The 71,496-nt window shown below is 47.2% G+C and overlaps 1 protein-coding gene and 1 pseudogene across 1 annotated transcript; one reads left to right on the top strand and one right to left on the bottom strand.

Moving 5' to 3' along the window:
- Positions 1-18,158: 18,158 nt before the first annotated feature.
- Positions 18,159-19,367, top strand: LOC131900618 (triosephosphate isomerase-like; annotated as a pseudogene).
- Positions 19,368-36,253: 16,886 nt separating this feature from the next.
- Positions 36,254-40,116, bottom strand: Cd70 (CD70 molecule). The gene is made up of 3 exons (XM_059251652.1): positions 39,955-40,116; positions 39,286-39,319; positions 36,254-36,639 (listed from the first exon to the last, which is right to left on the bottom strand). The coding sequence occupies exons 1-3, from the start codon at positions 40,114-40,116 to the stop codon at positions 36,254-36,256; spliced, it is 582 nt and encodes a 193-aa protein (XP_059107635.1).
- Positions 40,117-71,496: the final 31,380 nt, after the last annotated feature.

The following is a 71,496-nucleotide window of genomic DNA, read 5'->3' as shown; positions in this document are numbered from 1 at the left end:
ATCTGGCCTCGAACTCACAGAAATCTGCCTGTCTCTGCCTCCCTGGTGCTGGGATTAAAGGCATGTGCCACCGCCACCGCCGCCGCCGCCACCACCTGGCTTCCTCATATGTTAATTTTGACGCCTCATCCCCAGCCCTGTTCTCTGGCTTGTCATCCTGCCTCTGGTCCATCCCTCTTCAGGAGTGGTTGTGTGTGTGGTTATCGGCACCTCAAGGTAACATCTCTGGTGATCCGATAAAGAAGTCGGTAAACTGATATTTCTTCTTTTGGCAGGTGAGGCCAACTTCCTCCTTTTGATGTGGTTGAGCTAGTGACTCATTTCTAACAGCATTAGAGCTCAGTGATGCCACCCACTTTCGGGATGAGACTATGACCCCCCCACGCGAGCATTCACACACACGCACACACACACACACACACACACACACACACGCACATATGCACACACGCACACACACACAGGGACAAATCTAGGCTCACTCTAGGGAAAGAAAGTCAGCATTTTGCTACCAGCCCACCATATGGAGAGGCATCGTGGTGAGGGCACAGCTCAAATCAGCTCCTCCCCCGCTTTGTCTTTTCTCCCCCATCCTCTCCTCCATTTCCTCCTCTTTCTCCTCCTTCCTCATCTCTTTCTTCACCTCCTCTTCCTCCTCCCACTTCTCCTTCTCCGTCTCTCTCCTTCTCATCCCTCCTCCTCCTCTACACCCTTTTTTCTCATCTCTAACGGTGAAGCCATGCAGGGCCGGGGCAATGCCGCAGAACATTTCCAGCTACCATCTGCTCCGGAGCCTTTGCACCGTAATTCCCTCGTCCTGGCTCTTGATGTAGTGGACTCATTCTCAGGTTTCATGAGAAAATACTACTTCTTCAAAAATCCGTTCCTGGCAGCCGCCCAACTAGCTTGGGTTGCCCAATATTATTTATCACAGTGTTCCACTTGCTTCCTTAGGGCCTGGCCTCCCCCTTCCCTCCCCCACCTCTTGCGCCCTTTCACTTTCTTGTCTCAGGTGTGAGTTGCCATGAGCGTCTTCTTCACCCACTCTCTGAAGCGCATCTGTTCGGCTGGGCTGACCGGCCAGTGCGTTATAATAATTTAAGAACGGGCGGAAGGCGACTGCGGCAGGTTGGAGCTAAGTGGCCCTAGAAAGTCACACCACACGACAGAGCTCAGGTGGAGAATTTACTGGGGGAGGGGAGGGAAGGGATGCAGAGTGAGCTTCTGGAGACAAGAGCTGAGGAGAGAGGAAGAGGAAGAGAGACGGGAGCAGGCAGGAGAAGGGGGCGCGGAGGCGGACGAAGAAGCGGTGGAAGAGAGAGAGAAAGATGGGAGGGCTTGCCTTTAATAAGGGAATTTAGTGCCGCACATGGAGACTATGCAGCAGCCATGCAGTGCATGCACACAAATTACGTAATGAGTAATGACGTATGGCTGTAGGGCCCTGGGCCGTCTAGGTATTTGCTTGAATGTTATAGGAAGCACATCCTGCTGTGTCCCCAAGGGGAGGGCTAGGTATGCCTGACTGCCAGCACAGCGAGCCCCTGTCTCCCCATCTCTGCCTCCCTGGAGCTACACTTGTAGATGCTGCTTGTAGATCAATACTTATGTATTCAATACTTATAGATCAGGCTTTTGTAAGGGCGCTGGGAACGGATCTGAGCACTCTACAAACCACATCAGGCTGTTGTGAGGGCGCTGGGAACGGATCTGAGCACTCTACGGACCGCATCAGGCTGTTGTGAGGGCGCTGGGAACGGATCTGAGCACTCTACGGACCGCATCAGGCTGTTGTGAGGGCGCTGGGAACAATTCTGAGCACTCTACGGACCGCATCAGGCTGTTGTGAGGGCGCTGGGAACGGATCTGAGCACTCTACAGACTGCATCAGGCTATCTTCTCCCTTCCGTGTGTCCTCACTGCTGCTTGTCTTTCCACAGACGCAAAACCCTTGTCTGTCTTGGGCACTGTCAATTCCTAGCATCTTGTAGATACTCAAGGAGTGTATTTTGTTCTTGTTTTTTTTTGAGACAGGGTCTCACTATGTCATCTTGGCTGTCCTCAAACTCACAGAGATCCATTTGCCTCTGTCTCCCGGTGCTGGGATTAGAGGTGCGCGTCACCACCATCTCCTGGCTTCAAAGAGTATTTCTGAATGGCTGCATATGTGCACATTTCTGTTCCCTGTGAGGTTGTGTGTTAGTTACTGGTCTGCTGCTGTGATAAAATGCCGTGACCCAGGCAATGTATATAAGGAAAGGGTTATTTGGCCTTATGGTTCCTTGATGGTGGAGTGAAGGAATGTCAGCAGGAGCAGGAAGCTGAGAGCTTGAAGCAGAGACAGTGAACCTGGATGGTGCATGGCTTTGACACCTCAGAGCCCACCCCAGTGACATACTTCCTCCATCAGGGCATCACCTCCTAAACCTACCTGTAGCTGGAGATATCTCCAGTCCTGCCCTGGCCCACAGCCACTCAGACCCAAATAAACACACAGACACTTATATTATTTAAACTGTTTGGCTTAATGGCTCAGGCTTCTAACTATCTAGTTCTTATATCTTAAATTAACCCATTTCTATTAATCTATAAGTTGCCATGTGGCTTGTGACTTACTGGTACTTTACATCTTACTTCTCATGATGGCGGTGGCTGACCGCATCTCCTGACTCAGCCTTCCACTTCCCAGGATTCTCCTCTCTGCTTATCCTGCCTATACTATTCTTTCTGCCTGGCTACTGGCCAATCAGTGTTTTATTTATCATTCAATCAGAGCAACACATTCACAGCATACAGAGCGATATCCACAGCACCTACCCAATGACAGTCCAGGCAAATATCATGACAGGCCCCTAATAACACAGTTAAGAACTAGGCCTCAGTTCCTGCATGAACTAGGCATGGGCCAAACTTCTCCCCTCACACAGGTAATAACCAAACAAGGACAAACCCTGGAACTTGTCCAGGCCTGCCACAAACGGAAAAGCTGTAGTCTCAATCAGGCCCTAACTAGCCCTAGCCAATCAGACATACTAATATGCTAGCTTAAGCCAATCATAACCAATGACTTAGCTGCCCTAAGAACTCCCTTGGCTGTGCTTAAAAGGATCCCACGTGCCTCTTTGTTGTTGCCATTTTGTACAGGTGAGTGACCCCACACGCAGTGGTATAATAAATGCTCTTGCTGACTGCATCATGACTGTTGGTCTTTGGGGGACTTCTCAAGGACCCTAACACCCAAGCAGTGCCACCAACTCAGGACCAAGTGTTCAAATGCCTGAGACTGGGGGGTCACTTTCATTCAAACCACTACAGATCAGAAGACTTTCTGTCTAGGATCATGTGACTGAAAGCTTGTGGGTGCAGGCACCTGGCTCCCAAGTCTTGCTTAAGGAGAGCAATACAATTTTGCCCTGACACCATGAGCAAACAGAAGCAAACTGTTCCAAGCATGCCCAGGCACAGTGGCACACGCCTTTAATCTCAGCACTTGGGAGGCAGAGGCAGGCAGATCTCTGTGAGTTTGAGGCCAGCCTGGTCTACAGAGTGAGACCAAAACCACCAACCAACTATCCACCACCACCACAACCCCCCAAAACTTCCACAAAAACAAAACAACAAAACAAAACAAAACAGAATACAACAAAAACCCTTACCGAGTGCATGAATTACTACTTTTCTCTTCATGATGAGAAAATACCTGAGTTCAAGATGAGCCATCACTCCTGGGCTAGAGTGTTTTCAGCATCAGAAAACAATAGAAACAGTTTATTTATATTCATTATTTTATTTCTTAGTACCAAGGATGGGACCCAGGACTTTATACATGCTGGGCAAGCACTCCTGTTGTATTTTAAAAACAGCACAGCAGCAGCCTTGGTAGGTTGGAGCCGAGGGGCATGGTGGAAAGGCACTCACATCATGAGATAGCATTCATGTGAAATGTTTTATTATTAAAGGAGAAAAGGAGAAGGAGAGAGAGAGAGAGAGAGAGAGAGAGAGAGAGAGAGAGAGAGAGAGAGGAGGTGTGCACGCCCTTGTGGCAAGGGAGGGGAAGGAAGGGAGAGTAAGGGGAGGGATTTTCTCTTAAAGAGGACTTTACATAGGATGACTTTGTGAGGATGCTGGGTGGGTCCCCATGGGGGGGTCTGAATGCTAACATTCCTCCCATTTTGATTTTTATAAAAAGGTGAGTTATGGATACCAAGTGTGTGTGTGTGTGGGGGGGAAGAGGGTGCCAAATTCTTGAGACTGCTTTCTGCTGATTTTGGGATGAATTGGGGAGGGGGACATGAGAGTTGGGGTCATGCACATCGGGAGGTGTGAGTGAAGAAGCATTCAGTTAGCTGTCATCCTGGAGACCTCAGGCATCTGTCCCTTGAGGTAACTGAGAAGGCAGGTTGCTAGGAGAAAACATAGATTGTTGTCATTGGCCTCCTGAGTGGGACTAGCCATGGGAAGAGTGATAACTGCCAGAAAGAATGGAACGGAGATGTGCCCTGGTTGTACAGAAAAGGCAAGGGTGGATGAGAGCAGATATGCCCTTCACTGGGACATCTTGGAAAGCCAGGTTTCAGTTGCTGGGTAGGTGCCCACTTGTGCCTGGAGAGGTGGTGGCACCAGCAGTGAAGTCCCAGGAGCTTGGGGACATGGCATGCCAAAATGAGGGATCATGTGTTCTTCAGGAGTACAGGAGCCGTCACACCTGCTGTTTCTCTGGAGATGGGAAACGCCTCTATCCATCCTGTAAAAGTGTCAACAAATTAGGAGATAATGGAGTTTTTATGAGTGGGCATGTGGGTGAAGTTAACCTGCCAGTATTCACCTGGTTGGTGTCTCTGTTGGTGCAGTGGCTGGTGGTGTGTCTGGAGAGTCCCTGAGGGTTTGGCCTTGGCACGAGTCTGGTAGGAGGGGTGGACCTGTGTAGGAACCTGTGTCTGTAAAACGGCTGGAACAGATTTACATCTTGGTGTCATAGCAAAAGCTATGGCTTTGGATGAAAAGGTATGAACATTTCCTGGTTTCAGCTCAAGGAAACACATCTTTAAATCTATAACCAGAGGAAAGTGACTGAATGGAAGTGGTTGAGAGAATGAAGGAAGAGGGAAGCTTCCATACCCTCTCTAATGCTAGCCTGTCTCTAAAAGCTGGGACCAGTAAAGTCCACAGAAATTTAAGGGCTCCTAAGACTGTCTATAGTCAGTGCTCTGTCAGTTTATCAAAACTACATTTATAAGTGTTTAAACTCTGAACTTCTGAAGTTACATCTGAAACCAGTTTAATCCTGTACCATGAAGTCTGTAAATGAGGCACACTTGTCTGTATTTTTAACAGGACATTTATTAATGAACTACCAAGGTGTTTGCAGTCTTGGGGTTTGGGGAGAGCTGTAAAACGGGCAAACACCATCATATCTGAGAAGGATAAGTAAGTGAGAAGAAGTAAGACAGCTTTCCAGCAATGTAGATAGTCCCAGGTTTCTCTTAAATGGGAAGGAGGGGGTCCCATCCACCCCTGTGACAGGAATTGGCAAAGGAACTGTGGGACCTGAGGAAGAGGTTAGAACAGAGGAGGTAGCTCCCGGGCCCAATAGAAAGTCAAAGGACTTACCCACTACCTGCAACACCACCTCAGGCTTGGAGAGGGGGATGTGAGTCACCAAGTCTGGTTGCCCTCAGTCCTCCACCAGGCTGAGGAGTTCAAAGGCTGGGAGAGTCAGATGCCAGTGTTGGTGAGGGTGGACCTCTGTGGCATGGCATAGAGGACAAAGCCCACATGGGGCATTCCGATCTCGAGTGTGCAAGCTGTCAGCAGACAGGACATGGCCTCATGGGAAGCTTAGGGTCAGGGCAATACTGTGACCAGTGGACACAGGCTCCTGGTGGAGTTGGCTTGGGCTGAACTCCAGTGGGATAGAGCCTCATCCATGGTCGACTTCCTTGTCTCCCTTGTGGGGGCCCCAGTGGCCTCAGGGCAGCTGCCAAGGCATGGGCCTTCTGTTGCAGCTGGGCCCATCAGGAAGACTCAGCTGCCTCATTTTGGGTGTTAAAAAACCCACTTTCACCAATTTCTGTATAGGAGGTGGGGACCGTCCTCAGCCCCCTTAAAGCTTACCAACATGTAAGTAAAAGCGAGAAGGTTAGGCATAAATTGGTCTTTGGTTTTTTTTGTTGTTGTTGTTGTTTTGTTTTTGTTTTTTTGGTTTTTCGAGGGTTTCTCTGTGTAGCTTTGTGCCTGTCCTGGAACTCACTTGGTAGCCCAGGCTGGCCTCGAACTCACAAAGATCCGCCTGCCTCTGCCTCCCGAGTGCTGGGATTAAAGGCGTGCGCCACCACCACCCGGCAAATTGGTCTTTGTTAGCCTGAATAGACCTTAGATAAGGAGAGACATTCTCTAAGCCATTGCTTTGACCTTTCAATATAGTAAGGGTTCTAGCTAAGGTAGACACCAGGCTGGTTTCCTTGTTGCCGCTGCCTTTCTCTGTCATGGATCCGCTTTTTCAGCAGGGCCATGGAGCTTCTAATGATCCCTGAGCAGTTAACATAAAAACAGCATTGCTCTCCTAAGGCCTTGCATAGGCCCCCCTTGTTGAAGGAATGATAACCAGGGGGATTAATTGAATAAATTTTAGGTCAAGACTCCTATCCTGGAGAACTATTTCAGCTAGAGAGGGGAGTGATTCCTCTAAATATGTAACAGGTTTTTCTAGGGCAGCGATATCTACATTGACTGCCATTTTTAAGGCCTGTAGTTCTGATCTTTGAGTACAGCCAGATTATAATCCTGAATGATTTACATAGAAATAATAATTTCTTAAGGCCATAGAATACCTCTTTGGTTCTGCATAAAGAAGGTCAAGTGTCTTGTCTTATTGCAGAACCATTTTAGTTAATAAATCTATCGATTGACAGCTCTGAGCCCAGTTTCCTAGTATGTCAGTGGGCATTATAGTAGACATTTTGTCCCCTATGCCAGGGAGTTTCTTTCTGACTCAGCTTTTCAATCTATTTTGGGCAGGAGCACAGGATGATGTATTCTCTTTGGAACTGCTTCGAGCTGACAGTGGAGCTGAGAGGCTAGTCAAAGGCTGAGAGGCTAGTCAAAGGCTGAGAGGCTAGTCAAAGGCTGAGAGGCTAGTCAAAGGCTGAGAGGCTAGTCAAAGGCTGAAAGGCTAGTCAAAGGCTGGGCAATGGGGCATCTGTCAGAAGCATGTGGCTGTCTGGCCCACCTGCAGAGACAGAGAACAATCAATCATGTTGGCTGGTCTGGTCCACATCAGCTTTCAGCGAGTCCAGAGCTCATGGTCGTTTGGAGCAGATTGCAATCAGCAACCAATGCTTTGATGTGCCAGCCAAGTGGAAACCTTGTTGAGACATGTTTACACCAGGAACAGAAACTAAAATTTATGAACTTATTTGGAACTTTCAGGCCTGTAGGTAGAGTTTTCTTGCCTGGCCCACAGTCAGGGCAAATCTCTTTCACCTGCCAGTCCCACAGCCTCTCAGACCTGACCAAGTAAACACAGAGACTTATGTTGCTTTCAAACTGTATGGTCGTGGCAGGCTTCTTGCTAACTGTTCTTACAGCTTAAATTAATCCATTTCCATTAATCTATACCTTGCCACATGGCTCGTGGCTTACCGGCATCTTCACAAGCTGTTTCTCATCGTGGTAGCTGGCAGTGTCTCTCTGACTCAGCCTTCCACTTCCCAGCTTTATTCTCCTCCTTGTCCCGCCTACACTTCCTGCCTAGCCAACGGCTAATCAGTGTTTTATTGATTAATTAGCAACACATTTGCCATACATCCCACAGCACAGGCCCATAGTTTTAGTAATTGGGAAGGGGAGGAGTTCCAGAGAGAAAAATACCATCCTCAGGAATAGACAGGTGGTGAAAACTCAAGCTGTGTTTTTGTACTTCTCTGGGGTCCCTTTGACCTCTGTGAAGTAGACCCAAGTTTTATGACTTCTTTTGAGCCTCTGAAGCTTATATGAATTTTATTTTACAAAAGGACATAAAAGTTTTAGATATATTAGTATTACCATTCAGTATTGAAATCCAAGTCATAGAAAAAGCAGGTAATGGGTATCTGTAAAACAGCAGGAATAGACTCATACCTTTAAGTTTATATTTAGAAGACAACCAAAGAAAATCTAAAATCTTGAGCTTGTGACCCAAACAGTATTAGAATTCTATTAATGTTGAACTCTGAACTTTGAAATTTTAATATAACAATATCATAGAAGGGGAAAGTAATCTGAAGCATTTAAACCCTCTGTTTATATCTTTGTAACTAGTATTTATATCTTAAATATAATTTTCTGAGACCATCAAAGCTTGCATAGGCTTTTATATCCTCAAATATCTTAAAACATTTTAGATTCTTAAATTTTGTATAGACTTTCATATCTTAGAACATGCAATATAAAAAAAAAAGTTCTTTCTTTTATTTTAAGAGGGAGAAAGCACAGCAGAGCCATAATCTGTGCAAGGCAAAACCAACTCCAACCATGCAGACAATCCACAGTTCAGTATCTGGGGTTCATTCACACTTTTGTTTGTTTGTTTTTTCTTAATTTAGAGGCTTGGATCACTTCTTTGGCCCTATCCTTGGAAGAATATACATAGCCTGCCTTCTAGATCTCAGCCTGCTCCATTTTATTGTGGCTGGTGCTCCTGGTGACTGTCCCCTGGCACTGGCATTTTAAAAACTGTTAAGGCGGGCTGGAGAGATGGCTCAGCACTTAAGAGCACTGACTGCTCTTCCAAAGGTCCTGAGTTCAATTCCCAGCAACCACATGGTGGCTCACAACCATCCATAATGAGATCTGGTGCCCTCTTCTGGCCTGCAGGCATACATGCAGGCAGAATACTGTATATAAAATAAATAAATAAATCTAAAAAAACTCTTCAAAAAAAAAAAAAAAAACTGTTAAGGCCCCCCCATTGCAACTGGACTCTCTGGAATTCTAGCCCTGCCACACATTCGCAACCCTTAGCTGTTCCCAGTGATCCCTTCATGCCTTTCAAACCGTTGTCACCTGGGGGACTCTTACATTACAAAGTTTAGCTGCCAGAGCAAGGAGAAATTGGGAAACAGAGTAGCCGCTGGCTCCGCGGACTGGACGCGGAGCAGTCAAGCCCAGGTCTTGTATTTCCGCTGGTCACAGGAAGGAGGGAGCAAACAGGGACAGAACAGAAGAACAAGACATTTTGAGCAAAAGCAAGACAGACTAGGCCGTAGCTACGGTGGGAGAACGATGTGGGGGTGTCCGCGGCAGCGGGAGAGAGTGCATACCCCAAGAATCCTTGGATCTACTGGATCACTGGGAGAAGTTGCAAAGGTAAGGGGTGTGGGACCACGTCTGACTGTGAAGGCAGATGAGTTCAGAAGCCTTTAAAAGGGGTGTTAAGCATAGAGGTTTGGTGGTAGGCTTATTTCCCACGAGTGAGGCAGAATGATTAGGGTGCAAGCTGCTGAGTGATCCCTCAAACACAGAGCAGGGGCCCAAAGGATGCTACGGTCCAAGAGACAAGCCGGCACAGGCTTCTTCACTGTTTCATTAAACAGGGAGCAGGGGCCAACGGGCCTGAAGGACAGAAAGATCAGCCCTAACCCTGGAGAATTTAGACTGTGGGCAGACATTAGGACAGACACTTAATTGAGTCTTTTTAAATTAAAAGTGTATTGTAATTTTTATGCATATGTGTGCTTTGCCAACGTGTCTGTTCACTGTGTGCATGCCTGGTGACTGCAGAGGCCGGAAGCAGGTATCGGGTCCCCTAGGACTGGAGTTTCCGCTGGTTGTGAGCCGCCGCGGCCGTGCAGGTGCTGGGAATCAAAAGCAGGTCCTCGGCAAGAACAGCCGGTGCTGCCCAGCCAGAAGTGGCATTTAAAAACAAGTTTACTCTTGTGGTTTAAGGGGATTTTCCCAAAAAAGATACCGATCAGTGGGCAGTGTACTTGTGGAGGCATAATCACATCCTTTATGTGGTGGGTTTTCCCCTTGAGGACAAAGGACAGATGCATCCCATACATACAAGAAAGCAGAGAAATGACGTAGCCAGCAGGCTTTGTGGATTAAGGGGGAGAACCTGGCGTTTTTATTTTTTATTAATTTACCTATGTACTATTTGTGTGTGTGCATGTGTGCGTGTGTGCACACTTGTGCATATGGAAGTCAGAGGACAGCTTGCAGGCTTCAGCGGTCCCCTTTTGCCTTGTGCTTGTGGATTCCGGGAACGGAGCTCAGGTCTCCAGGCTTGGTGGTAGGCACTTTTCCCTCTGAGCTGTCTCACTGGTTGCCTCCTCAGGGCACCTCTCCCCCTCCCCCTCCCCCCTGGCTGGTTTTGTCAGTTTTATGTCCTGGGATTCCTTCCTGAGGCGCTTTGAATGTGAAATGCCCGCCCACACGGATGTGCCTGACACTTTTTTTTTTTTACGTTTTATAAAATCTTTATTGACAAATAATTCACATAGTATACAATTTGCCTGTTTGCACATTTTGATAGACTTTAGTCCAGCATCCTCATAGGCCCACGACACCATCACCACTTTCTATTTTAGAACATCCCTGTCTTCAATTTCATACACACATATAATGTATGGTTATTACATTCCACCTTATTTTTTTTTCAAATGAACTTAATATTTGCGATTGTGACCATTTTTAAGTTCACAATTCCATGGCATGAATTACATTCAAGATATTATTTACACTCATGATATTCATTAATTACACTCATGATATTAATTACATTTGTGGTATTCATTGATTACATTCTCAGTATTCATTCAATAACTATGTTATGATATTCATTAATTACATTAATTTATTACATTCCTGATATTATGTCCTGATACTACTGCCCATTTGTGGGCCTTTTCCATCACACAAAATAGAAACTCTGTACTTAGAAAATCATTGCTCTATATTCCTTTCTTCTCCAAACAGTGGGAATACAAGCTTGTACAACCACTGTGGAAATCAGTATGGCGGTTTCTCAGAAAATTGGGAATCGATCTACCTCAAGATCCAGCTATACCACTCTTGGGCATATACCCAAGGAATGCTCAATCATACCACAGGGACACATGCTCAGCTATGTTCATAGCAGCACTATTTGTAATAGCCAGAACCTGGAAACAACCTAGATGCCCGTCAACTGAAGAATGGATTAAGAAAATGTGGTATATATACACAATGGAGTACTACTCAGCAGAGAAAAACAATGACAGCATGAAGTTTGCAGACAAATGGATGGAACTAGAAAATATCATCCTTGGTGAGGTAACCCAGACTCAGAAGGACAAACATGGTATGTACTCACTCGTAAGTGGATTCTAGATATAAAGCAAAGAACAATCAGACTGCAACCCACAGAACCAGGGAGGCTACATAGCAGGGGGGACCCTAGGATGACAGTGGCTTATAATAAGTTTTGGTTTTACTCAATCACTGGGCAAGCTTTAGTGAAACATTTCACTATTAGGATAAGAATTTGTATTGTATCAAGCTGATGGAAGAATATGCTGGTCATCCTTTCAGGAGGGGAGGCTAAAATCTTTTTAGATTATGGATTAGCCTATAGAAAAATGTCTACTGTAAATCAAACAGTGAAGGGGAAGATGAATAGGAATCTCACCTACACAACTTAATAAAACATAGCTCTGTGAACAGATGAAGATAGGTTTCTTCTGTACCCCAGAATCTAATCAATATTTATATGTATAATTCAGCTATCATTTGGCTTAAAAGGGCTTGACACTTTGTTCCCAGCAGGTGGTGCTGTAGAGCCTTTAAGAGGTGGAGCCTCGCTGCAGGAAGTGGGTCACTGGGGGCGGGGCTGGGCCTGGATAGGCTGATCCCATTTCCTCTTCCTGTTTGCTAGCTTCCATCATCTCCCTCCCCTCCCCCTACCCGTCCCTGTCCTGCTGCCATGCATTGCTGTCCATGACCCTTCGTCAGCTGTGAGCAGAATGTTACAGTGATGAGAAAACCACAAATGTTCATCCAACTTCTGTATGGCGTGTGTGACTGTTGCATGCAGTGTGTGTGTGTGTGTGTGTGTGTGTGTGTGTGCATGCGCACGCGCGCGGTGTGGGGGACCGTGTGTCTGTTGCACCGTGCACGCACAGCGTCCAGAGGACAGCCTCAGGTGCCTTGCGGCTCCATCACCCCCTTATTCCCTTGAGATACAGTCTCACTGACCTGGAGCTAGGCTGGCGGGCCTCGGTGATCACCTGTCTCCAGCGATGCTGGGGTTACAGGCACATGCAGCCATGCCTGACTTTTTACACTCATACCGAGGATTCGAACTCAGGGCCTCATGGCTGTAGAACAGTTACTCTTACCCATTGACTGGGAACTCATGATCCTGTCTACTAAGTTTCAGACCAGGCTGAGGTCCCTATTTAACATTGTCGGCGTTATTTACCGGGCTCAAGAAAACATGAGGTACAACAGAACCCACTATAAGAGTTTTATTAGGGAAGGGAAAGGGTGGAGGTGGGTGGGCCTACCGAAAAGAAAGGTGTGAGGTGGGGGGAGAGGGAGGGGGGGAGAGAGAGAGAGGTGTTCTACCTCTGGTGAGAGGGAGAGAGAGCAGGGAGCGGGTAGAGCCTGCTTTTATAGGTCACCTCGAGCGTGTGTACATGGATTATGTGATCACACTGTGTGCAGATTATGTAGGATACAAGGCCCTGGAGGGACTAAGTATTTTGCCTGACTCCTGACAGTGCACGAGCAGTCATGTGACTCCAGAAGTGGCTAGGAAAAATAACATTCCACCCTTTTTGTTATCATAAAAAGTAAGGGGTTAGGGTGGCGGGTGAAGAGGAATGGAAACGCCATGTCTCTCGGAACTTCTTCCAGCTGACTTGGTGGGCACTGTTTTCTTGAGGTAGCTGGACGTTATGAGGTAGCTGATTGTCTGCTGCTGTTTTGAGCCCTGTGGAATCGTCCAGCGCTGCTTGGACCTGACAGCTGGGACCTGACAGCTGGGACCCAACAAGCTGAAGTGGATCTGACCTGTCCGGGTGGGTCCGAGCCGACTCCCTGGAGCTCAGAAGAATTTTTAAGTTTATGAAGGAGACAAATTTTAGACATATATTATATTGACGTCTGTTTTTGCAGAGTCCAGACCCTTTTGAGTCTGGGGGTGTGAATACCTCTGGAGTGTTACTGTTTCTTACCGCCTGGGTATATTTGATGGTCCTTGCGCCTCCAGCTCTATGGCTGATGGTGGTCCTGTAACAGCTGTGTAGTTAATTAGAAATTTGAATCTGTTATTAGAGACACAGAGGGAAACTGATGAAGCAGAATGTGGTCGGTAGAGACAGGAGAACTTGGATGCAGAATCAGGAAGAAACAACACATGGGGTCCCAATCCAGTGGGATTGAGTATGGATTGTGGGAAGAAACTTCATTCTTCTGGAATTGGAGTCAAGGCAGTTGATCCTGGTGTCCTCTGGAACTTAAGAGAGCAGGGCCCTGTTTGTGTCACTGTGATTGAGGAGGAATTCCCCTGGGTTGGGGGTTGAGTAAAAGGCTAGGAGGAGGCGGAGAGGAGCTGCTGACAGTCGGGTCAGGCCAATAGGGGGAGCAAATGAAATGGAAGCTCCTATCTCAGCTAAAAATTCTCTTCCCATTAGGGGCACAGGGCAAGCTGGCATGACCAAAAATGTGGGTAAGAGGGATACCCCTGAAAATACAATTAAGTGGTGGGGTCTGATAAGGTAGGTAAGGCTGTCCCCCTACCCCAACAATAGAGAGAGGGAGAGGTGGGTCCCCAAAACTCCCTCAGGACCGAGTAAGTGGCCCCAGTGTCCACAAGGAAGGAAATGGATCGCCCTGATACTGTAACAGCTCCCTGAAGCTCCCTGTGGGAGATGACAGTTGTCGGGCTGGAGCCCGGGCACCTTCAGTCATCTGTGGCCAGGCCTAGAAGGTTGGCTGGAGGGTGGTCTGTGTTTGGGGTCCCCATGCCATGAGGTGCATGGGGGGCAGTCAACTGACCAATGTCCTTCTTGGTAGCACTTTGAACAAGGTCCAGGCAGCCCATGTGGGGCAGAGCAAGTACAAGCCCAATGGCCTTCTCGACCACATTTAAAACAAGGACCTGGGGGCCCTCAGGCGGCTGGTTGGATGGCCTTGATCAGCATTTGGTATTTCTGTTTACAGGCTTTCTCATCTCTCCCATGGTACACCTTAAAGGCCAGTACTAAGACTTCTGCTTGTGGGGTCAGGGGCCTCTCTCCAGATGATTAAGTTTAGACCTAATATTGGGGAAGCTCTGAGAGATGAAATGGGTCATAAGGAGCTGTCTGCCCTCTGGGCTCTCAGGGTCTAGATTAGTATACTGTAAGAGGGCCTTTGTAAGTTGTTCTAGGAATTGAGATGGATTTTCCTTTCTGTCCTGAACTATGTCTTGAAGCTTTTCATAGTTTACTGGTTTGAGGGCAGCCTTATAGAGACCTCCCCTGCTACCCTTTCTAACTCCTCATCTTTTTATAGTAAACAAAAGGGAGGAATGTTAGCTTTCAGGCATCTGTACTGGCCTGCCCTTAGGGTCCTGACAGGATATACCTCAGCTGCAGCAACTAAGAGCACCTCTTGTGTGCATTCGCTACATTTCCTTATAAAAGGCGGGCCTTGTCTACCTCCCCTCTCTTTCTCTTCCTTTGCTCTCATCCCCAGGGACTGGTCTCTCTACCCCCTTCTCTCCCACCTTCAATAAACCTCCTACATGGGCCCTGTTGTATGGTGTGACTCCTTCCCACCATTTTTAAAATGCAACAAACATATCAAAGTGGACCTGGCCTCCCCGAGTCCCTCAGTCCCTACCTGTTGCAGGGTATGGCTGGCGTGCCCCACCTTCTAGCCCTCTCCCTGGACTCTCCAGGGGCTGGGCTGCTCTTCCCCAGAGGCTCTTTCCTGTATAATGCAGACATTTTGGTCACCTGCCCCTTTTGTACGTTTGGCCTCCTGGCGGAGCACCTGGTTCTGCTCTCTCCCCTCCCCCTCCCTCTCCCCACTCTTCACGTGGCTCAGGGTCACGTCCACACTGCACTCACCCAGATGTCCCTGACTCTGCCTATACTCTCCCTTTTATCTACAATAAACTTTCTTTTCCACCACTGATGGTGATCGGCGCTGGTTACAGCACTGGTTACTACGTGGAAAGGTCACGGTCACGACAGAACCCAGTGGTACTTTTAGAGCTTTATTGGGAGGGAAAGGGAAAGAGGGGAGAGCCAGGCCTGGTGGGGGAGGGGAGCGGGGGGGGGAGCAGAGCAGAGAGCAGAGAGAGAACACAGAGAGAGTGGGGGTCCACATCAGGCTTTTTAAGGCGGGGATTGTGGGACCCTGAGAAATGAGAGCAGAATCCTAACCACCACACCTTTCCTCTTTCTTTCTTTCTTTCTTTCTTTCTTTCTTTCTTTCTTTCTTTCTTTCTTTCTTTCTTTCTTCCTTTCTTTCTCTTTTTCATTTATCCAGTGCCAAAACCTCAGGAATGGCTTAAATGAGTTCCCTCCCTAAGGAACTCTGCTGCTCTCAACCTGCCTACCACGTGAGCATCTCCCTGTAACGCCTTTCGGGAACCACCACCTGGGCAGTTCTACTCACTAAGACACTTGCCCCTCTCCGGCTGTTTCCTCCTCTACCTGCTCTAACCACTTGTCTCTCCCCTCCGACTGGGTAAGTGTCACCATGGAGTTCCCTGCTGTGTCTATTTTTACTACGAAATCACCCTGGTGTGCCAGGAACCTTCCTCTCGCCCTACTGGAGCCCCATCATGTGGAAAGCGATACCTTGCCTCTGCGATTTGGGACATTTCTCTCTTACAAGTCTCTCAGTCCACTTGGGGATGCCCCGGATTGAAATTCTTGTTACCACGACACCGATGTCCCCTGTTCCCTCATGGCTCCTCTCAGCACGTGCTGGAACTTCCTCACTTCCACCTAAGAGCTGCCTACACGCTCCAGGTTCTGTGGCCTCTCCTTGTCCCCTTCCCCTGGAGCTACCTGCTCTGTCCTTGTGTCCTCCTGGGCCCACACCTTATGAGTTTCGTTACCCCCCCCCTTAGGAGCCACCTGCTCATTCCCACAGCGTCGCTAGCCCTGGCGGCTTCTGTGATATTGGAACCCTCCTTCAGGTGGAGTTCCTGCTGGTTCCCCCTGTCCCTGAGGGCTGGCTACATGTTCTCTGTCTCTCAGCCTCCTAACCGTCCCCACGGCAGAGTTCTTCTGTGGCCCTCCTTCCCTCCTGGGACTCAATTCCTTTCTCAGACTCAGGTTTTTTCAAAGCCTTGCTGTCTTATTGAAAATGGCTCGGCCTCAGTGTAGCTAGATGTCCAGCCACCCCTGGGCAGAAGAGACAAAACTGACCCTCCCCCCCTTTTTTTTTTGTCTCTGTAGCACGGCGGTGCATACCTGTCACTGGCACTCAGGAAGTGGAGGCAGGAGAATCACGAGTTCAAGGTCAGCCAGCTCAGGCTACCTGTAACCCTATCTCAAAAAACATTGACTAAGTCTTAGAAACTGAGGGGAATTTGGGCTGATCTCAAAGGAATGAATGAAATACATAAATATGTGAATGGCCGCGGGGTTCTGAATCCCTTCCCTGTCATGATCAGACTTACTGACCCAATATCTTTCATAATTTATGGGTAAGTTGTTCCCACAGCGTGTAAAAACTTGAAAAACATGTTCCTACATGCCCCGAAGACAAACCACAACGAAACTATAAAATTTGAATGATCAGCATAGTCACTTGGTCCTCAAAACAGGTTGCCATAGTGATGAAAAAGTCTAGAGTATGGGCTGGCAAGATGGTTCAGTGGGTACAAGTACTTGCAGCCAAGCCCTCAGTGACCCGAGTTCCAGCCCAGGACCACGAGGTAGAAGGATAGAGTGGATGCCCACAAGTTGTCCTCTGACTGCTTCACACACACACACACACACACACACACACACACACACACGCACGCACGCACACACACACACACACTCGTGTGCACATAACCACATAAATCAACATAATAAAAATGCTCAAAGAGGGCTGGAGCGATGGCTCAGAGGTTAAGAGCACTGACTGCTCTTCCAGAGGTCCTGAGTTCAATTCCCAGCAACTACATGGTGGCTCACAACCATCTGTAATGAGATCTGGTGCCCTCTTCTGGCCTGCAGTCATACATGCTGTATACATAATAAATAAATAAATCTTTAAAAAAATGTTCAGAGGAAGGACTAGGGCAGTGTGCTGCAGAGAGCACCACCACCACCTGGCTGAGGCCATATTTTTGTTTGTTTGTTTTTTGTTTTTTGAGACAGGGCTTCTCTGTGTTGTTTTGGAGCCTGTCCTGGAACTCACTCTGTAGACCACGCTGGCCTCGAACTCACAGAGATCCTCCTGGCTCTGCCTCCCGAGTGCTGGGATTAAAGGCATGGTCCCCATAGCGCGGCTCGAGGCCATATTTTTTAAAGCTTATTTTATTATGTATGTGTATTGTATGAGTATATACATGGGAGTGCAGTCCCTGCCGAGGCCAGAAGAGGGTGTTTGATCCCCTGGAGCTGGAGTTAGCCGTGGTTGTGAGTCATGTCACATGGATGCTGAGAACCAAACTCAAGTCCTCTGCAAGAGCAGTTCACACCCTTCGTCTCTGGGCCATCTCTCCAGCCCACTTGCCGCCAGGCTACTTTAAAAGAAAAATGGGGAGCCAGGTGTGGTGACTCAGGCCTCTAATTCCAGCACTTAGAAGACTGAGGCAGGGGGATCATGAATTCAAGACTGGCCTGTATTATACAAAACCCCGTTAGAAAGATGCTCACAGTGCTGGGGGAGAGGGCTCAGCAGTTAACAGCACTGGCTGCTCTTGCAGAGGACCTGGGTTTGATTCCCAGCACTCACCAGAGGCTCACAACCATCTGTTACTCCAGTTCCAGAGGATCCAATGCCCTGCTCTGACCTCCGAGGGCACCCGGTGCACAAACGCTACGTGGACAGACATGAAGGTGAGCACTCGCACACATAGAAGCAGACAAACCTGGTGATAAAAATGTTAAAATGAAGTTTTTCGGCAGTTTCATTTAGGAAGCAGGAAGCATGTGTGCACCGGGAACTGAAAGAAAAAACCTTCCGTGTAGGCTTGTTCTGACCTTCAACCAGGCAGTCCCAGCGCAATGGCGCCTTCCAGGAAGTTCTTCGTTGGGGGAAACTGGAAGATGAACGGGAGGAAGAAGTGCCTGGGAGAACTCATTTGCACCCTGAACGCGGCCAAGGTGCCTGCAGACACCGAGGTGGTTTGTGCACCCCCTAACGCCTACATCGACTTCGCCAGGCAGAAGCTAGATCCCAAGATTGCTGTGGCTGCGCAGAACTGCTACAAAGTGACCAATGGGGCCTTCACTGGGGAGATCAGCCGTGGCATGATCAAAGACTTAGGAGCCACGTGGGTAGTGCTGGGGCACTCGGAGAGGAGGCACGTCTTCGGGGAGTCCAATGAGCTGACTGGGCAGAAAGTGGCCCACGCCCTGGCCGAGGGCCTTGGAGTGATCGCCTGCACTGGGGAGAAGTTAGATGAGAGCGAAGCTGGCGTCACCGAGGTTGTTTTCGAGCAAACCAAAGGCACCGCAGATAACGTGAAGGACTGGAACGAAGTTGTCCTGGCCTATGAACCTGTCTGGGCCATTGGTACCGGCAAGACTGCGACACCTCATCAGGCCCGGGAAGTACACGAGAAGCTTCGGGGGTGGCTGAAATCCAGTGTTTCTGATGCGGTGGCTCAAAGCACCCGAATCATTTAGGGAGGTTCTGTGACGGGAGCAACCTGCAAAGAGCTGGCAAGCCAGCCTGGTGTGGACCGCTTCCTCGTGGGCGGTGCTTCCCTCAAGCCTGAATTTGTGGACATCATCAATGCCAAACAATAAGCACCGTCCGTCTCCCCAACCCTAGGCCAGAACTAGGTCACCCAGAAGCTTAGTAACTGTTCCCACCAGACACATGCTTCTGATGTCGTCTGTTCCATCTTGTGTCCTAATCCACATTGTACCTTCCTGAACCTTTCACACCTCCCTATAATGGTTGGGACCAGGCCAATCCCTTTACCACTTACAATGGTTAGAATGAAGTACGTCACCTAGTTCACCAAGATGGCTTCCTGGCTGGGGGGTGGATGGAAAGAGTGGAACTGACCGTCCCTTCAGGCCCTAGCAAGGGCAAGAGAGTGAAATCACCTTTCCCTTCTCAGCGTACACCAAGGCTAAGTTCCTCTTGCTCTAGGAGGCCGGGATGTTCCCCTCCCCCACAGTGCCGCCCTCGTATTGTATTTGTGAACCATCTTACATGTAAGGGAAATAAACACCTGGCCCTGAAAAAAAAAAAACAACAACCAAAAAAAACCCCCTCTGTGTCTTGTGCCGCAAATCCAGTGCCCCAAATCCAGTGCCCCAGGCATAATTCTAGGCTGTTGACAGGGCTGTCTCTATAAATCCAAGTTATTGTTTCAAATTCCTAAAGGAACAAGGTTGGGGCTGGGTAGGAGTGGCTTGTAGGATGCTCCTGCAGAGGAGGACCTTAGTCCCAGCACCCACCTGGCCCTCACTGTCCTCAGTGACTCCAGCTCCGGGGCATCTGATGCCCTTTTCTGTCCTCTGTGGGCACTGTACTCACGTGGTGTCCCCCAAACCCACATACAATTTAAAATAATGTTGAGCAGGGGTTGCAACAGAGACACGGACAAAAGCCCTTGGCTTCCCCGGGGTCTCCTCAGCCCACATAACAAAATCCGGAAAGGAGAGTAAGATGAACTCCTGCACCTCCAGCTGTGTGTGTGACTCTGACCGCACAGCATGCGTCCTGTGGTCTCGGGCCTCGCCTACGCAGGTGGAAGTTGTCATCCATGCTTGGGCAAGCCTCTACAGTGGTCACTCTCTCCTGTCATCACCCCGCACCCAGGATCTGTAAGGAAGACCCCCCAAACGTCCATGGTTCCCCAGGCTGGACCCAGTTGGGTTTGTTAGAGATCTGAATGGCGATGGTAGAGTTTTGTGTACATCGATGGAGGGAGCGAGCTCCCTTAATGTGTGTGCTCTGAAGATAATTAGTATTTACTTCTAATTGGTCTGAGGTCTCAGGAGTGTAGTTAGTAGCTGATTTTTCCTTGCTGACACAGCAACTCAACAGTGGGAAGGTTTATTCAGGCTCACGGCAGGGGAAGGCATGGGGGCAGACCCTGGAGGCGGCTGGTCACATCACATCTGTGGTCAGGAAGCGGAGACAGATAATTCTGGTGCTGGATCCAGGACCCCAGCCCAGGGAAGGATGCCACCCACACCCAGGAAGGGTCTTGCCTCTTAGACACACATGGACATATAAATAGAAAATAAAATAATGTTTAAAAAAGTCAAATTCTGAAGGGAAATGGAGGAGGGGTGGGTGGAGGGGAAGCCGCAGTCAGGATGTATTGTATGAGAGAAGAATTAGAAAGGAAAAAAGTTTCAGCTGGGTGGTGGTGGTGGTCCACAGCTCCAATCCCAGCACTTAGGAGGCAGAGGAAGGCGGATCTCTGGCTCGAGGCCAGCCTGGTCTACAGAGTGAGTTCCAGGACAGCCAGGGCTACACAGAAAGAAACCCTGACTTAATTTAAAAAAAAAAAAAAAAAAAAAAAGGATGTGTTCCACAGTGACTCCATATCCAGTTGACAATGATAGTAGGTCAATCTGATACTGCTTTTTAATCAGATGACCTTGCTGAATTGCAAGATCACCCGGTTTTTTTTTTTAATTAATTTATTTTTATTTTATGTATATTGGTGTTTTGCCTGCATGTGTGTCTGTGTGAGGATGTTCGGTCCCCTGGAACTGCAGTTCCAGACAGTTGTGAGCTGCCACGTGGGTGCTGGGAATTGAACCCGAGTTCCTCTGGAAGAACAGCCTCAAACTTGGAGAGATCCACCTGCCTCTGCCTCCCAAGTGCTGGGATTAAAGGTGTGCGCCACCACATCTGGCCCTCTGATGCTTTATTCTAACAGCGAACCATACCAAAGCATCCATTCATGAGCAGGTGTCCCTCCCTTAGAACACTTGGGCACACTGGCTTGTGTCTGTGTGGCTTTCCTGTGACCTGTGTCCAGTTGAGACCCAGGAGAGGCCTTACAGCAGACAGAGAGCGGGCCGTACTTTACAGGGCCAACCGGAAACAGGCATGAGTCAGAGTACGAGTGTGCAATCGTGTGGGACAGGAAGGAGAAAGTGAAATATGAAAGGCCCTAAACAGGATTCAGAGTGTTTTTCTCCAGATGGTTTCCTAGGTGTGCCCACTACGTTTTAACATCAACCGACACAGACCAGAGTCACAAGAGAAGAAACTGGATTGAGAGAATGCCTCCACCAGATTGGCTTGTAGGGTTTTTCTTAATTAGTGATCAATGGGGAAGGCCCAGTCCATTGTGGGTGGTGCCATCCCTGGGTAGCTGGTCCTGGGTTCTGTAAGAAAGGCTGAGCAAGCCATAGGGAGCAAGCCAGTAAGCAGCGCCTTCCATGGCCTCGGCATCAGCTCCTGCCTCCAGGTTCCTGCCCTGTGTGAGTTCCCATCCTGACTTCCCTGGATGATGGGCTGCAAGCTGTGAGCTGAAATAAACCCTTTCCTCCCCAAGTTGCTTTTGGTCATGGTGTTCACTTAGAGCAATAGAAGCCCTAAGACGCTTGGGCAAGTTCTAGCTCAGATTAGAGCGAGCAGATGTGAGTGCCTGGGATTTTCCCCGAGATGGGTAGGTGTCATAGGCGCCGCTATACCATAGTTGTAGGTGTGTGTATGCATATGTGGCATATAGCTAGCTGTCCCACGGGCATGGTCACAGAGTGTGGTTAGTTCTGGCAGATGTTTAGAACCTATTGCATTGCATTGAGGAACTGGGAAGAGCGGATGGCAAAAGCCTCCCTGCGTTGACTCAAACCGGCTTCTGGTTTGAGAAAGTGGGAAACTTACAGGCGTCACTGTGTGTATGCTGAGCTTTGGGCTTTCTCGCCATCCCCAAAAGAAAAATTCAGTGGTAGATGGGGTGGCTTGTAACTCAATTCCATTTTGACCCCATGTAGCCAGTGTGAGATTCCACAGGAGGAGGGCTCTGTCCTCGAGACTGGCCCCCACACTTCCCATGCCACCCCAAGTTCCTGGTTGGGTTTCTTTGGAGAAGCGGCACATGGGGCTCAGAAACACCAGCGTTTATTGCTTGACCGTGGAAGACATTACCGGATGAAGCGGCGGCGGCGGCACGTGTCACTTTTCTCACCGTGTGACGAGATGCCTGAATAGAGCAGCTCAAGAGGGATTTATGTTGGGTCATGTGTGAGGGGACAGGATCCATCATGGTGGGAAGGCATGTGGTATGTGGTCATGAAGTACCCACAGTCAGGGCGCAGAGATGAGTGCCTGGATCACTTTCTCTTTTTTATTCATTCTGGAACCACAACCTTTGTAATGGTGCCCATGAGAGGATGAGGAGATAGAGGTGGAAGAGATGGAGGAGGGGGTGGGAGAGGAGGAGGAGATGGAGGGGGAGATGGAGGAGGAGGAGATGGAGGAAGAGATGATGAAGGATGAGATGGAGGAGGAGATGAAGGAGATGAGGAGGATGAGGTGTCTTAGGAAGGGATGAAGGGTGAGTGGAGAAGGAGGAAGGACATGCAGGAGGAAGAAAGTGATCACTAGTGGATGTGACCAGCTCCCTTCAACCCCATGAAGAAGAGCTACCCAGAAGTTACTGGAGAATCCTGGAGGGCTGTGTGATGGGGAGGGGACAGTGTCAGGGGTGGCTCTTAGCCATACACAGAAGAAATGGATAAAAGGGTTGGGAGGAGAGAGGAAGGGAGAAAAACAAGTCCATGGTGGACAGAGTGGGTATGGGGAATTTGGGGGAAGTTTGAGGGTCTGGAGGTCTGAGGGGGTTTCAGAGGGTGGAACGGAGGACCCTGTGAGGTCACTGGTGATACTGCATCTTGGGAAGATCTTGGGCTGCGAGGGTCGAGACAGGCAGAATTGGGAACAATTCTGAGTAGCAGGGATTTCTGCAGAAACTCCAGAGCCAACAAGGAGAGAGAAATCCAAGAGTGGAAACTAACAAAAACGAAAGTAATCCCATCACCTGGGCCCTGGGGCTCGCACCTGCACCCCAGCTCTTGGGAGCTGGGGAAGAAGATCAGGCTGGGCTGCCCAAGTCTGAGGCCGGCCTGGACTATAAGAGACCTTGTCTCAAAAGGCAACCAACCAAGCAAATAAACAAACAAAACCAAGAGCAATCAGTCAATCAATCAGAAAACATAACTGGAAGTTGGAAGTTCACTTATGAAAGTAGGGTGGTGGGTGTGAGCCCGGGCTGGCTTACAGGGTGATGTCTGTCCAGCTGTCCGTCCATCCATCCATCCATCCATCCATCCATCCATCCATCCATCCATCTTTTTTTTTTTTTTTTTGGTTTTTCGAGACAGGGTTTCTCTGTGTAGCTTTGCGCCTTTCCTGGAACTCACTTGGTAGCCCAGGCTGGCCTCGAACTCACAGAGATTCGCCTGGCTCTGCCTCCCGAATGCTGGGATTAAAGGCGTGTGCCACCACCGCCCGGCCATCCATCCATCTTTATCTCCATCTGTCTTTATCTCTGTCTATCTCTCTCTCTTTATCTATCTATCTATCTATCTATCTATCTATCTATCTATCTATCTATCATCTCTCTCTCTCTCTCTCTCTCTATCTAATCTGTATATGTCTGTCTATCATTCATCCATCCACCCATATATAATCTATTCTCTCTGCATCTCTCATTGATCTCAAAGACACAGTAAACAGTGCAGCATGGGTATATGCACAGACACATATATCAATGGAATGGATATGAGACCCCCAAGGAAACACACACTGTATCATCAATTGAACTTCAACAGTGAGAAATGGTTTCTTCAATAAATACTGAGAAACTGGTATCTGCCTGCTGCAGAATGGGACAGACCCTCACCTGGCATCTGTATATGTACAGACTGAACTCAAAATGGATACAGACTTAAATGTGAGACAGGAATCTGTGTAACTATCAGAAGAAATATAAGAAAAAAATTCCTTTTTTTTTTTTTGGACAGGCTCATTATATAGTTTAGGATGATCTAGAACTCACAGAGACTCACCTGCTTCTGCCTCCCAAGTCCTGGAATCAAAGGTGTGTGCCACACCTTAGATTTTTAAAAATTATTTTTTACTTATTTATTTGGTGTGTGTATCTGTGCTCGCTTGTGTACATACTTTCACTTATAGATGACATGGTGTGTGCGGAGGTCAGAGGACATCTTGTGGGGACCCATCCCCTCTTTCCATCATGTGGGTCCTGGAGCTCACACTCAGGTCAGGTTTGGTGGAAGTGCCTTACCTGCGGAGATATCTCTCTGACAAAGGTTTTTCAATATTAGTCAATGGTTTTTTAAAGTTGATACGAAAACATAGGCAGTAAAGGCGTAAGTAGAAATGGGAGTTCTCATTAAACGTAAAGGCTTCTGTCTGCCGGAGAGAACAACTCAGTGAGCAGGAGCCTCTAGGAAAAGAAGAGACAGCCTGGGACAGAATGCCTGACACGTGGCTAGTGTCCAAAACACACAAGGAACCCATGCAGCTCAACAGCAAGCCCCAAATGGAAAATGAACCACTTCAAAATGGGCAAAGGAACGTGTGGCTAGATACTTCTTTTCTGTCTTTTATTTACGTATGTATTTATTCACTTATTTAACTTTTTATTGCATATTCTTTTTGTATTTTACCTTTTGTTTAGTTAAACAATTTTATTAGCCTACCATCATGGTGTTTGTTCAGTGGGTGAACCCCTTTGTTTGGCTCTCTGTCCCTGCTGATTCCCGCCATGCCTGGGTACCCTGTCTGCTTTGGGGTCTCATGTGTGTATTGTATACATGCTACATGTAATCTGGGCTCCAGAGATGGAGCACTTTCTGAGTGGGGGTTCATTCCCCCCCCCCCCCCACGAGTGCTTCCAATTCTATTCATTTCCTTGCTGTTGTTGTTTTTGTTTTTCAAGACAAGGTTTCTCTGTGCAGCTTTGCGCCTTTCCTGGATCTCTCTCTGTAGACCAGGCTGGCCTTGAACTCACAGAGATCCACCTGGCTCTGCCTCCCAAGTGCTGGGATTAAAGGCATGTGCCACCACTGCACAGCTCATTTCCTTGCAAATGACATAATTTCATTCTTTACTACACATTGCGCTGGTTAGTTTTATGTCAGCTTGACACAAGTGGGGGTCCCCTGTGAGGGGGGACCCTCAAATGAGAAAATGTCCTCATCAGAATGGCAAGCCTTTGCTGCATTTTCTTGAAGGATGATTGATGGGTGCTGGGGAGGGCCCAGCCCACTGTGGGAGGTGCCACCCCTGCTGGTCCTGGGTCCTATAAGAAAGCAGGCTGAGCAAGTCATCAGGAGCAAGCCAGTAAGCAGCATCCTCCATGGCCTCTGCCTCAGCTCCTGCCTCCAGGTTCCTGCCCTGTGTGAGTTCCTGTCCTGACTTCCCTCCATCTAAGCTGTGAGCTGAAATAAACCCTTTCTTCCCCCAACTTGCTTCTCCCAGTGTTTTATCACCAGAGCAGAAACCTAATTAGGACACATATGAGTAAAATCCATTGTGTGTATCACATTTTCTGTTTAAATTTTTGTGTTTATATATGTATGTCTGTATAATACACCTTTTTTATTGTGTGTACCTTGTGCATATATAACACATTTTATTTTTTTAACTTTTATTCTTCTCTTATACATGACACCCTGACCACAGTTTCTCCTCCTTTCACTCCTCCCAGTCCCTCTCCCCACCTCTACTCTTCCCCAGATCAACTCCTCTGTTTTCCTTAAAAAAAAAAAAAAGCAAGCCTCCCAGGGATCGCCTCCAAACATGGCCTAACAAGATACAATGTGACTGGGCATAAACCCTCATATCACTGGTGGATGAGGCAACCCAGTAGGAGGAAAAGAGTCCCAAGCACAAAAAAGAGTTAAAGACACTTGTACTTCCACTGTGAGGAGTCCCACAAGAACATCAAGCTACACAACCATAAGATATGCAGGGACCTAGCTCAGACCCATACAGGGTCTGTGTTTGTTGGATCAGTTTCTGTGAACCCTGATTCTGTGTGTTGTGGAACAATCATTTTGTGCACTGTGAAGATGTCTGCTCTCATTGGTTTAATAAAGACACAAATGGCCAATAGCTAGGCAGGAAGAGGTATACATAGGGGAGCCAGACAGAGAGAACTCTGGGAAGAAGAAGGGCAGATTTGCCAGCCAGAGAGGGAGACATCATGTGACAACATGGAGATTGACAAAAATGGGTTAATTTAAGTTGTAAGAACTAGTTAGTAACAAGCCTAAGCTATCAGCTGAGCTTTTATAATTAATAAAAAGTCTGCCTGTGGTTATTTGGGAGCTGGCTGGAGGGACAGTAAATTATGCCTACAAATGGCAAAATTATGCACCAAATGTGGGGCATGTATATCCACATAAGACCTAAAAAAGCTTAAAAGAAAGTTCAGAACACAGAGTCAAATGCAGCTTCCTGGTGATCACACTCTCTTGGGTAGGCTCAGTGGTAGCTGCATACACAGGCATACAGAGGTGTTTCTCTTTTAAGAGGCCCTGCTACTGAGCACTTAAATGTGGTTTATGAGCAGCGGGTGGCATGCTATTCAGTAGAAAACAACTACAGCAGTGGGGACCCAGAAACTTCCTAGAGCTGGAGCAATAAACGTGGTTCCTCCTTCACTGAGGCTAGGCTGAGAGATGTGGAGCCAGCCACCCTAACAGTAAGCTGAGCTGCATGGCAGCTGACATAGCAGTTTAAGATTTATCTCACATAATCAGAACACTACAGATGCTCAGTAAAGACAGATCAGATGGAAGAAACCTCTAAACAGGTTGCAGTGTTTAAAAATGTCCATAGGCTTGAGAAAGAAAGGAGAAAGGGTATAAACCATTATAAAAATAGTTTTAAAGTAATAGTAAAGTCTTTAAAGAAAAAAAAGAGGAATAAACCACGTAGAGATGAGAAATACACAGGGAGTCTGGATCCTGTATGGTATTGTAGTGACTTTAAATTTATGATTGCTGATGAGCAAACAATAGTTGCTGAGAGACATTGGATTAAAGAAACTGCTAAATTAAACCAACCTATATATTTAAAAAGTTTCTTGACTTCAAAATGGAAGTCAAAAGGTGTGTTGCTTTGGGGAAGGATTTGTGCTTTTGTTCCCACGGAAAATTTAAGGCTGTGGATTCATTCAGGATTGAAGAAGATCAGGTTTGGTCAGGGAAGATCCCCTGAAAATCCTGGCTATGGACATAAAGAAGTAAGCCTAGAAACACTATAAGACATGTAACATATATTTTACCTGCTCAAACATAAAACAAAAAAAAATCCACCTTTGGCTGACTTGTGGACAACACACAGCCTATACTTGTATTAATGCAGATATATATGTTACCTTTAAAGGTTTATGTATTTTCAGAGCAAGGGGATCAGACACCAATGAAAATGAATGAATCCAGCCTTTCAAAGTGCCTTTGTTGCAGTTTCTTCAGAGTTCTGAATCCAGAACGGCTTCAAAGCTGCTGGCTGAGATGGTCCAGCCTCACAGACTACTCTAGCCAGGACTTGACCATTATCTTGATTTTCTCATGGTCCTCCAAAGGTACCAGCACTCCAAGACAGCAGGAAGCAGTCTAGAGAATGATGCCCACATTCCCAAGAGGTGGGGGTATAGGTGGGTTTTGGTTATTTGGTGGGTTATGGATGTTTGTCATCATTTAGGGGGCTTGGTTACAAATTGTTGTTGACCATAGTCAGGAAAAAAGCTAAAAAAGGAGTTAGATTCAAAGATCTCTTTTTAAAGAGAAAAAGGGGGATATAGTATGGAAATGATGAGATGAAAGTGTGGATTGTTGAATCTACTTTTGAACAACTATTAACCTCAAATAGTTTATATTGGTGTTGATTTTGGTTTATTGTTACAAATTTAAAGTTAATTTTGTTGTACTGTATGTATGTTTCTACTCTTGTTTGGGGGTATTGTACTTATGCAACTCATTTAAAAATGTAATGCATAATTAAAAATACAGGTTAGTAGTCATCTATAATAATCAAACTTGTAGTCACGTTAGGTATGTTTTCAAGGTTAAACAAAATATTTAGATAGATGGTCTTGAAACACTTCAAGGACCTATAGAATATGACATTTAAATTGTTTTAATAATATAAGGCTTTTCATGACAGTGAGACACATCTGCTCCTGGCAGCACCAATTTACTTCAAAAAAAAGGATGATGGGCATCGAAGAATCTCCATATGGAGTTTGCTTTCTTTTTTTTTTTTTTTTTTTTTTTTTTTGTTTTTCGAGACAGGGTTTCTCTGTGTAGCTTTGCGCCTCCTTTCCTGGGACTCACTTGGTAGTCCAGGCTGGCCTCGAACTCACAGAGATCCGCCTGGCTCTGCCTCCCGAGTGCTGGGATTAAAGGCGTGCGCCACCACCGCCCGGCGAGTTTGCTTTCTTTATTGAAAAAACCAGCCAGTTGGGCAAGAAACTGCCATTGCCCAAGTGCTGACAGTATGCTGTTCAAATTGGACAAACAGGGCACACAAAAAAGTGACTACCAAACTTTGCCAAGACAAGGGGGGACAGTCCTTCAGAAATCCCTGCTTCACAGAAAAGTCTGTCAGATATTCTAGGCCTGTAGGCCAAAGGTGAATGCCTGCAGAGGAACTTTGAGTGACTGTCCAGGCTGCCAGATGTCCCTGTCATTAGGCAGCATTACACCCTTCTGGGGTCTCTGATGGAGTTAAAGACTAAGTAGTCAGACTTATACTTTTCCTTAGTTACAAAGAAAAATAAATTAGGTATAGATAGATAGTATTTTCTCTAAATTTGCCAAATACAAATGGACTGGAAATTGTAGCTGTAACTCTTACTTGATAACTGTTTTTGTTGTATACAGTTTCACTACATTCAAGTTAAAACCGTCCTTTTTAATTAGACTAAAAGGGGAAATGTTGTGGGACAATCTTTTTGTGCACTGTGAAGATGTGTTGCTCTCATTGGTTTAATAAAGAGCTAAATGGTCAATAGCTAGGCAGGAGGAGGCATAGACAGGAGAGCCGGACAGAGAGAACTCTGGGAAGAAGGGCGATCGCTGGCCAGATGGAGAGGCAGCAAGACATACGAGAGAACAGGAAATGCCATGAGTCATGTGATAACATGTAGATGGATAAAAATGGGTTAGTTCAAGTTGCAAGAACTAGTTAGTAATAAGCCTAAGCTATCAGTTGATCTCTTATAATTAATAAAAGTCTCTGTATGGTTATTTGGGAGCTGGTTGGTGAGACAGAAGATTTTACCTACATCTGCTGGCTGTTATAACACATTTTCTCAATTTTTTTGATGTGGTCTCTCTGTCTCTGTCTCTGTCTCTGTCTCTGTCTCTCTCTCTGTGTTGTGTATGTATGTATGCATGTACACTCCTGTGTATGTGTGTATATGTGTGTGTACATGTGCATTCCTGTGTGTGTGCATGCACACTCCTGTGTGTGTGCATGTGCACTCCTGTGTGTGTGTGCACACTCCTGTGTGTGTATGCACACTCCTGTGTGTGTGCATGTGCACTCCTGTGTGTGTGTGCACACTCCTGTGTGTGTGTGCACACTCCTGTGTGTGTGTGCACACTCCTGTGTGTGCTCATGAGGAGGCCAGAGGGAGATGTTTGGTGTCACCCTGCTGCTCTCCTCCTTATCCCTGAACCTGAGTCTGCTTTTGTTTTGTTTTTTTTGACTAGGCTGGCTGCCCCGGCCCCAGAGACTGGCCTGTCTCTGGCTCCCCTTAGTCATGCCTGGCTTTTATGTGTGTGCTGTGGATCCCATCTCAGGCCCTGTGCTTGTAGAGCAAGGGAACTTACCACTGAGCTACCTCCCCAGCCCGGCCTCCACCTTCTCCTTATGGCACATCTGTGGCTGAGCAGCTGGCTGGCTTGCACCCTGGCTGCTGTACGGAGCAGCAGTGAGCGCCCTGTGCAGGTGTCTGCCATCCTTACGTGCTGAGGTCACACCACAGTCCTAGCTTTGGGCTCTGAGAACGTGATCCCCAGAGATGTTGCCCTGGCTTGTAGTCCCACCGGAGGCCCCACTCCTTCCCTTGGTGAGAGGTTCAATCTTCCTTCCTTCCTTCCTTCCTTCCTTCCTTCCTTCCTTCCTTCCTTCCTTCCTTCCTTTTTTTCTCTCTCATTTTCTTTCTTTTGGTTTTCAGTTTTTGGTTTTTCAACATAGGGTTTCTCTATGTAGCCCTGGCTGTCCTGGATCTCACTCTGTAGACCAGGCTGGCCTCGAACTCAGAGATCTGCCTGCTTCTGCCTCCCGAGTGCTGGGATTAAGGCCTGTGCCACCACCGCCCGGCTTCAGTCTGTTTCGGAAGCTCCAGAGATGGGCAGTGAGCATGCAGAAGGAGTCCACCTGCAGCAGTGGCAGAAAGTGTGAACCCAAACCACAAAGGACTGTTACCTCCTACCTGTGAGGAGGACCCTAGAAAAGGTCAAAAGAGGCTGGAACGACAGCTCAGTGGTTAGAGCCCTGGGTGCTCTTGCAGAGGACTTGGATCCCATCCCTCCAGGTCCAGGGGATTCCTCATGTACAGAAAACCACAGGGACACACACATAAATAAGTCTTCAAAGAAGAAAATTTGGTCTAGATACATATTGCACAAATGAAGGTGTCTTATTGAACTGTAAAGTATGAAGTGAGGCCAGCCTGGGCTACATGAGACTGTCTTAGAAAAGGTGTCGGGTGGGCATGGAGCTGGCCCAGGCATGGAGCGTGGGTGAAGGCGGACCTGAGTTCTGTCCCTGGGACCTGCATGGTGGAAGGAGGGAACTGATTTTTCCCATTTCTCCTCTGACCCCCACATGCTGTTACAATCACACACACACCCAGAACAAATGAATTACATGCTTTAAAAACTTAAAAAAAAGAATCAGATTATGTCATTTTCATAAAAACAGATGGAAATGGAGGTCATTATATTAAGACAAGATAGTCAAAGACATAGACAGGGTCAGACAAACGCCACCCTTTACTCCAGCGTGAGGCATTTGGGCAGAGAAATATACACAGCATGCAGGCAGAAGGGCATTTTGTGGAGGAGGGCAGGGATCTGGAGGGAGGAGGGGGGACAAGAGAGTATTGTGGGGGTGAATATGAGTGAAGTTCAGTGATTCCCATGTCACAATACAACCCTGTACTTTCAGCTCTGGCTGAATCAATGAACGGGGTATACAGACTGCACAGAGTATTACTCAGTGCTGAAAGACGCATACTGCGTATTGTCCCCTAGATGTGGAAACTAAGAAGGCTGAATTCCCAGGAGCCCCATCGGATGTGGGGGACGCTGCTCAGAAGTTACCGTTCTGTATCTGTGACTCAGTCGGAGGCCCTGACCGAGGCCATAGCAACTTTCATCAACAACAATGATAATCATATTTTGACTGTTGCTACCATTTTCACAGAAAGAGAAAAACGCAGTCGGGCGAAATGGCTGAGGTGATGAAGTGAACGAAGTGACCGTTTTACAGTGTTTGTGTCCCAGACCCCAAGTTTCAAAAGCACATGTGCGTAACGACTCTGTTGTGTGAATGATCCCCAGACAGTTGAGACTGACAGAGATGTGTTGCTCAGTGGCCCTTCCTCCCCTCTCTCCTTCCCTCCACCCTTCTGCTCTTTCACTTTCTACCCCCGCCCCCGTACCTCCTTCCTCCCATCCCTCCCACCCCCACTTTGTTTTTTGAGATCAGACCACACTATGTAGCCAAGACTGGCCTCAAACGAGAAAACCTCCTGCCTCAGCTTCCTGGGGATGTTGGAATGACAGGTGTGTGCCGTGATGTCCAGCTTTATACGCATGGATTTTTCAGAAACAGAATCAAGAGGGCTGGCATCAACACTGCCCGCATCCGGAGAGGAGATTTTCCTGGCAGTCACACACCGAGGGCCCAGGAATGGTTCAGCCCATAAAGTACAGGGACAAGGGCCCGAGGGTCATTCTCAGCACCCACATAAAAGCTGGGTGTTAAGACCCCAGTGCCGGCGGGAGACAGCTGAAGAACCCTGGGCTGCCTGGCCAGAGGGCTGCAGGCCAGCGATGCCTGAGGAGTGACGCCCAAGGCCACCCTCTGTGCCCCACACGAATGTACACACAAGACTGCACACCTAACAATCTAAAATGATTTATTACATTTTTAAAGTTAAAAAAAAATTATGTGTATGAGTGTTTTGTCCACATGGATATCTGTATACTAGGTGTGTTACTGGTGCCAGAGGAGGCCAGTAGAGGGTGCTGGATCCCCTGGAACTGGAGTTACAGATAGTTGAGCCGCCGCGTGGGTGCTGGGTTTTGGTTTTATTTATTTACTTTTTGTTGTTGTTGCTGTTGTTTGAGACAGGGTTTCTCCGTGCAGCTCTGAGTGTCCTGGAAGTTGCTCTGTAGACCAGGCTGGCCTCGAACTCACAGAGATCCACCTGCTTCTGCCTCCCGAGTGCTGGGATTAAAGGTGTGCGCCACCACCACCCGGCTGTAGCCAGTGCTCTTAACAGCTGAGTCTCCGCTCCAGCTGTCAAATGTTAGCACATTTTAATTAATCTATTTAGTATGCATGTGTGCACATATGTGTGTGTGCCACAGCCAGGGTATAGAGGCCAGAGGACAACTTTACAGTCAGTTCTCTCCTACCACCTTGTGGGTCCTGGGGATCAAACCCAGGCTTGGCAGCAAGCACTTTACCCAAGGTGCCCTCTTATTGGCCTGAGTCCCATTTCACACTGCTCCAGCACTCACTCACACTCACAGGAGGGAGACTGCTGTTAACACTGTAGAAGCCAACGTGCTAATGATAAGATCCAGTCAGTCACTCGAAGACTCCCAGACCCAGAAACCCACTACTGAGAATTTCTCCTACAGAGTAGGAATCAAAGGATGTGGGAGTGAGTACCTTCATCTCATGCTCTGCAGGCATCTCTGTGATCAGAGATGGCTGGACCGTAAAAGGAACACGAGATGGTTTATTCTGGAGCCAAATATGACTGACTATGGCCTGACAACCCCATGGAGAGACTACATGACATTCTTCTGGTTATAGAAATAAAGAAAACAATAAGTCAAGACCCCTTTAAAATATTCAGATGGGAGCAGCCTGTAGGGGGTGGGGAACCTCTGCTGTAGGCATCAAGGTTGGCCAAAGCTAGTGTATGTTAATTAAACATGCAGGAGAGTTTCGCCTGTTAGTCACAAGGGTGTCGGGGCACACACGGAGGCAGGCAGTGAGGGGCTATTGAGGGAGGGAGCTAAGGGTAGCCCCATATCATCTGGTGTAGAGCCTGCAACATCCCAACTCTCCCTAGTGATGCGGTTATGATGGGCACCAGGCACCTCACGGCTTTTTACTCTGGGAATCTCAGCTCAGAATGCACCTCTTGCAGTCATCAAAAGAACCAGAGGAAACAGCCACTCAGCCTCCCGGGGAAGCTGTAGCTAGGAAGGAGTCATTAAACCATGTAAACTTGGTCATTGGTAACAATACCCTCTCAGCAGAGTAGACATTCCGAAGTTCTCAGTTTACACATGTGGTCACAAGGCAGATCAGGTTCAAGTTTATCGATGGAAACTAAACGCGGGGAGAAGAAAAGGGAAGGAGACAAAGAACAGACATCTGTGGTGGCACATGCCTGTAATTCCAGCACTTGGGAATCTGAAGCCAACCTGGGCTACATAGTGAGACCCTGTCTTAAAAAGAAAAAAAAAAGTGAGAGATGAGAGAATAAAAGTAAGAGAAAGAAAAGAAAAAGAAGAAAATAAAAAGGGAGAGGAAATGAAAGCTGAATGATCTGGAAACTCAATAAGTAAAATGGAGATGTGGGGCCAGGGTACGGTCGAGCTGCTGTAGACTGGCCTTGTGAGCTGCGGTCCTAGGCCCTGCCTCGTCCTTGGGACGGCAGAAGGCAGAAAGCAAAACTTCGAACAGACAATATTTACAGGAAAGAAACCAAAACACCAAAACCCATCCATCAAAGACGGCTCTGCAGGTGGCACCCATGCCGCGTCTCCGGAGGGTACAAAAGCCATGGTGTGCTCTTCAGCTGCGGAAAGGGTGTGGGACAGAACCCTGAGCTGTGTTTTTCTTTTCTGTGATGAGTCACACAGAAGGGTCAGCTCTTGAAAAGCCTAGTTTAAAGACTTAGCTGGGCTTAGCCACTTAGCCAGGCATGGTGGTGGCACACGCCTTTAATCCCAGCACTCGGGAGGCAGAGGCAGGTGGGTCTCTGTGAGTTCGAGGCCAGCCTGGGCTACAGAGCAAGCTCCAGGACAGCTAGGGCTACACAGAGAAACCTTGTTTCAACCATCCCCCCCTCAAAAAAAATAAATACAAATAAAATTAAAAAGGAGGAGGAGGAGGAGGAGGAGGAGGAGGAGATGGAGGAGGAGGAGGAGGAGATGGAGGAGGAGGAGGAGGAGGAGGAGGAGGAGGAGGAGGAGATGGAGGAGGAGGAGGAGGAGGAGGAGGAGCACGCTGCTTAGGCGGACTGGCCCCCAGCCGGGACGGTCATCTGTCTAAGAGCTGTCACTGCAGGCTTGAAGCCCCAGGCCCGGGTGTTTGCAGGGGTGCTACAGCCTTGGACTCAGCCCTCCTCAGGAGCCCTAGCTGGTGGGAGTAGAAGCTGGCAAATTTAAATTCCTTTTTGATTTTATCATCTATTTCCATTTTGATGAAATCCAGGTCACATAAAACACACCACTGTAAGCAAAGTCTGCAATCCGGTGGCCACAGAAAGCCACGGACGCCCCCGCCGCCCCTCACAAAGCACCCTTGACTCTGGCACCCTGCCTCCATTGTCTGTGTGAATCTGGACTCCAGGGACATCCCGTGAGCAGGCCCGCAGCCCGCAGCCTGCGTCCTACTGAGTTTGATGGACCCGGCTGTATCTGAGTGCCATTCCTCTTTACAGTTGAGTAATACTCCCAGACCGTGCTGTTCGTCAGCTTTTGCTTGTTAGTATCCTAAATCAAGCTCCTCCACAGTTGGGTGTCACCGAAGGGGAAGTTTCCAAGCTGTACCTGTTGACATCATCTCGTGTGGACTCTGGAGATCCCCCACTAGAACCTCTGGCCTTATTAACCCACTGGTGCTCAAACTCTGAAAGTCAGAGTCCTTTTCCCATAACACTTTGTTTCCACTGAGGTCATTTTTATTTCACCTAAGAACAGACCCTTTTATGGTTTAGATTAACTGGAGCACAGCAGAGGACAGAGTTTCCCTATAACCCACTCACCATTTCCGGCTGTGAACACTTGCTATGGTCTAAATGAACATGTTCCCAGAATCCACACATTGGCACTGGACAGCCCGTTGGATAGGACCAAGAAGTAGAGGGGCTAGACAGACCTGTGTTCAGAGGTCCAGCAGCCCTGTAAACGTGTGTGTGATGGGGCCTGTCTGTAACTCCTGTCCTGGGGAGGTAGAGACAGGAGGAACTCGGGAAGCTCATCCGCCAGCCTAGCCTAACCCAATGGGCGAGCTTCCGGTTCCGGTTCCGAGAGAGAACCTGTCTCAAAATGACAACCACATCGTCTTGCAAGCTAACTGCAAGTGTTGAGAACAGAATGCAGCACACACCTGGTCTTAGGTAAAGATGTTGCTGGGGAGAGATGTCTTCCAGGCCTCTTTAACTCTTGACATTTCCAAGACTCCCTCCCCAGGGCAGGCATGAAGCACAGGGAGTGAAGTTTCCAGGGTTTTCCCTCCTTTGGCCTCAGATCCCTCCCTATTCCATGGAAAAAGTTCTAGGCCCCCAGCTGGTGGTGCTATTTTGGGACACTGAGGACTCTTTGGAGGCGGGGCCTAGCTGTGACCTATCACAGGGGGGCTTTGCTCCCTTCCCACCCTGAGGCTGTCGTCAGTCGTCAGAGGGGGAGGGGAAGGAGGGGGAGGAGGAATAAAATTTTAAAAAGGACATGAAGCTGGGAGGGAGATGGGGTGATGGGAGGGGGAAGATGGACGGAAGTACCAGCCGATGGATATGTGTACTATACATTTATAAATATGTAGAATTTGCAATGAATAAAAATTACTATTCACAAAATAAGAGCACAATTTAAAAGCCCCACAATCCATCCAGGAGTTGTGGTCAGGGGTATACCCAGTGAATGCCGAAGAAAGTCTCGTCAGCGTTGCGGGAGGGCAGCAGAGGCAGGGTGAGGTTGGTGCAGAGGATATCCCCGAGGGCCAGGCGAGTCAGGCGCTGGGATGCCACGGTGCAGCTCTGTCCAAAGTGCAGGCGCAGCAGGCTGATGCTGTGGCTGGCAGGGGAGCAGATGCTCACAGTCACGGTGGCCCTGGGCTGCACGGTGCTGCATGCTGCAGAGCAGTTGGCCAGTGTCACTTGGATATGCAGCCTGTAGATGCCGTCACGACGGATATACAGCTGCCCCTTCTCCAGCCCTGGTCCATGAGTGAAGGATCTTCCCAAGGTTGGACCGGCCTCCCAGTGCAGTGTAAGGTCCTTCCGAGGAACTGAGGGCAAAAGGTGAAGGAGATGAGAACTGAGGCTAGACTGACAGTGGGATTTAGAACCGGGGACTGATGTGGAGGAAGAGAGGTAAAGAACTTAAAGGAAGGGAGGAGAAGAAAAAGAGAAGAGAGATGGATGGATGGGCACACACAATGCAGGGGAGGCAGAGAGACGGAGAAAAGAGGATAGAGATGAGAGAGAATGAGAGATGCAGAGAGAGCGATATGCAAACATATGGTGCAGAGAGGGAGAGATGGACACACACACATCAGAGAGATGCAAATACACATGTATGGAAAGACAGATGGACAGAGGAGAGAGAGAACCAGAGAGACATGGTGCAGGGAACGCCTAGGGCTCTGTGGCACCTCTCCCCCCCCCCCCCGCCCCCCTGTGCTGCTCTGATGCCTGGGAGTTGCCTCTGGGTCCCACCAAATTCCAGTCCTTCTTTCTCCCTCTCCAGTAATACCCTGAGCCCAGCTCAGAGGACCGCAAGGGTTTGGGCCAGCATGGCCACGTTGCCTGGGTGAGGGGAAACTGGTCATGGGCTGGACCCATGTTACGCCTTCTACCGGGATGAAGAAGGGACCTAGCAAAGTCCCTCGTTAACTATCCTTGTGATGGCTCCTTAGATGGTCAGCTGAGGTCTAGAATCACAGCGGAAACAAATCTGTCACCAGTTATACAGATGATGGTCACTGAGGTGGGAAGACACACCCCGAAGGTGGGAGGCACCATGCCATGTGGAGGAATACAAAGGAAAAAGTGCTGAACGCTCATCTCTCTACTTCCTGACAGGATGTGAAGTTTCTGTTGGTCTCAGCCTCCCTCTCCAGGATGGACTACAGCCTCCAGCTGCCAGCCTAGCTGGCAGAAGTCGGTTCTCCCTTAGGTTGCTTTTGTCTGTTACTTGGTTTGTTATTTTGTTCCAGCAACGAAAAAGGTCACGAGACTGTTGATACAAAGACCTTGATTGCCAATCAGAGCAGCTAAGGGGGGTGGGGGGGTAGGGGGGTGGGGGATGGGAGGGTGAGAGGGAGGAAGAGGGAGGGAGGGAGGGAGAGAGAGGGAGGGGGGGGGAGGATCCCTTTAATTAGTTATTGATTTTGAGACAAGATCTTGCTATACAGGGTACCCTCAAATTCACGATGTTCCTGCCTCAGGCTGCTGAGTACTAGAATGACGACTGTGCCAGCATGCCCAGACAGGACGGATTTATTAAAGTAATGGTTAGTTGGTTATTAGTATCAAGGTTTACGGTACTTAAGTACTAATGTTACTACCAGATGTTTTTAAATTTTGAGACAAAATCTTGCTTGTAGCCTGAGCTGGCCCAGAACTTGCAATGCCCCTGCCCCAGACTCCTGAGGGCTTGAATGCCAGATGTGTATCACCGTACCCCATAGGGCCTAACTTTGAAGGACGGATCCAATCCTAGCATGCCACAAGTACTATTTCGGCTGAACTTGCTTTGCCTAGTCTTCAGCACTTGTGTTTTCCTTGGCTTGTTTGTAGGAGTGCCACGGAACCCAGAATCTCCCAGATGTTTTGAAAGTACTCTGCCACTAAGTGACATCCCCAGCCCCTCACTGTGGGATTCTAGGCGGGGCTCCACCCTGACCACGCTCCCAGCCCCTCACTGTGGGATTCTAGGTGGGGCTCCACCCCTGGCCACTCCTCCCCTGCCCCTTTCACTAAGATGCAGCCTTCTGGCCGGGGCAGTGGTGGCGCATGCCTTTAATCCCAGCACTTGGGAGGCAGAGCCAGGTGGATCTTTGTGAGTTCGAGGCCAGCCTGGGCTGCCGAGTGAGTTCCAGGAAAGGCGCAAAGCTACATAGAGAGAGCCTGTCTCGAAAAACTAAAAAAAAAAAAAAAAAAAGCAGCCTTCTGATACACAAGTTACACACACCAGGTGCCGAGAAAACAAACGGATGTGAGTAGCTGGATCATCATAGCTGCTTGTGTTGTGTCTGAACTTTGTGAGGAAAGGAGAGGATGACTGACTGAGGTGGTGTGTTCCTGGAATCATGCGTCCCCATTTTAGGAGCCTCTCTCTACCTCCCTTTACTCTCTCTCTCCCTTTCTCAATTTCTTATGAGACACGGCCTGTTGTAGTCCAGACTGGCCTTGAACTCGATGACCTTGAATTCCTGTTCCTCCTGCTTGTGCCTCCTTGTGCTGGGATGGCAGTGTACACCACCACATCTGGTTTACGTGGTGCTGGGCTGGTGAGCCAGGCAGCGCTGTAACCACTGAGTCACATCCCATACTGCTCCCCCCCCCCCCCAGATGATCCCAGGCTGGCTTCAAACTCCCACTGTAGCAGAGGATGACCTCGAACTCCTAACCCTCCTGCCTCTGTTGCCCAAATGCTGGGATGACAAGTGTGGACCAGCAGCGTGGCTCATGTGGTGCTGAGGATGGAACCCAGGGCCTCCTGGGTGCTGGGTGCTGGTTCTACCGACTCAGGCTGAGCCAGGGGCCACTCCTTTCCTATGTTCCCTCCCTCCTTCCCTCCCTCCCTTCATCCCTCCCTCCCTCCCTCTTTCTCTTCCTCCCTCCCTCCTTCCCTCTCTCCCTCATTCCCTCCCTCCCTCCCTCCCTCCTTCTTGTCCCCACCTCCCATCCCACTGGATTTCCAGCCTTACCTGTGAGATTCAGCTGTAACTCAGCTACATGCACCTGGAAAAAAAAATACCAGAAAACAGAGAAAGCTCATGAGCGCCCACGGCTTGAGAGACTCTCGGGGTTCCCTGTGTGCCTGCTTGCTGCCGTCCATGCTACATTCCCACCGGCCTATTTTGCTAGTTTTTCGTTGTTAAGTCTTATCCAGACCCCTGCGAAGTTGCAATTACAAGATCGCTGAAAAAAATCACTGGTTTGTTTTCCTGGAACCGGGGTCGGGTGGGGGGCTCAGGCCATGCTTCCCACCACTTGCGGGACCTTTCAGCCCCGGGAAGCTCCCCCCCCTCCTCCCTCTGTACTAGTGAGGTTCCCAGCAGCATCTGCGTCTACCGGGCGTGGTGGGGGAACGCCGGCAGGCGGGCTGGGTCATCCCGGCCGCTCAAAGCTGCATCTTTCCCAGCCCGGGATCCCCCGTGTGCTCTCAGGCAGCTGGGGCCGGCCTGGTCTCCCTCCTCGGCCTCTCCTTTCTTCTGTCTATCTCACCTTCCTCTTTTCAACCCATGTCGCTCCGATTTTGCCTCTTTTTTGTGTCCTTTGCTTGCGCTCCTGCGCATCCTTCCCGAGCCTGTCCCGTCCCCTCCAGAGTACTTGAGTTCCTACCTCCCCTCCTCCCACTTCTCGGCCCCTCTCACCTCAAGTGGCTCCAGCTGCGTCTGCTGCTGCTTCCGGAACAGGACACAGTAGATCAAACAGGAGATGAAAAGAATCAACACCATCAGGAGGCCAAAGCGCAGGAAGGTGTTCCAGCTCGGGCGTAACAGCACCCAGGGGCAAGGGCGACCTTCCTCCACCATCCTTGCTAGCGGGCGCTGCATCCTCTGATGGTGACGAAGGCCAGAAGGCAGCAGGAAGCTGCAGCCTCCTCACTTGAGCTTTTGTGGCCTGCCTTGACCTGCCCTTCGAACGGGGATGTCCGACGCAGGGGAAGAACTGGGTCTCTTCACAGTGATAGGGAAATCCCCCGGAGCCTGTGGCACCCCCTGCCATCTTACAGACAGGCCCGCCCCAGCCTGTCCCTCAGGCACAAAACATTCTGTATCCAGCCCCTGGTGTTCATTCATTCATTCATTCATTCATTCATTCAACAAACCGTTTATTGAGTATCTATTAGTGTTTCAGTACTGGGCTGGGTTGCTAGGAAATTAGGAAGCGTCTGCATCCAGGGATCCCCCGTGCTCCCCCAAATATTTGGACATGACTGTAGACACTTCCATGCGGGCCCTTATAAGCATCTCACGTGGGAACTCACTATATAGCCCAGGCTGGCCTAGAACTTGTCATGTTGCCCAGAGTTGCCTGCATCTCCTCAAGTAGCCCAGGCAGATGTGGAACTTGTAGCCCAGGGTGGCCTCTGACTCATCCTTCTGACTTTGGGTGTGAGTCACCACATCGGACTTGTCCTGATGGCTAGCTTATTCAATAGCTACTGGCCCCTCCGTTCGGGTCCCTCGGAAGCTGAGAACATAACCCTATTTGAAAGGAGACACAACTGTTGCATTCATGAATTTACTGCAGTTGTGATTATCAGCCCAAGATGGCCCGGCAAGGTTCATCATGGACGCGGGGAGGGGCCTGAGACCCCTCTTCTTCCTGTGGCTTTCGGGTAAGTTGTCGCTGCTCCAGGAAAACAGGGGTCCCACCCACGACACAGAGCAGCTGATAGTTCACTTAGAGCTAGCAAAGAGTCAAGAAAACCCTCCTTAGAGAGAGGGGGCTGAGCTAGGCAGCGGTGCCCAGCCTGGCAGGCCTGGGGCTTGTATCTCTCCTGTCCCTGGTCTCCCTTCCCCTGGGCCTCCCCTGGGTGGGCACTCCAAGAGAGCATTGTGTTCTTCATGCCTGTACTATAAGATGTCGAACACATCTACTAGCTCAAGTTCCCCTGAAGTTGAGACGTTCACTAGAGAAAAGGGCATTGGGGAGAGGTTGCCTCTGAAACAGGTTTGAGCTGACCCAGCTTAGAGGCCACCACCACTACCTTCATATCCTGTTTTGGGGGAAACTTGTTGGACAGTGGCCCCTGAATTTCAGATGGAGTCCGATTAACATGGGGCTAGAGAGATGTCTCAGTCGTTAAGTCCAGTCCCTTCCAGAGGACTCAGTTCCAAGCACCCATGTCAAGTGGTTTAGAAAGATCTGGAATTCCAGTTCCAGGAGGATTTGGTGTCTCTGGTTTCCATGGGCACCTGCACTCAGGTGTACATACCCTCCCCATACACATAAATAAAATAAACAAACGGTTTAAAAAAATATGAAGTGGGCTGGGGAGATGGCTCAGTGGGTAAATCCTTGTTAAGCAAGTATGAGAACCCCTGAGTTTGATCTCTGAAAGTGGGGTACAGCAATACCTGCTTGTTACTGCAGCTTGCTGGGAGGCAGAGACAGGAGGACCTTGGCAGCTCAGTGCCCAGCCTAGCTGAAATGGTGAGCTCCGGGCTCAGTGAGAAAGCTGGGTGCAGGGCGGGAGAGGAAAGCATCTGCTGTCAACCTCCTGCCTCCGCATGCAACTGCGGGAGGGAGTGTGCCCTGTCTCCTACACGTGCACACTTGCACATGGCATGAAAAGACACCTGGGAAGTAGGGACGTGGGACCTGTGAAGAGCTAAGCCACCACTCGAGAGGATGGAGTGACTCTTTCCCCCAGCCTTCAGAGGGGGTGTGGCCTCCCTGATACCTTGTTTCAGAGCCCTAACCTCTACAACAGTTTTTTTAAAAAAAAATCTTTAATTATGTGTATGAATGTGTGTGTGTGTGTGTGTGTGTGTGTGTGTGTTTGTGTGTGTGTGGGCACGCATATGCATGCACACATGAGTGCAATGCCCATGGAGGCAAAAGAAAAAAAAAAAGATGGTGTTGGAGCTGGAGTTACAGGTGGTTGTGAGCTGCCAGATGTGGGTTCTTGGACCCAAACTTGGACCCTCTGCAAGAACAGCAAGTACTTGTAATTGCTAAGTCATTTCTTCAGCTCCATTTTGGGGACTTTAAGCCATCTGATGTGTGGGCTGTTTTCACGATAGGGTTTCTATTACTGTGATGAACACCAGGACCAAAACAACTTGGAGAGGGATGGGTTAATTTCACCTTACAGTTCCTCATCACTGAAGGAAGGCAGGGCAGGACTCGAGGTGGGACTGAAGAGGGAGCCGAGGAGGAGCGCTGCTTACTAACTTGCTCAGTCTGCATTCTTGTACACTTAGGACCATCTGAATGGAAGTGCATAATGTGCTGGACCCTCCTGTGGGTGTTCTGGGAGGGTCCATGAAGAAAAAGGGTTACTCCAAGATGACTTTGGGCTCAGCAAAAGCAGCAGTGTGAACCAGCTTCTCGTGAACTGACTGCTCACTGCTTCCTAAAAAGCATCCTTATTGTTACACAATTTACACCTTTAGCAAGCGATTTCCACATGCCAAAACCTCTTATCTGGAGCTATTTGAAGGAGACTTTTGCCTAAGCAATCCTCAGCCAGGAGACCTCCTGGTTTGCCAGGTTCTCCCATTACTAAGTTTTGCAAAAGCTCTGGAATCCTTCAGGAAGGACTCAGATAAGAATCACTGACTTGCCGGGTGGTGGTGGCGGCGGCACACGCCTTTTATCCCAGCACTCAGGAGGCAGAGACAGGCAGATCTCTGTGAGTTCGAGGCCAGCCTGGACTACAGAGCGAGTTCCAGGAAAGGCACAAAGCTACACAGAGAAACCCTGTCATGAAAAACAAAACAAAACAAAACAAAAAAAAAATCACTGACTTTATTCCATTTCTTTAAGGGAATTTTTTATTTCCTCTTTAAGGGAGTTTTTCATTTCCTCTTTAAGGGCCTCTATCATCTTCTTAAAGTCATTTTTAGGATTGATTTCTTCTGCTTCTTCTGCATTGGTATGTTCAGGTCTTGCAGGTGCAGAATCTCTAGGTTCTGATGTCATTTAGGTCTTTATGTTGTTGCCTGTATTTTTGTACTGGCGTCTACTCATCTCTTCCTCTGCTTGGTGCAGGCGGTGTCTGTGTCTGAAGGTGCCTCTCTTGTTCTAATTGTTAGTCTTGGTCCACTAGGAGCTTTTGGTCAAATCAGTGCTGTTGGGCTGGTTCTCCGGGAGCAGCTTAGTTCAGTCAGTGTTAGTGGGTTCTGTCTCAGGGAGTAGTTGTTTCCAATTGGTGCAGGGTGGGCTTATAGCTCCAGTGGTTGCTGGGTTCACAGGGGCTGGTTATTTATTTATTTGTTTGTTTGTTTGTTTGTTTGTTTATTTTTGGTGAGGGAGCAGGGAAAGGTAGCTGCCTGGTCCCTGGGGCTCCAATGGCTGGGGCCTAGGGGCTAGAGACCTGGTCTGCAGGTCCAGAGATGGGGCCTTACCCATTCCCAGTCGGCGTAGGGTGGGCTTATGATTCTGGTGATCTGGTTCGGTGGCTGGACAGCACCTTCTCTTGCATTCTCGGGTTGCGTTTTGCTCGCTCGCCAATTCCCCAGCTGATTGTGTTTCCTCAGACTGCAGACTGCAGGTTTCTGAAACCTCTCCGGAATGGATCTGAGTTGAGCAGTTGATCGGTAGGGCAATCTCACTAATGCCTCCAAGTTGTTGGGGTTCGCAGGATCTGCAGCTGGGCCCGGGGTCGGCCTCGGGCAGAATGTTCGCAGAATGTTCGGTCTGTTCTGGTCTCATCCCATGGAGGTGGCCAAGAATCACTGACTTTAAACAAAAGGTAACAATCACTGACTTCAATCAAAGCCTGGGCGCTAACTCTCTGGAATTCAAGCCAAGTCAATGGCTCTGTGGAATCCTGCCCTGCATCTGGCCCTTCTGTTTAAGCTATAATTAGTTATGTTGAAGATTATGTAGCCTTACAGTAAATACAGCCTTTTTCCTATTGTTTTGTTTCATGATCTTAGGCAAATAAGCCAAAATACATTTTAAAGCCAATAAAAGTTATTACTGCTAGAACAAGAAATATATTAAGTGATGTACGGGATCGGACGAGGCTAATGTATTTGCAAGGCTTTCCATAACATCCGTTCCTGTCACATGAGGTAACCCTTTTGAAAAAGTTTCCTTAAATTCTTGCTGTAAGTTATAAATCATTTAGGAAGAATTAGGGTGACCCATCAAATGCATCTTAAACTTTTCCAAGTCAAGCTTGCTATCATTGAACCTTAAAGGTTCAATAGGATGCAACATTCTGATCACATTTTTAATTTTATCTGCTTCTTCAATATTTCCAACTGATCCCCCCAACAGTATAACAGTTTGTCTCACATCAGCTATTCCATTAACTATCTCACTGTTTTATTTTGTTCAGTTCGAAGTTCCGTAGAATGCTTGTGCCAGTCTCTAATGAACTCAGCAGTTTGGCTTTCTTTACGAAGGGCCAATCCAGCTGCTGTAGCAGCAGTAGCAGCCAATGCAACAATGCCCATACCTACTGCAATAATCAGTCTAAGCATTCAATGTGTTTTTCTTAATATTCTTTCAGTGAGCTTCTGCACTATGGTCATCACAGGTGAGTCTTGCCGTGGCCTTGATGACTTCACTGGCATCCAGACTGCTGGCCTTGCTCTAAGAATGTATAAACTTTCAGAGGTTACATCTAAAGACATACTAGAATTAACACAGGTATGAAGGGTACAGTGTTCACAAGTGATGCTGTAATTATTAGGGTGCCATTGTACAGGCCCCTTCAGTAGCTAATAAGGTGATGGTACACATAGTATAAAAGGATGGCTTTGATTTAGTCTAAATGACAAAGTTTCATCCTTAATGTTTAACTCTCCTTCCCATGCTTTAAGAGGGTGGAAGGTACTTGCTAATTTCTTCAAGTTAGTCTGAACTGAATCTCCAAGTTGTAGGAGAGGACTTGACATTCCAACTCCATGCCATTGAATAGGTTCATTGACAGCAGAGCTAATTTCCACAGTCCCAATGAACTATCTCTGTGCCATCTTGATTCTGAGTGAGAATGTTTTCCTTGAAGGAAGCCAGAAGGGCTCCAGTCAATGAAGCCTCCGTGGGAGATACTAATTAGCACTCGAGGTTTCTCATCTTTACATTGTTGCCAGTGTACCCAGTCAGAGTCTTTGTTGATAACCCACATCTCACCAGACGGTAGATTTTATGGAACTGGTAGCATTAATCTCCTGTCCTCTAAAACCAGACGCATGAAGAATGTAAAACTCGAGAAAATCCTGGGTAGTATTAACTATAGATAGCCACATTATTCATACAAATAGGAATTCCTTGCATCCCTGCAGTATAATTCCTAATTTCTTTACCTCCCTCCATAGATTGGCAGGACCTTGGTTTTCATACGGACCAGGTAGCCAAGAAGATTCATTAACCATCACAGGAATATTCACATCTCCCAACTTACTGCTAAGTTATTTGGAGGATTAGGAACATAGGCCCAATATGTATAGTTGGCCCTGTTACCTGTATAGTTACCACAGATAGCATAGCAAGGAACAACATTGTGCATTAAGAGGTTTTCCAGCCAGTCAGACTAATGCTTCCCCTTTGTCACAGAGATTCTTAAGCTGTCCCGAGGTGGGAGGATCAGCCATCCACTTCAAAGTCTTTCTGTGTCACTTCTCTCCAAGTCCAGTCACCCATGTCAGCAGCCAAAATGTCTAAGAGACTTCTCTTGCTCATGTTGGATTTTTATCAATTTTGATGGTATCCACAAATTTTTGTTTCCTGCAGAAACATAAGCATATCCTCAGCCCCATCATAACACTTTCCCTGGTTTCCATTCTGATGTTAAAATATCTTATAATGCGCGGGCTGACTCAATTCAGCAGTTTTTTCTGCAGTCCAGTGGCTTCCTGCAGCTGTTGTCCCTGCTTCTTTAGCACTAAAATTTAAAGTCAGTGAAGCATTTTGCAGCCAATCCCTGGGAGTCCTCATATCTCCCTTCTGATTTATAAGCATTTATTTTAGAGTGCGATTAGATCTTTTAATAATTGTTTGTCCTGTAGGATTATATGGTATCCCTGTAATGTGTTTTATGTTATAATGTGTAAAACATTGTTTCATTTTACTGGAAACATGAGCAGGGGCATTATCAGTTTTAATTTGTATCAGTATGTCGATTATAGCTACTTTCTCTAATAAATGTCTAATTAGAGAGTCAGCCTTTTCAGAACTTAAGGCAGATGCTCATTGAAATCCAGAGTATGTATTAATGGTATGATGAATAAATTTTAATTTTTCAAATTCTGTTAAATGAAATACATCCATTTGCCAAATTTCTTTTTTTTGTTTTTTTTTTTAAGATTTATTTATTTATTATGTACACCAAAGAGGGTGCCAGATCTCATTACAGATGGTTGTGAGCCACCATGTGGGTGCTGGGAATTGAACTCAGGACCTCTGGAAGAGCAGTCGGTGCTCTTAACCTCTGAGCCATCTCTCCAGCCCCCCCCCCATTTGCCAAATTTCATTTCTTTGTGTACCTTTAGGATTACTTCCTGCAGGTAAAGGAACTTGATTGTACTAAGAAGAAGTAGGACGGTTTTTAATAATTTCTTTAGCTTGTTGCCAGGTAATGGAAAACTTTCTATAAGCCTCTACTATTAACATGATGTTTTCTATGAAATTCTAAAGCTTCTAACACATTTCCCATCACTAATTGGTCAATTTTTTCATTTCCTTTTGCTAATGGCCCAGGCAATCCACTATGAGACTGAATATGAGTGATGTATGGTGGATAATTTGTGTTCTGGATTGCTTGTTGCAGTTGCATGAATAGCAAAGTTAATTGTGAATTATCAGGAATAGGTTCAGCAGTTTCTATATATATATAATACAACCCCTTCAGCAGATTGAGACTCAGTAATTATATTAAAATATTCATTAAAGTCTAATAAAAGCATTAGAATGGCATATAACTCTGATTTTTGGACTTTTAATTACTTTACTTACATTTCCTACTTTATAACCAGTCGTTCCTAATTCATTTGTGTCAGTATAGAATGTAAGAGCCCCAGAAATAGGAGTTCTTTTCACTGTGCAGGGAAGAATCCATTCAGTTCTTTTCATAAACTGAATCTGTTTACTTTTGGGACATTTGTTGTTGATTTCTCCTGAATAATTGCTACAGGCTCTTTACCAGTCATCAATAATCACCCACAGTTGTATAATTTAAGGATTAGTGTAGGGCACTACACTCTCAGTTAGGTCCATTCCAGACAATTGGTGAAATCTTATTCTTCTCTTTATGATTAATTCAGAAACCTTCTCTATATAGGTTTTACACTTTTTACTCTTTTTCTGGGCTAAAAATATTCATTCTAAAAATTACCTTCCATTTGCATAATGAGTCCAGTAGGGGAATGAATAGAAGGTAAAATTACTAAAATACACTCAGTTGTGAGAGTTAATCAATCTATATAGGCATTTTGAAATTTCTGTTTTACTTAGACCAACATCTTTTCTGCTTCATCTGTTAAATACCTTGGAATATTTAAATCCTAGTCACCTTGCAAAATTTTTAAAAATTACTTCATTCTTGAGTAGTCAGTCCAATGGTAGGCCAAAACCAGTCAATATCACCCAATAATTTTTGAAAATCATTAAGAGAGTATAATCGCTCTTTTTTAACCTGTACCTTTTATGGCTGGATTTTCTGTTTACTTAATTTAAATCTTAAATAATTAAGAGAATCTCCTCTTTGTATTTTTTCAGGAGCAGTCCATATGCCCCAACAAGGCAAAATCCTTTGTATTTCATTAAACGTCCTTTCCAAGGTACCTGTATTGGAAGTAGCCTATCAAAGACTATTGGGGTCCAGCCTCTAACAGTCTCTTCCCAGGGTTTTCAGAAGAGATGCTACCAACCAATGGCGAGAAATAACCTGAGGGAATGAACCTAAGTATGCTGAGCTCTTTAGTCCACTCACTTTATTCTTCTGATACAAAATTCTATCTCTACAGCTTCAATTCTGTTCTCATACTTAGCTCTTCTCTGTTCCTTCTCCTCCAGTCCTCTCATAGTTCTAAGTTCTTTCCATCTCATCCTCATCTTCATCTTTGTTCCTCTCCATCTCTGTTCCTTCCAGTTCCTCTCCAGGAACTGGTCTAAAACCTTACAAGCAGTCCAACTTTTACAATACAATGCAAGGCTTTCAAGGTCCCCACAAGAGCAGTGATAGTCAGCTTCATTTGCAACCTCAAAGGGGAATGAATAAAGGAGGTAGGTCAAATCAGGCCTGGAATGAATCAGAAAGGGAATTTATATGCTCAAAATATATTCTTAGAGATGATTAAGTGAAACGTTATGAGTTTATCATAAATGTGCTCAAACGACAATCTTAGGAGAAGTTAGGTGAAAGAGTCCATGAGTCACTGGACTCATGGTCCAATTTGTGGCGAGAGGCAGGGATAGTACTTGATAGCTAGGTGACTTGTGTCACAGCTTGAAGCACCTGATATGTAAAAAACCCTTTTGTTCTAAGTAAGCTGCTCTAAGGTGCCATTTGGGGGCTGTGAGAGAAAGGGAGGTCTGAGCTTAATTTGCACAAGAAGCAAAGCTATGTATATAACCTCTGCATTACCTAGATGGTGTCTCCATATCGGTGTTATCTTAATTCAGAAGACTGGCAGATGGTCTGACCAGCCATTCTGTCTGCCACTTATCCATAGATGCTTTGTCTGGAGCTGGCCCTGGCTTTGGATTCTTGCTAAAGGAGATTATTGCAGAAGGCAGACATCTAATTCTAATGCTAAAAAGGAGCAGAAATCCTGGAAGCAGGAAGCTTTGCCTGTGTGACTGTATCCAAATACCTTAACTGTATATGCTCAAGGAATGATCAATCCATACTGTTTAGAAGTTCTTGGGGAAGCCATGAGAGCTCACATGAAATTCATAGCAGAAAACAGCTAATATATTAAAAGCCAAATAACAGCAAATATTCCTTGAGACTTGGCTTCCTCTAGAAGAACTCCTTGATTCTTCCGGATAATGGCTTTGCCATAGTCAGCTGAATTCTTACTTCATATTTTTGTGACTTGCAGCAGCAACCAATAAAATGTTATCCATACATTGGTAAATAATGGATTGAGGAAATTGTTTATGAACCACTTCTAGTGGTTGAAGCATACAATATTGACATAAAGGTGGATTGTTTAACATTCCTTGAGAAAGGATTTTTCATTGATATCTCTTTACAGTCTGGGCGTTATTATAAGTAGGCACTGTAAAAGCAAATTTTGCTACATCTTGTTCTTGTTAAGGGATAGTGAAGAAATAATCTTGCAAACCAATAACTATATCAGGCCAGTTTTTAGGTAACAAAGAAGGTAAAGGAATTTCAGGATGTAAAGATCCCATAGGTTGAATTATTTTGCTTATAGCTCTCAAATTGGTTAACATTTGCCATTTTTCAGATTTCCTTTTTATTACAAACACAGGATAGTTCCAAGGACTAGTAGTTTCCTCGATGTGCTTAGCATCTAACTGTTCTTTTACAAGTTGTTCAAGTGCCTGTAATTTTTCTTTAGTCAAGGGCCACTGCTCCATCCATACAGGTTTATTAGTTAGACATTTTAAAGGCAGAGCATTTGGGCTTCTGGCAGTGGCCCCTACTCCAAATCTGGGTAGCCAATTCCTACCTTGTCCTGCTGCTGTCCTTGTCTTGTGTAGCCTGTGGTTTCCCCTGATAATTCTTTCCAGTGCCTTTTCCAGGAATGTATCCCATTTTAAACATCATTTTATGAGCTGTTTCTGAAATTGTAAGAATATTAATTTTAGCTCCCCGCTGTTGTAACAAATCTCTCCCCCATAAATCCATGTCTGTATCAGACACATAAGGCTTTAATATTTCTACTTGTCCTTCAGGATCTATACATTTAATCCATTCCACCCTCTGTTTTACCTGACGTAAGGTTCCAATGCCTAAAAACTGAGTGGAGACTTCTTGTAAAGGCCAGTTGGGATTCCAAGAGTCTTGAGAAATTATAGACACCTCAGTTCCCGTGTTCACCAAACCTTTCATCTCAATGACATTTACTTGTAATTTTAACTTTGCTCTCTCATCATTAATAACATTTTCCCAAAATACTTTCCAAACCCTCCTGTCCTAAATATTGGAGCTGCTTTACCTTTAAGATATGGCAGTGATAATAACTGAGCTTCTATCTGCATAGTCCTTTTACATAAGCCATAATTTTAATTTCTCCTTTGTAATATTCATCTATAATTCCTGGGTGTGTAATAAATCCTTGAGACATTAAACTACTTCTTCTCAAAATTATTCCCACTGTTTCTGGGGGAAGAAGACCATACACCCCAGTGATTATTTTATAACAAGGAGTTTGTGGAGATAATGTAAGATGTTTTCCATTGTTATATCTAAGGCAGCACTGAATTTCCAATACTTTGTGTTTTCCTTAAAGATATGCATTTGGGGGTGAGGATGTGCAAACTGGGATTCTAGAGCTATCCATTATGACCATAAGACTGATTCTTCTTAGTCCAGTCAATAAACTGTCATCCAGACTTAAATAAACAGCAGTCAGTTAAAATATTCAGTGGCTGAGAATCGTCTAATAAAAGCTGATGGATTACAGCAAAGTTAGACTTCTGAGCTGTTATAACCCAGAGTGGGTACAATATTTTTTGTGGAACATGTGGAATGTGTGTAAAATTCTCTTTATCCTTTTCAAGAGCCATCTATAAAAGCATTAAAGCAATCTCTGTAGGATTTTTAAGAGGTAACTTGGGGCAATACTCATGGAGTATTTTTATAAAATCTCAAAAGGAGGATCCTTTTTTACAGATCCCAAGTAATGTGTTAAGGTGACCTGTTTATTAACGGTGTTGCACAAACAATTTACTTGCATTTTATTTAGTGGGGAAATAATTTTTGTAGGCTCCTTATCAGTAAGAGACTATTTCTATGAGCTATTGCCTTAGCAGCCACATTATTTATAAGCTAATTACCTGCTCTATTTCAGGTGTTACATTTTTATAGAATTAACTGAGAGTTTCCAGAAAGAAAATTAAAGAGCAGGACCAAATACTCAGGAATGAGAAACAGACAAGAGCATAGCTAAGGATATAGTTCAAAATCATGAAGTTAGTTTTTATTTACTAGGAAAATTAAACATTCATTCAGTCATTAATCAGACGATCAGGAGAAAAGAACATCCTCCATAAAATGAATGACTAATATCTATGGGAACATTTTTTTTGTTTGTTTGTTTTTCAAGACAGGGTTTCTCTGTGTAGCCCTGACTGTCCTGGAACTCACTCTGTAGACCAGGCTGGCCTCAAACTCACAGAGATCCACCTGCCTCTGCCTCTCGAGTGCTGAGATTAAAGGAGTGTGCCACCACCGCCTGGCATCTATGGAAATTTAAACAGCATTGGCTTAGTGCTTTATGCCCTGATTGTGACTGTTTTGTACTAGAAGTTGGGCTTGTTTTTAATTTCTTCTCCCACGAAGGGACCATTGATATTGAGTCATTCCCCACTATTAGGGAAAAAAATTCCTACAAAGAGATCTTTAATATTGAGTTGTTCCTGCTCTGAGGGAAAAACAAAACACATTTAAACCAAAATCAAGTAGACAAGCAAACATGAAAATTCTAAGCCCCAGGCTGGCTGTGCTGGATCCTGCTGCAGCCGTGGAGCCCTGCCCTCTTGGCTGTTCTTTGGAACTCAGGTCTTGCTGCTCCGGGCTGGCTAGCCCTTGACTGACAGAGCTGACAGGCAGCGTTTAGTCAGGAAGCTGTGAGTTCCAGCTGTCATTAATTTCTTCCAACCTTTGGGAATAACTCTATTCTAACTAGTCAGCCCAGTTATTTAAATCTTGTCTTACCTATAGGAAATGCATCCCATATGCCATATGCTTCTTTAAATCGCTTTAGCTCTATCATTTCTGTAAGTTTCTGAACACAAACATAAATACTTTCCCCTTTTTCTATTGGTAAGATTCCTTTTTTCTTGATTTGTTCTTGTCTCAGGCGCCATTTTATTTTATCTTTAATATTTGCAATAGCTGTGCAGTGAATGCTTTTTCTTCCAACCCGCATTTTAGCAATTGCACATGTTGTTGCTCCTGAGATGAGGAGTTTAAATTCCCATGTCCCTGCCAAATCCTGGAGTCCTCACTTGCACATGTGAGTGCACTTTTAACCTTCAGTCCTTGAGTGTCAGATGGCTCCTTTCTCCGAATCTCACCACTTTGGGCACCAAGTGTCAGTGTTCTGTTTTGTGAGGGTCCATCGAAGAGAAAGGGCCACTCCAAGATGAATTTTCACTCTGCAGCCTCTGAGGGACCAAATGCCTGTTGCTTCCCAAAAAGACTTTTTTTTTTTTTTTTTTTTTTTTTTTGGTTTTTCGAGACAGGGTTTCTCTGTGTAGCTTTGCGCCTCTCCTGGAACTCACTTGGTAGCCCAGGCTGGCCTCGAACTCACAGAGATCCACCTGGCTCTGCCTCCCGAGTGCTGGGATTAAAGGCGTGCGCCACCACCGCCCGGCTTTTTTTTTTTAAATGTTACACAATTTACACTTTTAGCAAGCAATTCCACATATCACATATCAAAACTTTTTATCTGGAGTTGTTTGAAGGAGACTTTTGCTTAAGCAATCATCAGTCAGGAGACCTCCTGGTTTGCCAGGTTCTCCCATTACTAAGTTTTGCAAAAGCTCTGGAATCCTTCAGGAAGGACTCAGATAAGAATCACTGACTTTAAACAAAAGGTAACAATCACTACTTTAATCAAAAGGTAACAATCACGACTTTAATCAAAAGGTAACAACAATCACTAACTTTAATCAAAAGGTAACAATCACGACTTTAATCAAAAGGTAACAATTACTGACTTTAATCAAAAGGTAACAATCTCTACTTTAATCAAAAGGTAACAATCACCACTTTAATCAAAAGGTAACAATTACTGACTTCAATCAAAAGGTAACAATCACTAACTTTAATCAAAAGGTAACAATCACTACTTTAATCAAAAGGTAACAATTACCGACTTTAATCAAAAGGTAACAATCACCACTTTAATCAAAAGGTAACAATTACTGACTTCAATCAAAAGGTAACAATCACTGACTTTACTCAAAAGGTAACAATCACTGACTTTACTCAAAAGGTAACAATCAATCAAAAGGTAACAATCACAGACTTTAATCAAAAGCCTGGGCGCTAACACTCCGAATTCAAGCCAAGAGCAATGGCTCTGTGGAATCTCTCACTACACCCTCCTACATGGACTGTCAATCGAGAAAAACGCATCATTGGCTTGCCCACAGGCCAGTCTGGTGGGGGCGTTTTCTCAATTGAGGTTCCCCCTTCTAAAATCACTCTACTTGTGTTAAGTTGACATAAACTAGACAGCTCACTGGAAATTTAATTCACAGGTAACTACAGCTGGAGGACTTTGAACTTCATAAACAGTCTATGTACCAATGACTTAAATCATGCTTTATTTTTTAGCTATTATTATTATTATCATTTGCAGTCCTGAGGATGAAAGCTAGCTCATGATTCATCCACACCTCATGTCCCTCATTGGGCTTGGGGCATGGCTCAGGAGTAAGGACCCCCTCAATTCCCCACCCCCATCCCCCCACCTCCACCTAGAATTCCCCAGTGAGGGCTGGGGGCGTGGTCAGGGCAGAGACCTGCTCAGAATCCCTAGTGAGGGGCTGGGGGCGGTGGTCAGGGTGGAGCTCCACCTAGAATCCCCCAGTGAGGGGCTGGGGGCGTGGTCAGGGTGGAGCCCCACCTAGAATCCCCAGTGAGGGGCTGGGGGCGTGGTCAGGGTGGAGCCCCACCTAGAATCCCCAGTGAGGGGCTGGGGGCGTGGTCAGGGTGGAGCCCCAACCTAGAATCCTCCACCTCCCCCCTGGGAGAGCTGGTGGGGATGTGGTCAGGGGTGGAGGCTATCCCCACCCGGCTAGAATCTCCCAGTGAGGGATTGGGTCTCTACAGGATATAAGGGTCGGTCTAGGCTCTTACCTAATATGTAATACAAGGCCATGGCTTTCATCCCCAGCCCTGCAGGCTTTCTGGGTTCTTGGGCAATCTTCTGTCTTGTTTTCAAATTGGGAGGTGAGCTTACAGCTCCTTTTAGAGGCCCTCCGTGATTGGTCCGCCACATCTTGGGCTGAGCCCTTCCGAACTGAACAGAAATTAAAAATTCACCTCTGGAATTCCATGGCAGTGGCAAGGGAAGTCACAGGGTTGCTCACATAACCTTTTATGGACGTGTGCCAAGAGCAGGGCTTCCCCCACCTGCAGGCCACAGCCGGTCCCCTGTGGATCCTGAAGGGTCAGGGGTGGGGGTGGAGGTGAGGGGGTGGGGTAGGGCGGAGAGGATTGGCTCAGGGGACCACAGGAACAGGAAGATGTCCATTTCCTTCTGGAAGCCTAGGGCCTCCAGCTAGCGTGGGCTGCTTTCAGCTTGCTCCTCACGAAACTTCTAGGCGGCAAGCAAATATCGAAACTGTTGACTCGAGGTTCCTCTTGCTCAAGCTTAGCCTTTTCCTCACCTTTCCCTTCACAGGGCGTGACTCCAAGTTGCTTCTCCTTGCCTGTGCGTAATGTATTTTGGTCAAATCAGGGTCTCCGTTGCTGTGACTAATACTGTGACCAAAAGCAGCCGCGGGGAGGAGAGTTTATTGCATCTTACCATTCCTCGGCTGCAGAGCAGGAACCTGGAGGCAGGAGCTGATGCAGAGGCCAAGGGACACGCTGACAAAAAGCAGCTACACAGACCCCACCACCCCGACCCCCTCCTCATCCCGACCCCTTTGGGTGACCTGGTGAGTTGCAGGGGGATGGATGTTTGTGGCCACACACTGGTGATCGCCATCAGATCGTTTCTGCTCTGCTCCACCTGTTGTAATTCAGGCTTTCATTTTGGTGAACATTTGTAGATAATATTTTATATTCTCAAGATGGAAATTCGAATGGTGGAGGGGCTAGGGGACTGACCCTGCATTTGCGGACTCTCACGCTGCTGTTGTGCGTGCGGAGTTAACGCGGATCTGAGTCTCCACATGAGCTTCGAATCTTTTTCTCCAGAGAAGAATTTTGTTGGCTTCTACACCAGCCATGTAAGGTGGGCCGTGTTGACTGTATTGTTTTCTATCACTCTGGTGAATTTTGTAATTTATTTTCTTTTTAACAATGTAATTACATATATGTGCGTGTATGCCCATGTGTGGGTTTGTGCATATGTGTGCGGTGTCTGAGGAGGGCTAAGAGGGCATCCATCCCCTGGAGTTGGAGTACGGATGGTAGTGAGCTTGGCATTTAACCCGTGGTCTCCACAGGAGCAACAAGTGCTCTTACCACTGAGCCAGCCCACCAGCCCCACGAGTGCCCTCATGTTTCTATTGACACATCACGTAATTGCTGAATTGCCTTTGGGGCCATCGTCTACTGACCAAACCCAGAATTGCATTTTCATACGCATTTGGTTGGTTGTTGGGTATCCCTGCTCGTTCAAATTCAAAAGGGTAAATGAAATAATGAACTGTGCTGCTCTGTGGTGCTCCTCTGTGGTGCTCCTCTGTGGTGCTCCTCTGTGGTGCTGCTCTGTGGTGCTGCTCTGTGGTGCTCCTCTGTGGTGCTCCTCTGTGGTGCTGCTCTGTGGTGCTCCTTGGTGGTGGGTGAGCCTTGTGGTCCTCCACTAAGCTGAAGGTAGTGCTGTAGAACATTCCTTTACAATGTGTGAAGATGCCAGGTGGTGGTGGCGCACACCTTTAGTCCCAGCACTGGGGAGGCAGAGCCAGGCTGATCTCTGTGAGTTCGAGGCCAGCCTAGTCTATAGAGCGAGATCCAGGACAGGCACCAAAACTACATAGAGAAAAACTGTCTCAAAAAACAAAACAAAGCAAAACAACAAAAAAAAAGGAACTACTTTTATGCCGGTTGTGGTGGTGCACACCGGTGGGATTTGCTGAAGGAGGCGGAGGTAGGAGGATCACAATGTGTGAAGATGTGTCACTATGATTGATTTAATGAACAGCTAAACAGCCAATAGCTAGTCAGGATTTTCAAGGCAGAGAGAATGCTGGGAAGAAGGAGATACAGAGGAAGCATGAGATGTAGGAGATGAGGTAACAAGTCATGAGCCAAGTGGCAGCACATAAATTAATAGACATGGTTAATATAAGCTATAAGAGCTAGTTAGAAACAAGCCTAAGCTATTGGCCGAGCTTTCATAATTAATAAGTCTCTGCATGGTTATTTGGGAGCTGGCAGGTGGGACAGAGAAAGACCAACTACATGGTAGAGTCTGTTTGGTGAGTTCAAAGCACTGTAAATTACAGATGAAAGGTATTTTTCATTTCCATCAAATAAAAACTACAGAAGAGTCTCCACAGTGTGATATTAAACATGTCTCCTGTTGAAATGCGAGAGGGGGTATAGGGGTGAAGGATGAAGGTGGTAACAGGAGAGTGTGTGGATGGTGAGTGTGGGGATGGGGTGAGTGTGGGCATGGTGAGTGTGGTGATGGTGAGTGTGGGGATGGTGAGTGTGCTGATGGGGTGAGTATGGGGATGGGGTGAGTGTGGGGATGGGGTGAGTGTAGGGATGGGGTGAGTGTGGGCATGGTGAGTGTGGGGATGGGGTGAGTGTGGGGATGGTGAGTGTGGGGATGGTGAGTGTGGGGATGGTGAGTGTGGGATGGTGAGTGTGGGATGGTGAGTGTGGGATGGTGAGTGTGGTGACTCTAGAGAACCCTGACTAATATAGATCTTGGTACCAGATGGTTCTAGAGAAACAGAAGTACAAGGATGAATCTGTTAAGTACCTGGAATAGGCTTTTTGACTGGCCGGCACCTTCAGCTACTGAATCGTCTCCAGTCACTCCCTCTCCTGGGAGCTCAGAATGTACTGAAAGCCCATGGTGTAAACCATATTTCAGACTTAAAGAGATAAATGCCTTTGATTATCTTGGTTCACCAATAATGAGTGGTGTAACACGAATCTTAAAAGGTCTTATAATAAAAACCCAGAGCTAGATATTGGGGTGAAAGCTGAAAGATCAGAGAAGCAGAATAAGCCAGCTACTAGCTCACCTCTATGAAATCCTCAGCCTCAAGAGAGCGAGTTCCTGTTTCCTCATGCCTTATGTACCTTTCTGTGTCCTGCCATATTACTTCCTGGGATTAAAGGTGTGTGTCACCACTGCCTGGTTCTGTTTCTCTCATGTAGCCCAGTATGACCTTGAACTCACAGAGATCCAGACGATCCTGAGAGATAGGATTAAAGGTGTGTACCACCACTGCCTGACCTCTATGCTAATTTAGTGGCCGGCTCTATCCTCTGATCCCCAGGTAAGTTTATTGGGGTACACAATATACCACTGCATTTCCCTTTTTTGTCTAAAATAATAAAAGGTTATAACTAATATAAGAAAAACTATATACAATAAGTACAATAACTATATACAATATATACAGTCAAGAATTACATTAACAATATCCAGTCCATAAACATTTGACAAATTCAGAGAAAATACTCCATTATCTATCCTACCTTTGTGAATCCAAAGGATTGTAATTCACCTTCTATCCTAACTTGTATTACCAACCAAAAACTATCTTTTGATGTCTTTCAAATGTATACACTTTATACCTCTTCAGTGAGTTTCTTTTCTGAATTTGTTAACAAGGAAAACTATAACTATCGAATCTTCAACTCCCTCAGAGACCCGAGAAGGAAATAATATTACCTAAGTAAGCAGGAAGTGCAAACAAGCAACTTCCAAAAAGTGTGAGAAATGACAGAAACATCGGGCTGCCTGGACAGTCACCCAAGTTTCCTCTGAATGTTGGGGCATCCATCTTCTGCCTATAGGCCTAACATATCTGACAGACTCATTCGTGAAACAGAATTTTCTGAAGGGCCTTCCTACCTTGTCTTGGCGAGGTTTGGCAGTCCTTTCTTTTGTGTCCTGCTTGTCCATTTTGGACAGCATACTGTCAGCAGTTGAGGCAAGGGCATTTTCTTGCCCAGTGGCTAACTTGCACAAAGAAAGTAAACTTCATAAGGAGTTTCTTCAGTGCCCATCATCTTTTCTGAAGTAGATTGGTGCTGCTCAGAGCAGACATGTCTCATTGTCATGAAAAAAAGAAAAAAAAATCAATGTTATTAAAACATCTTAAATGCCATATTCTGTAGATCTCTGAAGTGTTTGAAGATGACCTGTCTATCTAAAATATATTTCTGTTTAACCCTGAAAACATACCTAATACGACTATAAGTTTGATTATAATGACTATTAACTTGCATTTCTCATATCCTAATTAGTTGGTAATAATAACTTTCAAAGACTAGAAAATTACATCACATTGTTAAATGAGCTGTATGTATTATACCTTGAACAAGATTAGAAATATATATACAGTATTTTCTAACAAAATCAATCTCAAATTTATATCAATATACATAACTTGTATACAATATACAAAAATCCAATCCAATGTAAAATATTTAAAACTAGTAGTTGCTTTTTTAAAAGCAGATTCAATAATCTACCTTTTTATCTTATCGTATCTATATCTTCTTTTTCTTTTCAGAGTAGATTCAATAATCTACCTTTTATCTTATATCTATATCCTCTTTTTTTTCAAACAAGAACCCTAAATCTAATCTCCTTTCTCCTGACTATTAACAATAACAACTTGTAACCAACCATCCTAAACAATGGCAATTATCCAAAACCCATTGAATGAACCAAAAACCACCCATCCCACCTCTTGGGAATATGGGTGTTGTGTTCTTAAAATTTCTTACTGTTGTCTGGGGGGTGATGGCATCTTTAGGGGATCCTGAAAAGAAAAATTTGGGGGTTAACTGTCAAGTCCTGTGAGAGTTAGCTGTATCATTTGTCCAGTCTCTGCATAATGGAAAAGTGCAGGGCTTGTCTGTGAGGCTGGATCATCTCAGCTAGTGATCTTGAAATTGTCCTGAGCAGTTTGTAGTCCAAAACGGATCTTTGGGTGGTGTTTGTCATCTTGTGGTATTATCATCGTCCTGATGGAATCATCACTGTGGGGCCCCATCATCTCATTGGAGACTTCAGAGTTGCTGTTAGGTATGAACCATGGTTCACTGCAGGAAACCTTTTTTGTGGGACACTTTTTTCTGGATGATTTGGCCTTTTTCTTCAGATGTCTCTTTTGTCCAGTGGTCTTCAGATTCCTTAGCTGGATGCCTTCATTTTCCTGAAAGACAAAAACAAAGCCCTTCCGCATGGCAGCAGGTGGCTGTGGCATGAAGCTGATGGGCCATATTTCACCCATCCACAGGAAGCGGGTGAGACTGTTAACCCTCACGCCCAACCCTATAGCATATTCCCTTCTGCAAGTCTTCGCCTCCTACAGCATTGTGGATGTTTGAATGAGAATGGTCCTCCCAGGCCCACATTTAGATCTTTGGTCCCCATTTGGTGGAGTTGGGAAGATTAGGAGGTGTGGCCTACGTGGAAGAGGTGTGTCACTGGGGCGGGCTTTGAGGTTCAAGAGGCCCTGCCATTCCCAGTTTGTTCTGTCTGCCTCATGCTTGTGGATTGGATGTGAGTCCTCAGCTGCTGCTACAGTGCCTGCCTGCCTGCCTGTGTGCTGCCATGCTCCCCACCATGGTGGTCATGGACTCATTCTTTTGAACCGTGAGCCCCAAATTAAATGCTTTCTTTTACAGATTGCCGGGGAAATGGTGTTTTGTCATGGCAATAGAAAAGTCACTAAGACAAAAATGCCATAGTCTTCCCAAACCAGGGACCAAGTGTTCAAATACATAAATCTATGGGGGACATTCTCACCTAAACCACAGATGATGATGAGGAATTGTGAGACAAAATAAACCTTTTCTCCCTGTGCGTCATCTGGCAGGGTGAGCTCACAAAGCCTACTTCACAAGAGGAGTGAAGGCAGGACAGTGATTGAGCATAGAGACCTTCCCACGCTCACATGGAGGCTGCCATCCCCCGACCCCATCCCTACACAGAGGCTGCCATCCCCCGACCTTATCCCTACACAGAGGCTGCCATCCCCCGACCCCATCCCTACACAGAGGCTGCCATCCCCGACCTCATCCCTACACAGAGGCTGCCATCCCCGACCTCATCCCTACACAGAGGCTGCCATCCCCGACCTCATCCCTACACAGAGTCTGCCATCCCCCGACCTCATCCCTACACAGAGTCTACCATCCCCAACCTTATCCCTACACAGAGTCTGCCATCCCCCGACCTCATCCCTACACAGAGTCTGCCATCCCCCGACCTCATCCCTACACAGAGGCTGCCATCCCCGACCCCATCCCTACACAGAGGCTGCCATCCCCTGACCTCATCCCTACACAGAGTCTGCCATCCCCCGACCTCATCCCTACACAGAGTCTGCCATCCCCCGACCTCATCCCTACACAGAGTCTGCCATCCCCCGACCCCATCCCTACACAGAGTCTGCCATCCCCCGACCTCATCCCTACACAGAGTCTGCCATCCCCCGACCTCATCCCTACACAGAGTCTGCCATCCCCCGACCTCATCCCTACACAGTCTGCCATCCCCGACCCCATCCCTACACAGAGGCTGCCATCCCCCGACCCCATCCCTACACAGAGTCTGCCATCCCCCGACCCCATCCCTACACAGAGGCTGCCATCCCTGACCCCATCCCTACACAGAGGCCACCAACCCTCTGGCCTCATGCCCATGTGGAGGCCGCCATCAGGGCTACTGGGTGTGAGTTCCCAGAACCTGCTTTCCTTAAAAGTTCTTTGTGATTGTGTCAGCTGTCAGTGTTTGTGTCAGCAGCTGTCAGTGTGTGATTGTGTCAGCTGTCAGTGTGTGATTGTGTCAGCTGTCAGTGTGTGATTGTGTCAGCTGTCAACTGTTAGTGAAAAATGATCCTATCAGAGAAAAGGATCTGAATGTTGATAATGTTGAACTCTCATCTGCAGACATCATGATACTGTGACTTTCAAATGGTGAAATACAAGCACATTAGTGGGAGCAGACGCTTGCCACTCACATGATGAAGATGTTTATCTGATAGATACGCTGCACTTCATAATCAGGGCTCTGCATGTTTGCCCTACAATAGAAATTGGATGATAGAAATAATAATAATAATAATAATAATAATAATAATAATAATAATAGGCATGAACATAGGAGGAAGACTAGTTGGGGAGAATGGGGGGACAAGCAAGGGAGGTAGATATGACCATAACACATAGGATAGAAGTATGGGCTTGCCAAGAATGATGTTCAATTAAAAATTAAATTAGAAAAATTAAATTGGGGGCTGGGAAGATGGCTCAGTGGTTAAGCACAGGACTGCTCTTGCAGAGGACTGGAGTTCGATTCCCAGCACCCACTTCAGGCTCACCACCACCTGTAATTCCAGCTCCAGGGGATCCAGTGCCCTCTCCTGGCCTCTTCGGCTGCTGCATGCATGTATCACCGCTCCCCCCCCCACATCCACAGACACATACATAAGTAATAATAAAATAAATCTCTAAAAAATAGAACTGTAAATGCAAAACCATAGCCACCCGTCATAATATAGTAACGTTATGTAAGTACATTTTTAGTATCAAATATTTCCTGTTTCATACAGGGAAAGTATACAAGATTGATATTGAATAGAAAAGTTCACAGAAATGGAAAGATGTGGCTGCTGGCATGGCTGTTATGGGGATAACCAGTTACTACCTAGCTGCATTTGCGTTGGGGGGAACCCACACCTACTGCGAAAAACACCCTGTCCCAAAGCCCTGGCTGAAGAGGTCTGCGGCCCTCGGGGAGCTGAAGACTGCTGTTTGGTGATGTCACACTGTCAAACCACCTTCTAAATGTCTGTTTGTATCCACAGACCGAGGCTAGCATCCCGTCTCTGCAGTGAACAGAGGTGAATGCAGAGACTCATGGCTGTGCAAGACGCTGAGAACAAGGGATGGCCAAGTGCCCTGCCCTAACCAAGGCACATGCTTATACCACCCCTTAGGGGCAGGGAACAGCCTAGAAGGGGCTGGGGCCTATATAAGAGCCAGAAGATAGGGAGCAGGGCTGCAAATGCCATCTGGGGTGCAGGAACTCACAGCAGCTTCAGCCTGTGAGACTGGATCTGTCCACAGGCGTGGATGGAGGAGTGGCCCACAGGGCCACACCCCTCCCCAGTGAATAACTGGCTTCTGATGGGTCCTGGGAGAGGTTGTGCACCTCTATAGTGAGCCCACCAGGTACGAATGGACAGCTCCAGGTGATCACACAGGTAACCCTTGTTGTGGAATATTAAAGATGTGTCACATTCTTTTATGCTGTAGAGTATTTGTTTAATGAAGTTTAATATTAAAGATGTGTTGCATTCTTTTATATTGCATTAGTTTAACTCTGCTAAGCTGTGTTACTTTGCCTGTTTAAAACATCTAATTGGTCTAATAAAGAGCTGAATGGTCAATAGCAGGGCAGGAGAGGGGTAGGCAGGGCTGCCAGGCAGAGGGAATAAATAGAAGGAAAGAGAGAGGAGGAGCATGAAAAAAGGAGGAAGAGAGGATGCTAGGAGCCAGCCACCCAGCCACCCAGCCAGCAACGGAGTAACAAGGAAAGGAAGGTATAGAATAGAGAAAGATAAAAAGCCCAGAGGCAAAAGGTAGATGGGATACTTTAAGTTAAGAACAGCTGGCTAGAAAAAAAGCCAAGCTAAGGTGAGGCATTCAAATGAGAATAAGTCTCCATGTATTTATTTGGGAGCTGGATGGTGGGACCCCCAAAGAGTAAAGATTGAAAAGACAAAAACAAACCAACCCAACTATGTAGATGTAGTCAACCTTCTTATTAAATAAGAAACACAGAACCAATGCAAAGAAGAAAGCCAAGAGGTCAGAGCTAAGAGCTAAAACCTTACCCTTCCTCCTGCGGTGGTCCTACCTCTCCAAACCAGAGCTACCCCTGTGTTAAAGTCTTTATATAGAGTTCCTGTTCTGCCTTCTCATTGGTTGTAAACCCAACCACGTGACCTGTTTAAAACATCTAATTGGTGTAATAAAGAGCTGAATGGTCAATAGCAGTCTGTGTTTCTTATTTAATAAGAAGGTTGATTACATCTACACAACTACAGGTCCTGGTTAAGCTCATGGGTCACAAAACAAGACAAAAGAGCAGGAATGTGGGAAAGGGGTTTGTAGGAGGAGTGGGGAGCAGGAATGTGGGGTTTGTAGGAGGAGTGGGGCGCAGGAATGTGGGAAAGGGGTTTGTAGGAGGAGTGGGGAGCAGGAATGTGGGGTTTGTAGGAGGAGTGGGGAGCAGGAATGTAGGAAAGGGGTTTGTAGGAGAAGTGGGGAGTGATGGCCGAGTGGACGGGAGCTGGAGAAGGTGGGGTGAGAATCAGAACGCTTTGTGCACATGTGTGTAACTGTGAAAGAAACAATTTAATTAACAAGAGAAAAGGAAGTGGAGCTGGGGGTTGTGGGTGAGGTGGTGTGTAAGGGGGTGGGGGATGGGGTGAGAGTGTGGGGCTGTGGGTGGTGAGGTGGTGGGGTGGGAGTGTAGGGTGGTAGGTATGAGGTGGTGGGTGTGAGGTGGTGGGTGTGAGGTGGTGGGTGTGAGGTGGTGGGGTGGGTGTGAGGTGGTGGGTGTTAGGTGGTGGGTGTGAGGTGCTGGTGAGGGAGAGGCGTGGGATGTTCTGTATGGCAAATGTGTTGCTAATTAGTCAATAAATAAAACACTGATTGGCCATTGGCTAGGCAGGAAGTGTAGGCGGGACAAGGAGGAGAATAAAGCTGGGAAGTGGAAGGCTGAGTCAGAGAGACACTGCCAGCTGCCATGATGACAAACAGCATGTGAAGATGCCGGTAAGCCATGAGCCAAGTGGCAAGGTATAGATTAATGGAGATGGATTAATTTGAGCTGTAGGAACAGTTAGCAAGAAGCCTGCCACGGCCATACAGTTTGTAACCAATATAAGTCTCTGTGTTTACTTGGTCGGGTCTGAGGGGCTGTGGGACTGGCAGGTGAGAGAGATTTGTCCTGACTGTGGGCCAGGCAGGAAAACTCCAGCTACAGAGAGGTGTGGTTGGTCTGTGGTCTCAGGTCTCTGGAGGATGGTGGGAAGAGCTGCCTCCACGGCCTCTGTGTGTTGAGTGTCTTGGCTTCATCGTCTGTCCCTGTCATCCACAGCCCCCAAAGCAACTTGACCATTCGGTCCACGAAGGACAGAAACTTCTGAGACCAGGATCGGAATGAGGATTTTCTTCCTTTTACACTAGTTTGTCACAGCAGCAGAAAGCTGACCTACACATGATGGGCATGTCTATTTGTTTGATGTTCACAATCATCTCATCAGATCTGTGAAAATGCCGTGCTGTGGGCTAGGGGACAGCTCAGTGGGAAAAGTGTGCATGGGATTGGATGTGTACTGTTGGCGTCTGTAATCCCAGAGTTCCTGTAGGGACATGGCAGGTAGAAACAGGAGAAATCCTAGAAATCACAGGCCAGGTAGTCTGGTGGGCAGATCTGACGTGCGCGCGTGTGCGTGCACACACACACACACACACAGCAGGCTATCTCTTACACATAAAATATGTGTTTAAGAAAGTATTTAGCTGGGCATGAGAGACCATGCTTTTTTATTGTCATCTTAACTCTTGGGAGGCTGAGGCAGGAGGATCATGAGGCCAGCTTGGGATACTTAGAGATCTCAAAAAAAAAAAAAAAAAAAAAAAAAAAAAAAAAAAAAAAAAAAAGAAAAGAAAAGAAAAAAAGAAATTGAGATGTAATACATTTTTGATAAAATACAGTAAACATTTAGGAAGTTTAGTGTGAAGTCAGGTGGTGGCGCACACCTTTAATCCCAGCACTCAGGAGGCAGAGGCAGGTGGATCTCTGTGAGTTCGAGGTCAGCCTGGTCTACAGAGTGAGTTCCAGGACAGCCAGGGCTACACAGAGAAACCCTGTCTCAAAAAACCAAACCAAACCAAAACAAAACAAAAAAAGAAAAAAAAAGAAAATTTAGTGCGACCCAAGAATGACCAACCTGTCCCGAAGATCTCCCAGCTGCTCCTGAGATTTTGCTGCTTAAGTTTTCTCTAGTGTCAGGAGGACAAGCCGATTGACAAAACTCAAGGGGTTGTGTTAGTCAGGTCTCTGTTGCTGTGGCAAAGTACCCGAGGAGGCAACTGAAAAGAGGGAAGGTATGTTTGGGCTTGTGGTCTGAGAGGTGCCGTCCATGGTTGCTGGCTTTTGGCCCGGGTTGCTTTTCGGCCCGTGGGAGGATGGAATGAACCTCAGGATGCAGGCCGGTGGTTAGGAACTGCTCATCTAGCGGTTGTCAAGAACGGAGGAGAGGGAAGGAGGGAGGGAGGGGGAAGAGGGGGAGGGAGGGAGGGAGAGGGGGAGGGAGGGAGGGGGGAAAGGAAAGAGATAGATCAAGCACAGAGACGGGGAGAGAGACAGAGAGATGGGAGAGGGGAGAGAGGAAGGGGGCAGACACTAGGGACAGACTGTTCCCTTCAAGGGTGTCCCCCACTTAATATCCTACTTTTCCACCTAGGCCCCTCCCTAGTTTCCGCCATCCCCAGTCCATTAAGCCCTGATGACGATGGCTAAGATCTCAGGAGGTCAGAGCCCCTGGGATCCAATCCTCTCCCAGGACCCCACTTGGGAAACTGCTGTATCAGGTACCAAGAATGCAGGCTGGCCTGAAATTCCCCATCCTCCTGCCTCGGTGTCCCGAGGGCTGAGGTTAGAGATGTGTCACCACATTCCGATAGCCCAGCCATACACATCTTATTTACATATGTGTGCGTGTGGTGCGTGAACGCGCGTGCACACACACACACCAACATCTGTGTGGTTCTCGCCTCCCACCAAGTGGGTCCTGGGGATCGAACTCAGGAAGCCAGGCTTGGTGGTGGGCGCCTTTACCTGTTGAACCCTTTTGCTGGCCCACCCATTTTTAACACATAACCTTTTGGGGGAACGTTTGAGGCCTGGTCCTTAAGGAAGGTTGTGTAAGAAAGGGAGGAGGGGCTTGCGGGGTTGTTTTTATTGTTGAGACCCCTTAACACAGCTCCTCACGTTGTGGTGACCCAAACCGTAAATTATTTTGTTGCTACTTCATCACTATAATTCTGCTGCTGTTATGACTAGTAAATATCTGATACACAGGATATCTGATACGCGACCCTTAGGAAAGGGTCATTTGACCCCAAAGGCGTCGAGCCCCGCAGCTTGAGAACCGAGGTTCTGGGTTACAGTTCTCGTCGCTGTGACAAAATCCCTGGCTTACTGAGGCTCACAGCTCCAGGGTGCAGCCAGCCATGGTGGGGAGGGCGGAGAGGCGGGGGTCCGGCGGAGTCCGGCGATGGCGGCTGCGGAGGCCGCTGTTTCTCCTGCCCCCGGGGTGAGGGTCTCCCCTCTCTCCGCAACCCTCACAGGCATGCCTGCAGGCTGCCCTCCTGTTGACAAGGTGACACCGACCTGCGCCGTCCTGAGGCTGCAGCGGTCTGTGCCTTGCAGGGCGGTCCTGAGGCTGCAGCGGTCTGTGCCTTGCAGGGCGGTCCTGAGGCTGCAGCGGTCTGTGCCTTGCAGGGCGGTCCTGAGGCTGCAGCGGTCTGTGCCTGCAGGGCGGTCCTGAGGCTGCAGCGGTCCGTGCCGGGAGAGAGCCGGTGCAAGGCGTCTCCGCGGACACCAGGCGAGCGCGGGAAGCAGGCAGAGAGCCTGGCGAGCTCCATCCCTGCCAGGCCTCCTGCAAAAGCGCCTCCCGCAGCGCCACCTGCCGGCCGCACCCCGCACTGTCCCGTCCCGCCTTCCCGACAGGCTTCCAGGAAAAATGCCTTAAGGTGTGTGTGTTTGCATGCATGTGTTCATGTGTGTGTGCCTGCGTGCGTGCGCGGCATGTGCATGGTACACATATGTGCACATGTTTATGTATGTGCAGGTGTGTGCGAACGTGTGTGCATGTGTTCATGTGTTAGGGGTATGTGTAGGTCCAAGCACAGCTACAGGTCAGTGTTGGGTGTCTTCCTCTATTGCTTCCCACCTTGGTTCAGTTTCGTTTTTATTTTAAATTCTGTGCATGTTTGTTTGGGTTTGTGCATGTTCGTGTGGGTTTGTGCATGTGTGCTCAGGGGCCCGAGAGTCTACAAGAGGGCATTCCTTGGAGTTGTATTACAGGTGGCTGGAGCCTGGGTCCTGGGACTCAGCTCCTGTGGTGAACGGAGCTGTGGCATTTCTAGCCACTAGCCTGTGCTCCAGCCACCTTGGTTTTCCAGAATTACTTTGTTTTGTTTGTTTGAGACAGGGTCTTCCTATGTAACCCTGGCTTAACGGGGACTATGGGGGTCCAGCCCCTCAATAGTCCTCTCCCAGAGTCTGGGAAAAATCTACAACCAGCTGATAATTTCATCTTTAATGATAGGAAATGAATCTACATACATGAAACTCCTTAGTCCATACACTTCATTATTCTGTGTCAATTCTCTCTCTACACAGCTTCAGTTCTGCTCTCATGCCTAGCTCCTTTCTTGCCTGATTTCTATCTACGTTTATCTGCTGTCCCCTCTAAGTTCTATCTTAATTCTCTCATCTTAGCTCTGCCCCATCTAGGTTCTCATCCATCTGGTTCTTTTCCATCTCAGCTCCTCTCCCATCTCCTTCTTTCTCATCTTGTTCTTCCCCATCTGGCTCTTCCTCATCTTCCATCTTGTCCTTTTGGTACTCTCTTTTAGCCCTTCAATCTAATTCTTCCCCATCTAGTCCATGCCTCTCCAGTTCTTACCCATCTAGTTCTTCTGTTCTCTTGTCTCTTCTCCATCTCATCCTCCCAACTCTCTGAGGTTTATAGTTATATACCCATGCAATAGCAATGCTCTGGTTAAACAAGGTCACCAGGCTTGAATTCCCTCAGGGTAGAAGGAGGGGCAATGAGATCCATACAAAAGAGCAGTAATTGCCAGCCATCATTTGCAGCCCAAAAAGGAAGTGACTAATGGGGAGTAGAATCAACTGAGGGCTAAATTCAGTTAATATCTGAGCAAAGGGGATTTTATGTGCTCAACTATATCCTTAGAAATGGTGAGTTAAAGTGTAGGAGTCTGTCAGTGACGAGTGAATACAAAACTGCCTTGTTTTCCTTTGGCCCCTTACCTGTCCAAGCTATCTTGACTACTGCATTCTGGCAGGGCGGGGGAGTGTACTCGGTGGCTGATCAGCCTGAGTCAGCTTGATGTACCTGTAAGTAGAAACCCTTTAGTTCTGAGTTAATAGTTAAAGGTAGATCTAAAACTAGAGATAAGACTTTAGAAGGGAGAAAGTTAAGCTTAATTAGCACATCCTCCAAGCCTTCTCAGGCAGATAGTCTGGATGCTTAAGCCTGTTCTTAGTACAGAGTTATCTCTGATAAGAAATTTTCTTTCATCCAGGGATGGTCTTGGCCGGATGCTGCTAATGACAATAATTACAGGGAGGCGTGAACTGGGGTTCTGGCTGTGCATAGCTGTCAGCTCACAAAGGTTATCTAAATATTTCTTTAGTAGAGGGGAAACGGTGCCCAATGAATGATGGAAAAGCTACAATAGCACACAAGAAACTCATAGCAGGAAACGGCTGATAATCAAAAGCCAAATATCACCAAGGCTCCTTGAGATTCACCTTGACCTCTGGAAGGCCTTGGCTTCTTCCAGGTATTAGCTTTGTCATAATCAGCTGAAATCTACTTCATATTATTGCAGCTTGCAGCACTTGGCTGTCCTGGAACTCACTATATAGACCAGGCTGGCCCTGAACTCAGAGACCCACCTGCCTCTGGCTGGGACTAAAGGCCTGCACCACCAAGCTTTTCCAGACAATCGCTGGACCCAAGCTCATTGATTTACCAGGAAGGCGGCCACTGGGCCCCAGAAATCCTCCTGTCTCTGCCTTCCCAGTACTGGGATGACAGACACATGTTGCCATTTCTTCTGTGGATGCTGGAATTGAACCCTGGTCTTTAATTGCTTGTGTGGCAAGACCTTTACTGATTTTGAGCCTCCCCAGGCCCAGGAGCCCAGGCTTCTAAGATGAGTGCAGAGGAGGAAGCCCTGCATCACATCTGCAGGTGTTCTGTGAAGGATATTCCACACTGAGGACAGCATGGCTGCCATTTCGTCACCCTGTCACTCATGGCCCCAGACTCCTCAGCTCAGAAAGAAAACACTGAGTGAGTTCCTTCAAGAGCAAAACTCTCAGCTCCTCTCTCTCTCTCTCTCTCTCTCTCTCTCTCTCTCTCTCTCTCTCTCTCTGTCTGTCTTTCTCTTACACACACACACACACACACACACACACACACACACACACACACACACACCATGATGCCAGAGGTCATACCTGCCTCTCTAGGCAAGTGTTTCTTGCTGAGCTTTGCATCCAGCTCCCCAGGAGTGCTCTCCCCTCTGTCTGTCTGTCTTTCTATCTATGTCCATCTCCCTCTATCCATCTTTCTCTTGTCTCTGTTTCTGAGGGGATTAGCACACTTCAGGGTGCTGCCTTCTGGACCCCCACCCCACCCCAATCAGGATCAGACCATGCCCACACACCGATTTCCAGCACAAAGACGTCCTTTGGCAAGGAGAAAATAGAGAGAGACTGGGTGGGTGACGCTGAATTGGGCAGACACAGCAGCAGGTGTCTCTGCAGGGGTGATTTTTAAAGGGGGAAAGGGGAGTCTGTGACAGGACATGCTGGTCAGTCCTGATTGGACGTCTCGGTCGGTGCAGCCAAATAAGGAATTTCGATAGCTGGACCTTGGTGGTGTTAATCCCAAAGATGGAAGGACCTATCCAAATCATCATGGCCACATTAATTAAAACAAGCAATCAATTAAAGCAAGTTTTGAAAAATTCATATACACAGGCTGTTTCCCCCTAAGGCAGAGTTCCAGAGGTCAACCTTGGATGCAAGGAAGACAAGGCTTTATAGCTCAGGGGTAGGGGGTTTCCAAATGGGGGAAACAGAGGGGTTACAGGAACATGCCAGGTGGTCAAAACAAGGTAGTTTAGGGGTCGTACAACCCTTTGAAACAAAGGGTTGCAAGAAGGTTATAAACAACTTTTTGAAACAAAGACAAGGTTGCTATTCCTGGAACAGGCAGTACAGAACCGTTTGTAGTTAAGGTTACAGGTGAGGCACAGCCCAGTCCTTGAGAGACAGATTTAATCATAAACAGCAATGAACCTAGTTAGTCTTTATGAAAAGTTTCTGCACCCTGAGAAGCCTCTCCGATGATGCAGTGATCCAAATCAGACCAAATCAAATTGAATTAAGAAAACGCCCAGGTTTAATGGGTAAAGCACTTCTGGATAATTTTCTGGTACCCCAGAGAGGAGACAGGGAAGAGAGACTGAAAAATTCATGTCTGTTTTCTGGGGTGCAGTTTAAATAGCCTGTGGGTGTGGTCTTGAGCATCTCTGGGGGAGGAGCCGTGTTTGGCGGGCTTGAGACAGAGCAGGGTTTGGGGAGAGAGAGAGGTGGGGGAGGGGAGTTGAGGTGGAGCTTCCACCAGGACATCCCAGACTCTTTGGGTATATGGGCGCTGGTTCATGTCTGGCTGCTTCCTGTGGGCATGGGGTGACTTGGGAAAAGGAGTTGGGAGTCAGTGGGCTTACACTCAGCAGGAGGTGTGAGTGGAGGAGCATCCAGTTAACTGCCATCCTGGAGACCTCAGGATCTGTTTCTTAAGGAAGCAGAGAAGGCAGGTTGCTAGGGAAAAAATAGATCATTAACATCTGCCCTAGTTGTACTGTAAAGTTGAATGCACAAGGCAGAAGAACAGATAGACCCTTCACTGAGACATCTTGGGAAACTGGAGGGTGGAGGGTCCCAGCTGCTGGACAGACCATGTATCCTGCATAGGTGGCCGCTTGAGCCTGGAGAGATGGTACCAGCTTTGGTGTCCTAGGAGCTTGTCAGTCAAAGGGGTGATGAGGATCACAGTATAAGGTCCTGCGCATTGGGGCTGGAGAGACTTAAGAGCTGGCTTTTTGAGGGGTACTCAATCTCCTGGGGAGAGTGGGGCAGGCTCAGGGGCAGTTAGGTCCATTGGTGTGGGGGTGGGGAGACAGCTGTCAGCATGTGAATGGAGAAGGGACCTCAGAAGGGAGAGGTAGGGGAGGTACCCAGCCAGTGAAGGAGTTTGGGCTGGGAGATAGGTGATTGAGGAGGAAGGACCTTCCATAAAAG

This window comes from Peromyscus eremicus, unplaced genomic scaffold (genome assembly GCF_949786415.1).
Source record: "Peromyscus eremicus unplaced genomic scaffold, PerEre_H2_v1 PerEre#2#chr22_unloc_1, whole genome shotgun sequence".
Classification (NCBI taxonomy): domain Eukaryota; kingdom Metazoa; phylum Chordata; class Mammalia; order Rodentia; family Cricetidae; genus Peromyscus; species Peromyscus eremicus.
Note: the sequence above shows the minus strand (reverse complement) of the source record. Positions and strands in the feature narration are given on the sequence as shown.

Excerpts from the sequence above, each read along its gene's own strand:
- Cd70 (XM_059251652.1), bottom strand. The coding sequence starts at position 40,116 with ATGGTGGAGGAAGGTCGCCCTTGCCCCTGGGTGCTGTTACGCCCGAGC. Across the intron at positions 39,320-39,954 it reads CGCAGCTGGAGCCACTTGAG|GTGCATGTAGCTGAGTTACA; the intron begins GTGAGAGGGGCC and ends TTTTTTTTCCAG. Across the intron at positions 36,640-39,285 it reads GTTACAGCTGAATCTCACAG|TTCCTCGGAAGGACCTTACA; the intron begins GTAAGGCTGGAA and ends TTTTGCCCTCAG.